Source organism: Amphiura filiformis, chromosome 3 (genome assembly GCF_039555335.1).
Source record: "Amphiura filiformis chromosome 3, Afil_fr2py, whole genome shotgun sequence".
Taxonomy (NCBI): Eukaryota; Metazoa; Echinodermata; class Ophiuroidea; order Amphilepidida; family Amphiuridae; genus Amphiura; species Amphiura filiformis.
This window is the reverse complement of record NC_092630.1, coordinates 54,372,626-54,433,573: the sequence shown is the minus strand read 5'-3', so window position 1 is coordinate 54,433,573 and position 60,948 is coordinate 54,372,626. Positions and strand designations below refer to the sequence as shown.

Sequence of the window (60,948 nt, the reverse complement as noted above, 5' to 3'; positions counted from 1 at the left end):
TTGTTTATGTTCTCGAACTTTAGACGCCGTATAAACTTTAAACGCTATATAACTTTTTATAAATATTTGAGAAAAATTTTGTTTGAATTTACGACATAATTGGTATTTTACATATTTTTCTTTTGTGCGTAAAGACTTCTAGCATAAAATGTTGCCAACATGTCAAAGTTGTTTTGATGATTACTCTTGTGAGTAAAATACACAATGAGTGAGAGCATGCATTTATTTGGTTCAGCTATTATTGGATATTTTTGTCATAATGTATTCAAAACTTATCTTGAAAACTATATTTCTTTTTAGCATTTGGTAATTTCTGAAATCAACACAGGTGTGAATTTTAAGATTCGGCTATTTCAATTACTTGTCCCACGTGCTTCAAAATCAATGTTTTTATCATTCACTTATCCTTTCTATCACTAATTCTCCTATACTTAATCACTTAATCTATGGGAAAGAAAAAAGCAAGGTACACCAACTTGATGTGGAGGAACAAGTAAAATATTAAAAGAAAAAGTGCACTTTTTCTTCTAATGCCTATTTTGTCCCCCATTACGTACCGTCTAGTCTGTATTTTACTTGTTCCCCCACATCAAGTTGGTGTACCTTGCTTTTTTTCTTTCCAGTTGTTTATATATTCAAGGTATCCTCTTGTATCATTTATTGATCCTTGATGTGTTTTGTGTCCTCGTCCGTTGGATTCACCATTACCAACTTTCACTTAATCTATACTTAATCACATGTCTTGCAAAATTCACCAATACAGTCTTTAATTAGCATGTTGACAAATTATTACGAAGACTAATATTGGAATAAACCTTGAGATAACAGAACTAGTAGTCCGTGTATTGGGAATTTAATCATATTAATTGGACTTTATTCCGGGACTTTATTACTTTATATTTGGATAAACAGAAGATGTGTTACTTTAATATACTGACATTTGGTAAATGCATTAACCATGTTAACAACAGAGGTTACTTTTAGTGAGCTGTTGAATGCATACATATCAGATTCGTCATGATGTCTGTTCCTATATTTTCTGTATATGACTGGGTTGTCTTCAGCCTTGTGATGGGATTATCGGCAAGTATCGGAATATATTATGGCTTCGTTGGTAGTAAGCAAAAGACAACAACTGAGTATTTGCTTGCCGGTCGTAGCATGGGGTTCCTGCCTGTTTCAATGTCATTATTGGCCAGCTTTTTCACCGGTATATTCCTACAGGTAAGTGCCGGGTACTTTACTGACACTTGTGTAAAATATGTCTATTATAATTTACATCGTCCAATGTTTTCCTGTGTGTTTTCTGCTGCGCCGGTCCACGTTACCACGTTTTTGGCTTTTGCAGTGATTTTACTTTGATCTTTGTACTTGACGGCTGTTGCTGCAGAAAAGGCCAGTATACTGATCACATTTCGCAAACCAAAGTACGCCACTCGTTCATCACTTGACAGAACACTTCTCATTGTTCCAAAAACCAGGACTCTCACCGGTGACAAAGCGTTTCAAACCGCAGGTCCTCGTCTATGGAATTCACTTCCAATCAACATCAGGCAGGCCAAAACACTGGACATTTTCAAAACCAATTTAAAAACTCATCTGTTTGTTTAATTCTTTGCTTATCTGGTAATTGTATGTTTATTATGTAGAATGCATTGACTTTTGTTTTATTATTATTATATGTGTTCTTTTTTCTGGAAAGCGCTGTGGTCCTTGGAGGGCGCTATATAAATGCTTGGTTGTATTGTATTGTATTGTATACTCTCAACAGACGGTGCGTTTTTTTCTGTTAAAGCTGAGATATAGCGAACAAACCCCGAACATTGGTACCTGAAAAGTTTTAATTCTATCTCAACCTCTAATTAAGACTGAAATATAGTCCGACGTCTTGCAGGCATTTTGCCGTTGCGACAGACGTTACAGTTTATTTTCCGCACCGTCTTCCTATACGGACTAGAAGTCCATAAAGCGTTCAAAGCTGATCATTATTTTGAGCGAAGAGAATTGAAAACAATGGAATATCGCAGCAAACAACGAATAATGCGACGTCTGGCGCAACGGCAAAACTCTCGCAAAAGACGTCGGACTATATTGTGACCTTGAAGGTCATAATATAATTGGACGTCTTGCGTGCATTTTACCGTTGCGAAGGACGTAGCAGCTAATTTGCCGTAGCGTTTGTCGGAAAGTACCGACGGTCGCAATGAACAACGGAGAACCGCTCCGGGGAACCGCTGCAGAGAAAAGGAAAATGTCACGTCTGGTGCAACTAATAAAACGCCCCCGCTAAAACCATGAAAACGTTAGACAACATTTCAGCCTTAAAGACCACTATGTAGTCCGACATTTTTGCGGGCGTTTTGCCGTCGCGTTTTCGGTTGCCCGCGCAAGACTTCCAACTATATTTTGACCTTTAGTTTTGATTCTCCGCTGTGGTTTTCCGCACAAATGATTTGTTCGGCTTTTCCTTTTTTGGGGGAATTTAGTCTTCTTCTCGACGTTTGCATTTGTCGCTGCGGGCTATTACACTACTTGAGACCGAGCACCAGTAACTTTCAAGAGTGTTTACTTGTGAAGTCGTCCCCTGCAACAATGTTTCAATCCCAAAATTACTTTCCAGGCAAAGATTGCTAGTATACGTGTATATAGCTTGGTCGAGGCGAGATTTGGGGAGTTGAAGCTCACAAGTCAGATAATCATGATTAGTGACAAACCGGTTGGGAATCTCTAAAACGAACAAAACATAGAAGGAGGACATTAAACAGATTAACTAATCTATATATCATAATTTGTTTCACTACAGTTTTATTCTCCAAAACAAAAACATTTTAATGATTAAATTACACAGGGAGTAACAGCCGATGTGTATTTTCGTACTGGATGTTTGTCGATTTGGATCGGGGTTTCTGGTGCTATAGCAGCGTGGATTGGAGCAAGATGCTTCCTTCCTATATACTACCGATTTCAATTCATCAGTATATATGAGGTACTATGTTTAACATTCTAATTCAATACAAAATGTAATGAACGAGGGTACTTCAATATTGGAGGCGACCCGTATGTTGGGTTTTTAAGACCCTCGTTTTCAGCATCACAGTCACCCATATAGACGCCATTTTTCGTCACCCAAATTCTCCTTATATCACCCAAAGACTCCTTCAACTTGAATGGCAATTTAATGTTTTTAAATAAAAGTCATTTGAAGTCATTTTAGAAGTATAACAATTCAATACGCCGGGCTTCTGTGGTCAGTGATCCCGTAATTTAGGTCCGGCCTTCTCACCGAATGCACTTTACTTCGAAATTCTCAGTCTTATACCTGTGTCGATTTCATATTTAAGGAACCCTGTTCTGCCAATTTTGAACACTTGCCCATTTTAGACGTAATCTGCATATCATGTTTTAATTGATACTACTTAACCACATTCGGGGAATGGATAGATTAGGTCGTTCTGTTCAAAATTATCGGCTAATAACATAATCAGAATCGGTCATTCCATTTCATTAACATTGCCGCACTATGTTGTCTATTTGTTGAGCGTCACATAATTATTATGAGAGCTGTTGCGATTCAATTATACGTCTTGATACATATCCCTATTCAAAACCACTCTCCTGAGACGGAGCGTCGTCGTTTATCAACCCGTACGAACGAACAGCGAACGGCAAAAGGAACATCGTAAGCTCTCTAATATAATACCTAGAATGTTACTAACTAACCACCCTCTAATGTTATGCATATTCATGCTGGATGGAGTCTATCGATATAGCGAAATTGCATACACATTTATATTTACATAAATACATTGTTTTTAAAATCCTGATCTTGATATTGGATATGAAATTGATTTTAGTGACATGTTTTCTATTTTGACAGGTCCTAATAAATTGTTGTTTATTTGTTTGTTTTGTGTTTGTGTATCTTAAGTACTTGGAGTTGCGTTTCAATCCCTTCACAAGGAATCTTGGTCTCCTAGTTTGCTACTTATTTTTTGTAAGTACCTGATATTCACCTATTCATGTGTTCAATTATCTGAAACTGAGAGAAATTGTACGCATTAAGGACTCGGATACCAACGTTTGCACAGTATTTTTTGTGGGACATGAGCGCACATCTGATATATCAAATTGTATTCCGAATACGAGGCATATCCTTCTGATATCAAATAATTTTGAAATTGGCAATATGAAAAAATCTAAATTATTTAATATCAGAAGGACATTCTACGTATTCAGAATGCAATTCAATATGTCTGGTGTGCTCTCATGTCCCACAAAAATACTGTTCAAACGTTGCTATCCGAGCCCTTAAAGTAACGCTGACGGTCTTTAAATCATTCTAAAAGACTTCAATTAAAATCAAAAAGTATTGTTAGCAATACAAAATAAATGTAAACCAGCAACCAAGTGGGTTTTCAAATATTTAATGAATGTTCACATCCTAACAGATACTCCAATCAGGTGTCACTACTTTCGCTGGAAGTTTAGCACTTACGTCGGGTGAGTAATATTTGCTATCATCCGATACGCAGCGTGCAATTGATCAGATGTTAAACTTAAGGGGTGGGGTATGAACGTTTGGACAGTATTTATTTTGGGACATTAGAGCACATCAGACATATCGAATTGCATTCTGAATACGAAGAATGTCATTCTGATATCAAATAATTTTGATTTTTTGAAATTCGCAATGTAATACACATTTTATGGCAAATGATTAAAACTGATATTTAACAGTACTCGAAGTAAACTTTATAAATCGGATGATTTATACTTAAAGTGTATGTAGGTGGGATGAAAAGCTGACGATCAATTGAAAATTTTGACCTTTCGTATTGAAGATATGGATTTTTTCCCAAAACACCAAAAAAATTAGGTCTTTTTGGGCAATAAAATCCATATCTTCAATATGAAAGGTCAACATTTTCAATTGATCGTCGGCTTTTCCTCCCAGCTACATACACTTTAAGAATATGTCATTAGATTTATTGACAGTAAGTCCTAATTTCGACATTACTATAGCAAAAAGACATTCCCTTATCAAATTAGAAGACTTTCTTGGAAAAATTATCACTGCTGCCTGATGGGAACATAGAAGTTGACTCCCATTTCCACCCGTCGTGACCGTGATAAAGTGCGTTTTTACTCTCTTCAACAGATACGAATCGCTAAACATACGATACCTTTATGTGGTGACCTCAATCACATGGGCCGAGTAAGAGTTGATGTGAATTATTCATAACCGATCGATACCTTGTCTCACTTTGTTGATAGCCACCAAATTTCGCCGTAGGTTTGCGTGGCTAATACAAAACTGTGAATTTAATGCCATTTCCCTGGAGATATTATTGTTCAGTTTATCGTGCAGGTTTTAGATAATCTACAGGTTTCAGATAATACTAGTGCACCTGCGGCTATGAGAGCTCAGATGCTGTGAGAGCACTGGCATGATAGCGATACTGTTTGACCCCAGATGACCTTTGAACTTGGATGACCTTGGTGCAATTTTGTTCATGCTCCCCTCCGTCATACGAAGGATTCCACCTATCAAGTTTAAGCCCAATATGGCAAAGTTTAAATTTAGCCCCTACATGACCTTTGACCTCGGTTGACCTCAATTTTGTTTTGCGCATATATTCCCCTCGTATCAAGGATTCCACCCACCAAGTTTGAACCCGATAGGACAAAGTTTGAAATCCATGACCTTTGACCTTTGACCTCGGATGACCTCCATATAACGTTTTTCATGCTCCCCTCATACGAAGGTTTCGACCCACCAAGTTTGAGCCCGATCGGACAAAGTTTGAAATTTGACCCCTCCGTAATGACCTTTGACCTCGGTTGACCTCGATTTTATTTCGCGCATTATATTCCCCTCCTATCAAGGATCCGACCCACCAAGTTTGGGTCCGATAGGACAAAGTTTGAAATTTTGACCTTTGACCTTGACCTCCGATGACCTTTAAAACCACATGGGCAACATGCTTTTCCCGATACCTATCCATATCCGAAATTTCGGCTCGATGCGTCGAAGCGCGGCGAAACGCATAGCCGGACAGACAGACAGACAGACAGACAGAGACCGCTTATTATTTTAGTAGTATAGATGGCTATTAAGGGTTGTTCGTAAAATATAATACACGGGAGAAGAATACATAACAGTGAATACTGCGAAATGGGCACTAGAAGTATATGAACAGTTTACACAACAATTATGAGGCTACATGGAGTTATAAATTTGTCAAGCGATTTACTCTGGGTAAAGCATTTTTGACTATAATAGATTCAATAATAATGGTGATATCCACAACTAAATGTATTCTTTATCCATTATCATAATTATGTTACAGTGTCGAATTTTGATCTCAACGCATGTATTTTTACACTCAGCGCCGTGTGTATATTTTACACAGTTTTGGTAAGTCGCGCTCGTCAGCATCTCGTTGGTAATAATTAATTGTTCACCCTTTGCACGAGGTCCTCCCTGCAAACCCATGCGCAAAAAGTGCATTTTTGTTTGTCGCACTTTTTCTAGCAATGCTTCAGAAGGCTTTTGCAAAGCGTGTGCGGTATTCAAAGCACGCCGCGCACACGCAACACGTACTTTACTGGTAGAATGTCGTTTTGAGTTGACCATACATGTAGCATCGGAATTAAGGTACCTTTTGCGTAACGGTTCATTTCAAAAGTAGATACTATGGTTTTACTTGGGAGCACAGCAGATAAACGCCTTCTGATTAGTTGTTTCGTTATCAAAAACTTCCTTCACCCAATGGAATTTGGGGAGCTGCAGAAAATGGGTGGATGTTACAATCTAAGTGCGGATAGGTTTGCGCCGGGTTCGGCTGCAACTAGCCTAGTTGATGCGATCTGATTGTGATGATTCACCACGCAGCGAAATTACAGCGCTTTGAATCCTCTGGAAAAAGCGCTATATAAATATCGAAATTTATTTATTATTATTTATTATTTATTTATTATTTATTTATTTATTATTTATTTATTTATTTATTTATTTATTTATTTATTTATTTATTTATTTATTTATTTATTTATTTATTTATTTATTTTTTATTTATTTATTTATTTATTTATTTATTTATTTATTTATTTATTTATTTATTTATTTATTTATTTTATTTATTTATTTATTTATTTATTTATTTATTTATTTATTTATTTATTTATTTATTTATTTATTTATTTATTTATTTATTTATTTATTTATTTTATTTATTATTTATTTATTTATTTATTTATTTATTTATTATTATTTATTTATTATTATTTTTGACTGTTCCCAAAGTAAAACAAAATAAAGTTGCGCAATGTCTATTAAAATCAAAACGACATGAAAATCACATGTTTCACCGCTTTCTTTACAGTAATTGACAGAACGCGATGCAGAATTGTTTGGCAATCGTGTGATTGCTTTGAATCACCTAGTGAAATGACCCTCGAAATCCCCTGATCTTACACCACTGGATTTCTTCTTGAGAGGCTATCTGAAATCAAAGGTTTTCACAGGTACTCCTGCAGACCTTGATGAGCTCCAGAGATGCATAATTGCATAAGTTGACATCCTCAGGACATACCTCTCATTAGACGTGGTTTAGACGTGGTGAGTGGCATGTTGAGAGAGCTGATATCTGTATACGGAGGAATGGTAGCCACGACTAAGACTGTCAATTACTGTATAAATATTGTGGTGAAACATGTGATTTTCATGTTCTTTTGATTTTAATTGACTTTGCACAACTGCATACACAAATGAGTCTTTAATAATGATCAGAACACGCTTTTACAGTTGTGGGAGGACAAGATGTTGATTCAGCTATCAACTAGAGCATTTTGACCAAATACCTCATAATCCATGATCATGTATTACTTTTACTTTCAGGGAGGCATGAAAGCAATTTTGTGGGCGGACTTTTTTCAAATGCTTCTGAGTGTTGCTGCTTTATTGTCCGTATTTATTTACGTGCCATTACAAGTAGGAGGTATTTCACGGGTTATGGATATAGCAAGAGAAGGTGGAAGAACACAGGTTTTCGAGTAAATTATCAGTTTTATTCTATCCTATAGATATTCTATCCTAGTTTTATTCTATCTATACCATATCAAATCTGTTTCAATTTGTTTGTCCATTGTCTTGCCACCTTGCCTTCGATAAAGATTATGGTCGCTATAACATTAGGGCCTAGTATTCATTTCTGATAGACAAAACCTAGCGCAGCTTCCGAGGCCAGATGAGTTCTCAATCAAATTGTTATCTTAAATATATGACCTACTTCGCTGAGGTATATACACTGTCTCGCTGGGGTATACAGCGGCGGTCACTGGACTTTATGCGATCAGTGGCTTGCGCCGTATATAGTCACTATAGGAAGGGATAGTCACCGTACAAGACCCGGGTACAATATTGATCACAGCCTTTGATTGCCCTAGCTACTATACCTTTGCGACTGCTACACTTGTCATGTTATATGAGGACTCTGATCAAGTTCCTGATGATATTTCAACAAGACTTTAAACTAGTTCGACAAAGTCACATGTTATAACGACATGAACTAATTTAAAATGCCACGTTAAATTCCCTCCGACGTTCGATGTTCCCAAGTCAATAATGCCCAAGCAAGTGGATACCGCTTTAGCATGTTTGGTGCCAATTCATCTGTTCATATTTTTTTCAGATTAAGCCTGGAGCCTTCGACGTATATGACATTTTGGAACATTGGTGTATTTGGAGTCATATCATGGATGCCATCTCAGTGTACATTTCAACACCAAGTCCAACGAACTTTGTCGTGCAAAGATTTTAAAACAGCAAACATGTGAGTTTTTACCAATGCTACAAAATATATGCTCTGTGTTCTGCCTATATCTTAAAAGTGACACGTATTTGTAAGGAAGGGATGGCCAACTGAAATTTTACTACATGATGTTATTGGGAAAACTCAAAATCACTAAATCTTGATAACATTAACGCCTGGCGTTCCTTCACTGACTACTATTAATAAATCAAATGATATGATTTTGTTTTTAGGGCTTTGTTAATTTATGGAATCGGTTTGATGGTTGTGACGTACCTATGCGTTTTAGCTGGTCTATGCTTATATGCCTATTATGTAGACTGTGATCCATACTCTTCAGGCCGTTTGGCGTATACTGATGGTGTAAGTCATTAAAGCCATATTGTAACGTTTCCATAAAAATATATTGGTTTTATTTCATAAAATGTTAGCTTCAACTGTCAGATATGTTCCCCCCCCCTTTACTTTTGACCCGAACAACTGAGGTAAAGCAAAGAAACAAATGGAATTTACTACCAAAAGGTTAGAAAAGGTTGCCAAAAAACATGTAAACTGTCGGGTTATATAAACGGTATATAAAGTTATAATACGTTTTCATAACATTCAAAAATATTTTTGAATTTGATAACTTACTGTAAATATTTTAACATAATGTTATTGCAGTGTTGACAAAATGTTTGACGAAACATGTTTGCAAAAAATATTTTACAATCACATTTTGACAACATTTAAAAAATGATGTTGTAGTGTGTTTTCATACAAAACATTTTAAAACGTTTTCACGACCTTTATAGAATCAGACATTTAATGCTATTAATCCGTTTTTACCAAAACCAAAAAACAAAACACAGAGATGTATTCCACAAGTTAATGAAGAATGCTGCTGGAAATTGCATTAATTACGGGTTTATTACTCGGAAAATCAAAATTGCAAATGAGAAACATGTAATAATGACTTAGGCAGTTTTGTTATGAGGGTGACGATGTGTTTCTTGCACGTAGGGCCGATCCGGCGGAGTGTGACAAGCGCATAAGAACAGTAAGAATGTTTGGGTGTTGAGCCTCAATGTGAGGTAGAAAATACGTTTTGCAATCGGACCCCTCACTTTAAAAATAAAACCAGTACATTTGGATGTGAATGTTTATACTCACGTATTTACCAGTTTCTTTCATTATCGTGCAGTTATTGCCATTTTTTCTTATCGACGCTTTCAACCATTTACCAGGCATACCAGGATTGTTAGTCTCGGGTCTATGCTGCCTAGCTCTAAGGTATAGTAGATATGGGCTATTCCAGAAAATAGATACACAACCCATATAGAGGAGTTCGGATTTCCAGACGTTTTGTCCAGTCCGTTTTGGACAAGCCTTAACCTATGAAAGAAATAATTACTAAGAACTTCAGAAAAGATGAGAAAGGATGTTTTTATTGCGGCGTCGTCTGCCAACTAAAGGCAGGGTAAGAGTAAATGACGTAATTCTCCAAATATGGAGCCCTTTTGGAATGGCCGCGACAAGCACTGTCCTCGCTTTTGCAATCGATGTAGCGCCTCTCTTAAGGGAACTGGAATGAGCGTTTTGAGCGTTTCGACAGCATTTGTTGTGGGACATGAGAGCACATCAGACCTATCGAATTGCATTCTGAATACGAAGAATGTCTTTCTGATATCAAATAATTTTCATTTATGAAATTCACGATATAATACAAATTTTATGACAAATTATTAAAATTTGATATTTTTCACATTTGGAGATATAACAGTCCTCGAAGTAAATTTTATAAATTTAATGATACAGTCTTAAAGTGTATGTAGCTGGGAGGAAAAGCCGACGATCAATTGAAAATTGTAACCTTTCATATTGAAGATATGGATTTTTTCCCCCAAAAGACCTAATTTTTTTTTTTTTGGTGTTTTGGGAAAAAATCCATATCTTCAATACGAAAGGTCAAAATTTTCAATTGATCGTCGGCTTTTCATCCCACCTACATACACTTTAGATAGAAATCATCAGATTTATAAAGTTTACTTCGAGTACTATTAAATATCAAAAATATCAATTTTTAATGATTTGCCATAAAATGTGTATTACATTGTGAATTTCAAAAATCAAAATTATTTGATATCAGAAGGCCATTCTTCGTATTCAGAATGCAATTCGATATGTCTGATGTGCTCTAATATCCCACAATAAATACTGTCCAAACGTTTATACCCCTTCCCTTAATTATTTCCTCTCAGGTAATACTAAGATGTAATAACCTGTCTTGTTCCCCGGGATTGTTACATACGCCTTGCTTGGTACGTGCGTTTATACGGGGTTCGTACGTGCGTACATATCGCTAATATCGGGATCGGGTTCATGCTGAATTGTGCTCCTTCGTCACGAAGGACCTCAAGCCGACTGGTACCGAGACTAATGGTTGTGCTGGCCACAAGATGGCGACAAACAATATAGTTTGGGAATGGCCACTTCTTTTTTAATTCTCACCATTCTGCTTGTGTTTGCAGCACTGTATCTTCAATACTCAATGGCCTCTCCGCTGTAACAGGAAAACATGTGATTAAATCATTCTGGTCTGATTTGTCTGAAACCACTTTCACCGTAATAACCAAATTTTTAGGTAACAAAATGTTCTTTTCTGATTAAAACGTTTCAAACTGTTTGGTGTAATTTTTCAGAAAGAAATACTGTTTTACATTGAAGACACGGGTAGTTAAAAAAAATAAATATAAATAATTCACCAATACATGTTTTGTTTTGCCTATTAGTTCTTGTCTTTGGTGTTATCATTCTTGGAGTAACATTTCTGATGCCGAAGCTTGGAAGTCTTATTGCCGTAAGAATTCTAAAAACCCGTAGAATAACATGTACTTGAAATGTATAAACATAGAGATTTTAGATTATACGGTCCATAACCCCCCAACTTATAAGTTCCCCCCTAATACTTTTTAGAATAAGTCAAAAAATATTTTACGAAATGTAAAAAGATATGTATAGCCCTATTTGTTTTACACATGTGGACCAATTTATAGCGTCACACGTCATTGCGTTCAGTCACAATGGTTAATTGTGAAAGAAAAGAGGCCGTTTTAAAAGTTGCACTTGAATCCATAGCAGTCAGGTTTTCTTTAACAAACACATGAATAGACCTGGCCTACTGTATTGTTTGTGAGCTGACTCCTATGGACTCAAATGCAACTTTTAACACTGTTTAAAACGGTCTCTTTTTTTTACCTAATGAACCATTGTGACTGAACGCAAGTGTGACGCTATAATTTGGTCAATATGTGTAAAACAAATACGGCTACCCATACCTTTTTACACGTTTGCATTTGGTCAAACATTTTTCGATTTATTTTATAAAGTATTTAGGGGGGAACTTATAAGTTGTGGACCCTATATATACGAGTTAATATGCTTAAGTTTAATTATTACGAATTATTTAGAAGTACGAATTCATTATATTATTATATATATATAGACAGCTCTTGGAATTCTGGGTGTTGCCAATGGACCAATTTTGGGTGTGTTCTCGATGGGTATCTTCATACCACAGGTTAATACGAAGGTAGGATTTCAACTTCTCTGTGTGAGGGTGGTGTAGGGATGGAGGCGTTTACTAGTAATTCGCTGCAAACGAAAGCACACACACATGAAAAAAACACCACAAAATGTGTGTAAACTTCCGAACGTCCTCGTTTAATAGTCATAGTCATAAAAGTCATAATAGTCATAATAGTCATAATAGTCATAATAGTCGTAATAGTCGTAATAGTCGTAATAGTCGTAATAGTCGTAATAGTCGTAATAGTCGTAATAGTCGTAATAGTCGTAATAGTCATAATTGTCATAATTGTCATAATAGTCATAATAGTCGTAATAGTCGTAATAGTCGTTTGGCGGTAAGAGCGTGTTGAATGTTGCCAATGTGTGGCCCAGTATTGGTTGTGTGTGTAGTGATATCGGCCCTTATGTCAGATTTGACCCAAGGCAAAAATGTCATCGTACCTTTAGAAAGATTTGTAATAATTTAGGGCCGCGTTATGATGTTATTTCACGTGTGTGGGGTGTGTGTGGGGGGGGGGTGCCTTTGCCCCTGAAAACGTCGAAAATCGGGATCTTATACCTATCCTACCCCATCTATTATCGTCACCATGAGGACTTGTTTGGTATAGTTTGATCAGCTCGTAATCGGCGGTAATTGTTACTAGGCTTTTATCGCTACGCTGAAAAGTAGGCTCACGTTAGGAGTGATATAAGTGGCCTGTCTGGTCTATATTTTGCATGTTAAAGAAAGTAGACAAAGTATTATGACTTGAATTAATAATTTCTGATGCTTCTGATGAGGTGTCACAAGAGAGTTCTCGAAATATTATATATTGATATGAATCCACGATGTTATAAGGCCTGCCGATTACAAGCTGATCATAGTACTAATTTGTTCGTACTTCGGATCACAACACACTGACAAACAGGACTTTTAGCTGCAAACATTGTCGTCATTTTCAGGTCCTCGGAAATATAATACGTAATAGGTATGATTGTTTTGGGTTTTTTAAAAATTTTATTGTTGTTGTTTTTTGTTTTTGTTTTTGTTTTTGTTTTTGCTGAAAAAACATTGTGAACAGTTTGGTTTAACTTTAAATAGAAACTGTAATTTCTGGTCATTTCAATAATCAAACTCATTACAGGGTGCCTTAGCAGGGTTTTTCGTCGCCACCGCGATAGGAATCTGGATCATAATTGGCTCAATTATCTACCCAGCACCTATTGAACATTTGCCACTCTCTACAGACGGTTGTTTGTCGTCTACAGTGGCTTACAACCTTACAACACCAGTGACTCTCTTTTCTACAGCAGAAGAAACTACAGCTCCTGTTTCTAATGGGTTTGCTTCCAAACTTAATATCTGTTTATTAAACATCGCACATTGCACATTGCAATCTGAATGATTAGAGTATAATATCTATATAATATGGTCTACATGGATATGCATATTCGTGTCCTCACGAAAGCTGAAAATCGACTACTCAGTGCCAGAAGTGGGTAAGTGCAAAAGCTGCTCTGTGAGCATTTGGCAATTACACTCGTATAGTGTACTAATCTACATATGGCAGTTACACATACCAGCTATTGCACCCACTTCTGGCACTGAGCAATCGAAATACGCCGTTGGAAAAGTAGAGTAGGATCACTGTGCACTTTTCACATAAGATATCAATTTTACACGAAGAACATCATTGTAACTCTTTCGATGATTACAAAATCGTTAATCTTGACACTGTTCTGCGACCTTAGGTTTTTGAAAATGATCTCTTGAAAATCATAAAATTCTCGTTTTGGTGATGCAAAGGCCAGTATGGTCATGATTTAGTAAAAAGTAAATTTTCACTTGACACGATTTTAAAGCATATTTTCACTATCATTTTGCAGGCCCGGCATTGCTAACTTTTATGCACTTTCACGTTTATGGTACACACCTCTTAATTTTGGAATAACAGTGATTGTCGGCATTGTAGTAAGTTTTTTAACAGGTAGGTAGCTAACACACTGTGTTTGAAGGTCTTTGAAAAGAAAGGGAATAATAGCATGTGGTATTCTTCACGCCCATTTGTGTTCTAGTCTACCAACATAATAATCACTAATGGGCGTGAAGAATAATTATAATAACCGTCGCAACCAGGATCAACTCCATGGGTAAACCGAGACAATTAGGCAGCTAGTTTACCTTGTCCACGGGAATATTAAGCTAGCGCAATTATTTTACGTTAAAAGGTGAGCTGTTGTAAACTGCTTATCCACAAAAATAGCCTGCCCTTACGAAAATGGCACGCAGTTTTTGAACGCATGCAGCATGCAAGCAGCACGTGTGCCGCACCGCATGCAGCACGCGTGCAGTTGGTAGCGTGCGGATGCGTATATTTGGAACGAGGCACGCATGCAGGGAAGCGTGCAGATGCTTGCTGCATGCGTGCAGGTCATGAGCGTGTGCAGTTTGCATGCAGCATGCAAATGCATTTGCGTGCACTGCATGCGTGCAGCACGTACTGGCCATATATATGCGAGACAAAATCATGAAAAAAAAATCAAAAATAATGGTTAACAGTGTATACTGTCCTTACAATTAGTCTTACATAACCTGGGTATCCATTTCACAATGAACCAAAATTGCCTAGCTTAATTTTATACAAGTCACTTATCTAACTTAACCTACCTGATTTTGAACCTGGGACCTTCTGCATGGGAGTCTGATGCTTTACCATTTGAGCTATTGGGGTATACACATTTGATTAAGTGTTTTAAGTTAATATAAGCAATATTTTGATGACTAAACCGGCCAAAGTGCATCATTTTATGAATATTGATCAAATTTACTTTTAATTTTGATAACATTCACTATAAAATTGTTGAATTTTGCTTTGATTTTTTGCAGTGCCAATTAACTGTTGATTCATGAATGGCATACCAACATTGGCCCAATATTGCAATGCCAACTATCGAAAAAGAAATGGCATTCCAACATTGGGCCAATGATGCAATGCCTACTATTGAAACAGGAATGGAATTCAACATTGGCCCAATGTTGCAATATCAACTTTCGAAACAGGAATGAAATTCCAACATCGGCCTAATGTTGCAATGCCAACTATCGAAACAGGAATGGCATTCCAACATTGGCCCAGTGTTCCAATGCCAACTATCAAAACAGGAATGGCATTCCAACATTGGCCCAAAGTTGAAATGCCAACTATCGAAACAAGAATTTGCTTGCCCTCCCCTCTAGACCTGCCAAAAATGCTTGCCCCCCCCCTGTTGGCCTGTCAAAATTGCTTGCCCCCCCTCTTTGTCTGCCAAAAAATCTTGGTCTGAAGGTTAAATACTTAGAAAATTTTGGTCCGAAGGCTAACTTATTTAGTCATTGTAAACATTTAAATATTTTCACTTCTAGATCATTGCCAAATTGTGACTTGATGTCAGTTGTGTAAAGGTGAATTAGTCATTGAAAATCCTGCATGCATGCAGCATTTTACCTTTACTGCTTCTGGAAACCCTGTATGCGTGCAGCATTCTAACTTTGTGATCTGGAAATCCTGCATGCATGCAGCAATATGCGTGCTGCATGCAAGATGCGTGCAATTTGCATGCAGTCCTACAGTCCGCACACAAGTGTAGTCTGCACGTAATTTGCGTACAGATTGGTAGTCTGCACGCAGGTTCTGCAAGCAAATTGTGTGCGCGGTGGATATTTGTGTGCGGTGCCTGCATGCACACAGCTGGTTCGCACGCATGAACACGCTACCAACAGGCCTTGCTTGCATGCTGCACACATCTGCACGTGTGCTGCACACTGCCGCACGCGTGCTGCATGCTTCCGCACACATTTTTCATTGCTTGCATTTTCGTAAGGGTGTTTAAGTAAAATTTCAAAGTTTAGGGGCCTGAGCTTTCGATCCTAGCAGGATCTTTATCAAAGGCAAAGTGACAAGACAACACACAAACATGCATATATATAGTGACATGGACATAAAGGAAAAGGAAATTAGCAAGACAATAGAAGACATAAGTGGTTCCTGGGAACTATCAATTGGGGCAGGAAGTGGGATGTCATGAATGGAGATGAGAGGGATAAGGAAATGAATGAAGACAATGGGCTGAATAGAAAAATGAAAATGTGTGGTAAAAATAAAAACTACAAAAACATAATACATGATGATGGAAGTAAAGGAAATAAAAACTAAAATAATAAAGTGGATGGAAAATATAAATAACAAAATAGGAAGAACAAAATTGGGGGGGGGGGGTTGGAATATTATGATAATGAAAACAAAGTTAATCGTTTCCCTCTTGGATGTTGAGACCATGTGGCTGGATGGTACGTAGGCGCTTCATCCAGAATTTCTCCCTGCTGGCACGGACGGTGTCAGGACGGTTACCTAAAGACTCAATCCCCTGAAGGATCATGTCAGAGATAGAGTGGTTGGGGAGGTTAAAGTGATCACCAACAGGGGTGTCAAGCTTCTTGGTGTTGACTGTGGACCGGTGTCCATAAAACCGCTTCTTAAGTGCATTCTTGGTTTCTCCCACATACTGTATACCACAAACTCTGCAAGAAATGAGATACACTACATTAGATGTGGTGCAGGTGATGTTGCCCCTGATCCTGTGGGAGGAATTGTTGGAATTACTGGTGACAGAATCCCCTTCTTGGATATGGTCCTTGCAAACAACACACCTGGAATCACATGTGACAGTACCCTGTTGTGTGGAAGGAATAGTATCAGAAAGAGGGGGGACTTCAGCTCTCACAAGAAGATCTCTAAGATTGCGGGGACGTCTGTAGGCCAGGATGGGGTTATCGGGAACCGCTCGTTGTAGCCGATCTGAGGTTTGAAGTATATGGTGATTGTCATTAGTGATGCTGCGGAGAGGAGGGAGGTTAGGATGAAAAGTGACCACAAGAGGGACTCTGGTATTGGTGTCTTGGCTTCTGGGCTTCTGCTTCAGTACATCTGACCTGGGAAGAGATTTGACCTTGTTGATGGCCTGCTGCACTTTGTGTGCGCTGTGTCCCCTAGTTGTAAGGTTCCTCTTGAGGTCCCTAGCATGCTGTGAAAAGTCAGAATCATTAGTACAAATGCGGCGGAGGCGGAGAGCTTGGCTGTATGCTATACCACTTTTACAATGTTGGGGATGGCAACTGGAAGAGTGTAGATACTGGTGACTGTCTGTGGGCTTGGTGTAGAGATCTGTAACAAGGGAGTCATTTTCCTTTCTGATGGTGACATCTAAGAAGTTGACCTGGTGGTGAGAAAGTTCAGATGTGAATTTAATAGTTCTGTGGAAGGAATTGACATGGTCAAGGAAAGTGTGAAGGCTGTCTTACAAGAATATTTTTAAATCTCACTGGGGGCTCGAACTCGGGAACCCTCGCACTGAAGTCTAATGCCATATCAACTGCGCTGACTTGTATGTGATACCGCTGACAGTGAAAGGTGGTTAGTTCACTCCTGTCATGGCTGACAGCTTGTGACTTCTGGGATGCGATGCCATAGATGATCTTCAACAAGCGCATAACAGTCTTATAGAGGACGCCTGCGAATTGCCTTAACTTGGTCAATTCATCGGGTCCTTGGCAGGCTTGCCTCCTCTTTCCTAACATGATGACCTGTTCCAAATTATCAATTTTTTGTTTTGTGATATGGCCATGGGCCACAGTATCTGCGTGTTTATGACACATATGGAAAGGTTTCTATACAAAAACGATTCTCTTATTTTCGTCCAAGAGCTCTCAAGCAAGCAGTGAATTGTCTCCGCACAGTCTTTGATTAAACTACACGGTTGAGTGGAGCTTCTAGCTGAGAAATGGGCATCTTTGATTGGTCGAAACCTCAAGTGTTCCTTTCATCCAATCAGATTTTTTTAAATATCAAACTAAAGCTAACACTTCCCGCTAAAACACTTTTCGTCACTAGGTCAACAGATAACGCAATTCAATGTTATAGTAAGGCGAATGTAGAAAATCTGTGGAAAACTACCTATCCAAGCACATTTTTTGACCAAAATGTATTTTTTTAAAGTCAAAACCTCAAGTGTTCCTTACAATATTTTTCACATTTTATGCCAGTAAGTGAAAAGGCACACGTATATTGTCCATTACACTAGTGTCACTAGAATGAGCAATGGCCAATTCTCTTTAAATTGCAAATTTTGTTACTATTTTCGCCTGTTTTGTCATACGGTAGTAAATTCAATGAACTATGACTTTAATGAGCGCTTACAAATTGATATGTAAATCGTTTGGTCATCCAATATATTTTAAATGGGCTACTTGTGTTGGATCTAAGATACTGGTGTTAGATCCAACACCATTGAATGCTAATGGAAAAATAGCTCCTTTTTCGTGTCCCGAAATTATTGTAAACGAACACAAAAAATGCAGCTTGGATGATTATTAATAAATCGACAGCAAGAATGAGAGCCCACGTTCCAAACATATGATGTTATTTTCTATTTAGTTGTAATGTAGAAAGAATAATAATCTAGAACGATTCTTATAAATGTATATTAACAAGGTACATACCATATTACCATTACATTGCTTCAATCAAACAAAGTCGGCGGTTACCAGTTTCTTTCCTTCTTTTCTTACATTTTTTAAAGTTCAATGATCCCAAATCGATTGATCCGAGGTTAATATCACAATCTTCGTCAATCTTGTTTATTTCAAATATCAATGGAGGATATTGATAATCAGGAAATTACATATGAAAGCGAACAGGCAAGTTCTTGAATTTTGTAAAATATGTTAAGTTTGGAAGATGTAAATGTTTTGAAAACACTTATTGTGTGCCTCGTTGTTTTCATTATCTTAAGCTTCATTGAATGATTGATGAGCTGCTGTGCAATAATTAAAAGCCCGGGAGTTTCTAAACGGCGTGCCAAAAATTACTTGTCCCCATCTCGGTCTGCCAAATTGCCCCCCCGCATCAAGCAGGAATTAGCAAATTTAAGTTCCGTATTATTTCCGTACTGTTTTCTCGTATGTTTTATTTTAAAACTGCACCATGGATGTGTGCCAAAAATTGCTTGCACCAATTTTACCATGCCTAGGGGTCATAATTATTGCGCAGCCCCTAAACACTCAGACCATTGAGTTTAGCTGAACTGATGCGAATACTACTGTAGTGTGTTGAGAGATATCCTTTTGCTAGTTACAAAAAGTTAATTTTTTTCTCTACAGAAGCAGGAAGATGGTGACATCATCATGGAAACACAAACACACGAAGTTGGAGCAGTGACTGTCGATGAGAAATTGAGAATTAAAATGCGATAAACAAAACCAAATGTTTCAGTAAATCCATACACCATATTCGATTATGTTTTAATAATACTATAATCGAAATATTTTATTCATTTTAGCTAGTATTGTTAACAAGCACCATATATTCATAGTCCAAAGGCGTAGAATAAATTTTTCAATTGTTGAAGCCATTCGTTTGTGTTCAACGACGCGACCCTGCTGTTCGAACCATGATGTCACTACACGAAAACGAAGTATTAAATAAGTCATTACCAAAAATGGCTTTAGGATGCCTCTGTCACAAAACATTACATTGGTTGAACGTCCCATTTCTACCCAAGTTTAATTTGCACGTCTCAGATTTTAGCAAAGGCAGACCCATGACCTAGTGCTTATTCCTTCCCAAAGCCAGCCATATGCCCCCATGTACTTTTGCTGTTCTCGGACGTTTTAAGGGGTGCTACACCCCTACCCAATTTTGTGCCTATTTTTGCATTTTTCTCAAAACTTATAGCGCATTGGGGACAAGTAAGATATGTATATTATAGGGGCAAGGACTACAACTACTGCGCTGGAAATTTTATTTCAGCACAGACAACAGTTGTGGAGTTACAGTCAAATATGAGGGAAAACCAATATTTGATCAATAAATCAATAACTACTTGCTTTGAGTTGCTGAATTTTCAGCACAGTACTTGTAGTCTTTGCCCTATAAATATACATATCTTACCTGTCACCAATGTGCTATAATTGTTGAGAAAAATGCAAAAAATAGGCACACAATTGGCCAGGGGTGTAGTACCCCCTTAAACACATCCTGTAATTTATTATTTCGCTGCTCCTGAACTTTGGAACAATTTACCATATAATGTAAAAAAACTCTAAGACTCTTGTACAATTTAAATCTTCCTTAAAAACACATTTGTTTACTGTAGCATTTTGTGACAATTGATTTATCTCATGTTTTACTTTGTTCATTTATATCACATGCATAAATTGTTTTTAGGTTGTATTGTGTAGGTATTGTTTGTTATTTGTTTATTCATGTTTTAAGCGCCAAGGGACTTCGGTGTAAAGCGCTATATAAGAGTCGTATTATTAGTATTATATTATTATTATTAAAAGGCCCGCCTTTTTGTGTGATTTGGCAGTGTTCCTGGTCTATTGATTTTGTGCTAATGCTGTTACGTAACCAAGTATATGGTATCATTGGTGGTTTGAAAGATAAATGTATATTCTTCATTTGATCATAAAGAAATTCCACCCAAATATTCAATATACGGGGTCAAAGGCCAAAGGTCAAAGGTCCGACAAAAAATCTTTGCACCCCCCCCTTTACACGAGCCAAATGTTTTGGATCCCAATTTGCTGTTTTCCTAAGCAGTTTTAGAGCGTTTTATTTAAAAGGCGTCCCATGAATATGTGCCAAAAATTCGCTCGCCCCCTCTCGGCTGACCAAAAATCACTTGCCATCCCCTTTCGGCTCATTTCTGCCCCCCCCCTCCCCAATTTTACCCTCCCCAGGGCTCATACATTTTGGACAGCCCTTACACGCCAATTGGTCAATCGTTGTCAAGACAGTTGAACAGCCAATCAGCATGATTCAAGACGTTTACTCTCCTGTACGCTCGGAGCACAGCACAGACCACGGAAGTAATATAAAATTAACTTTTGATAGAAAAAGGACAGAATCGGCCTTACGGCTTTTAAATTAAGGGATGAGGTCATGTACACTAAATACTCGGATAATTCCCTGATCGAATAAGATACCCAAATGCTGCTAAATTATTAATAATGTACTTTGTCACCTTTAAAGTTTTATCGTAAGTTACAATAACAAAAGTGATCTTTGACCAAATCGGTATCATTGTACGTGTCAATGGATATTCTGAAAAGACAAACAGTACATCATGCATAACAAAACTACAACGCACTGAGAAAGACAACGCATTGGAATGTATACATATAACTTATATATGTATATATAGCAACGGTATAACACGCAATTACAACTATTAACTTCAATCTATAGAGGTAAGATTTAATAATTTTAAGAATAGATTTTTATGCAAAACTTAACTAATTAGAAACTACGTGTATTACAGCCCGCATCCACAACTATAGAAATTTGGGATTCGAGTTATACCTGCATGTTTATGCTTAGCATATAATATTAAATATTAGAAAATATCCCTTGAAGTTGAAGTACGGACTGTCGCTACATAGGGCCTATACATGTAAGTATCTTAGCAAAAACCCTTAAATTTCCCTACGTTTTCTTTGTGAAACCTATATAATTGCTTTAAATGTGTATTTTGTGTTGCGACCCCCTCCCTTAATTTTCAATTATAAACGTCATGTACATGTATCGTTATATTTGGGACTAATGTATAGCTATGGGTCTCATCTATTCAGTGATACCAAAAAAGTACAAACATTTTCCACATAATGTCGCTATGACGTCATAATGTGAGGGCGCCAATGCAATTTTGGGAAATTCTGGCTATGTACAAAAGTATAGGCTAAATCTACTTTCGGCTAAAAATTCTACAAAAATGCGATTTTCACCGAATTTTCTCCTAAATATAAAAGGAAATGACTATTTTCATGTAACTAGCAAGTAAAAAGTTAGTAGCTCTTGAAATAATTTCACAAGAGCGAAATGAAAATTTCGCTCTCCCCTCTCTATGGTCATCTTTGATGGCCGGTCCTACCCCCGGGTAAGGTGATGGGGTAAAATTGTTATCACCGAAATGAGCGCACAGGATGTATCTACGATTAGCTTGGGTCGTTTGGGCGTAAACTCGTGCGTTTTTTATGACGGATAAGAAAAACAGGGGGGAAATTTGCGATTGGCACCTTCCTTTAGCCATATGTTTCAGACCATAATTAAGCTAATTTAAGGCCTTTTTAGTGTTAAAATGGGAAACTTCCAACGCATTTGTCCCGCTGATGTCATTTGTGGGAGCGAGGCAGCAGAACAACAGGATTACACACACAACTAACTACACAGAAAATGTTCATTAAAGTCAACATTGCAAAGTGTTTAACGTCTCATGAGCTAGACTGTATAGTTCTGTTCACCAAGTTTTTCAAGAACTTTTATTTAATATCATTTAATTTAGACAATCACAGTCACAATGTATGGACCAGCTGGGCAATACAGAACAAGAACAGCTTCCAACATATCAGGACGGTCTGAAGATTTAGACATCGATTTCAATGAAAATGAACAGGCATGTACTTTAATTTTGTAATTTTTATATTAAATATTATTATGCTTTAATTGAGTTCTTCTTTGTTGTACTTCGTGTTTGTCAGTTATTTTGTTTATCTCCTAATACTTCTATTTACAATGTAAGCATTAGAAATTAGAGCATCCGTGCATTATGTTGTTTTATAAGTTTTTCCAAAAACACTAATACGATCGACAATGATCGATATGGGCAAACTGTTATGGAACAATCCCGGGGAGAACAATGTTGAGGAAAGAAATTTAATGTTCTACGTTGATCATTGCACCGTTGATAACCTTGTCCCTCTTCTCATCATCTCATCATCAGGGTTTTGGTCCTAGTGGTCGGGTTAAGAAGTTACGTCGTCCTCTCCACGCATGGACCAAAGATGATGTCACCAAATGGCTACGGGTTTATCACAATCGGTACTTTCAACTTTACGAAGAGATATTTGAGCACCACGAACTCACAGGTAATCGTCACTTATAGATTTTCCAATGTACATTAGGTTACAATATAGGTATTATAGTTTCAGTTGGATGGAATATTACAAAGCAAACGCATAGTAACAATACTGTGTGAGGCTTTGTTTCCTAAATGAGAACAATAGTCTGCATATTGTTATGCAGCATTGTTATGTTAAATAATAGTATAACTCATTGCTGCTAATGTCAAACTTGTCAAAGTGATTGTGATTGTGATTGTGATTGTGATTGTGATTGTATCACACAAGTAAATGGGAGCATGATAGTGTCCGCTTCATTTACTTACGTCATCAGCCCACTGCCTTGAAAATTAATTTCGCTTCGAACGGAACGGGGGAAGAACACGTACGAGCCCGAACTTTACCAACATAATTTCTCTTTTTCAGGAGAAATACGCATAAAAGATTACAACGAGTGTCAACTTGTAATGTAATAATTATTCTCTTCGAATGGAGATAAACTGCAATAGATCTGCCCTTTAACCAATGTGTCTGTTTGACCAACATTTACCTGAAAAAGACGGTAATAACTCATTGTTACCGTGTGCAAAATAATGTATCCAGCATCACTCCTATTACAGTCAGAACGGTGGTCACCAGTTCTATTGTTATACATACGGTCATTTCAAATGTTTAGTTTTAGTTTTGGTTTTGGTCACGTGCTTTCCTATTATCCTGCCTAACCACTTGACTCACAAGATATCGAATTCTTTGTTTCTACCTTTTGTTAAAAACTGAACATTTGTATCAGGCAGATTCGGTTTTATCAGTTTCTTATAAGTGGTGTGAAGAAGAAAATTATTTGGTTTGAAGTTACCTGATCTAAGTATACAAAAGAAATTTTCAAATTTCGCAGCGCAATATTCACGAGGAGAGAAATCGAGCATGGCAATCTAAATTGAAAGACGTGGTTTACAAAATCGAATAAGCCATGGCTATTTTAACTGTGAAAATATATAGACCATCGAAATATTTGCATTCGACATTACAAAAGGGGCGACTATTGTAATTGTATAGGTGTTATAAACAAAATCGATTCATGTTCTTAATCCCATATACCAGAATCGATGGAAGGCCATTGACTTCCATAAAGCTAATGACTTTTACTGAAGCAATTTTTACTGAAAAAAAAAAAGATAGCGGGGAAACAGAGTATGTGTGTGTGTGGGGGTGTGTGGGGGGGTGTGTGGGGAGGTAAGGGCAGGAGAAAGAGAAACAGATGGGAGAGAGCATTGGAAATGAAAAGAGAAGGGGGAGGAGAGTTCGAGATAGAGGAGATATCGAATGTAGGGAAGGAGGGGGGAGAAGGAGACACTTAGGGAAGCGGTGATTACATAGGTGGGGGAGAGGGGAGTCTAGGTACCTCAGCTTGTCAAGAATTATCTTTTCATATGACAAAACTAATTTCTTAAGAGTTTGTTTCCGTTATTTCAAGATATAAAGCAATGTGACAGAAAACGTTTTTCCCTGTGCCCTGATATTAGTATAAAAGTTTAATTTATAGTAGAGGATCAAAGGGATCGAAACGTGACACAATTTTAAGAACGCCAAAGAAGGCCAGAAGTGTTTTGGCGAAGCTGAGAGGAGAAATTATTATCTTGCCAATGACTCTAAATGACCAGTGTTTAATAATTTCAGGCCGTGCTTTGCTCAGGATGAATTCTTCAAAATTGGAGAGAATAGGAATAGCTGATCCTGACCATAGGTAAATAAATATGATTATTTTGATGTTAATATTAGGGGCATATTTTTGCATATTTATTACGTTATTTGCATATTATTTTATCATAGCATAATTTGCTGCGCATTAAATTAGCACCAGTTTATTCTTATAGCGAAATAGATACAGTTTCCTTAAATTGTCAATGCTTCGGCATTTCATGCGGATTGATTGATTTTCTTCTATCTAAAACCGTATATTTTTCTTCTATCTAAAAACTGTATCTTTTTCATCTGTATCTATTTCAAAATATTATTGAAGAGATCTAATCTAGTTTGATTTTATTGACGGTTGTGGTGGTTGGACAATAAAATCACTATTATTGTTCGTGTGTACAGTGCACAATGGTAGATTTTGGATCCACTCTTGTATCTAGGGTCTTTGATATTGATCAATCAAATTGATCGTGTATGTGCCGCATAATGCACTTTTTATATCAATATAATCAAGGTAGTACAGGTTTGGTTTCATAGTAAAATGTTCATTTGTGTGATTTGCAATAGAGCACCCATTTCTTTCTTTTCGCTGTTTTGCATTTCAGGGAGGATCTTTTGTATCAGATTTTTCGCCTTCAAATAAAGCATCAGATGAAGCTACTTCAGAAGTTACAGATTCAAGACAATGACCCAGAATGATAAACAATTACAGATAGAAAGTAACGAATGACAAAACAGTTGACCCTGTGAAAATCCGACAAATAAACCATTGTTCCATACATATGGGGCAAGTTGGCAGAACTTTTATTTACGTATGGAAGTTGGAATTATTGTGCAAAAAACAGCACCACGTTAAGGGTAAGATTTAACTTCCGAGACATTGGGAGATACATTACACCTTTAGTCTTCAAAGGTTTCGATGTCAAACTATTGTTAATTCAAAGTTATTTATGCCGTGCACCACTGGTATTATAAATTCCTCTCTAGCGAACTTTTTGTTCATCTTCAAGATGCTCGACAGAGTTGTGGCTGCTCAGGTGAAGACTTATCAAAGCAATGATTTATTTTCCAGTGCACATTCCTATATCGCTGCCATCATTCAACCATGACTGGTTTATTATGACGATCTACTCCTCGCCGTTGACGAATGGCAGGAAGCAGTTCTTGTTCATTTAGACTATTTGGCAAGATTCGACACAAAAGATCAAGGTGTATCAGCGACTGAAGAGAGGATATGGTATCGGAGGAACTGTTCTAAAATGGTGTGTTTCTTACCTAGAAATCGTGTTAAAGCAGTCGTGCTGAAAATGCTATTTCAGATGCGTTTCCACTGCCATGGGGTGTTCCACAAGAGTCTGTCAAAGGACCATTATACTTTCTGTTACGATGCACAATTATACCTATACTCAGTTATTCTTAAACCGTCTAAACACAAGGGATAGACTTTAAGCATGTGTTCGTTCATGGGCAATTCATAATAAGCTTATTGTGACGGGACCGAGCGTCTGGACGGTTGCATTGCGTTAGCAATAGTAGTTGAAGAGTGGGTATACTAGAAGCTAGACTTAATCTCGCAATTTCTTAAGATGATATTTACTTATTATTCATTGATGTGCAACATGATATGAACATGTCACAAATAATCTGATATATTGTTACGAGTGTACTGACTCAAGGCCAAAATCACCTCTTACCCAAACTCACACGAATGTACAACTCAAATACACTGTTTGATTAAGCTAACAAAATCTAAGTCTTTAATTGAAAGCAAAGTATGATTGGTACAATATATGACAACAAATGCACATACAAAAGTAATCAAATAATGATAATCACTCTTTTAACTAATTAGTACTTAGCCAGCATTCTTCTTCTTGAAGATAACATAGAGTTCTTGCAATGTTCTGGACAGCTGATGTATATATGGTCGAATCCAACCAAAAGTGTCCACGGGCCAAAAATAAAAGTCCGAAATAAAAATGTCTCCACAATTTTTTCCTTTTGCCCATTGATTGATGACATATTGGCCTTATAGGAACCAAAAGTGCCATTACTAATCTTGAAAAATAAATCCAGGACGTGTGATAGTAAATGTGATATCAAAACCCAATGTTACCTACGAATACCACTAGGATGCTTTCACTATCGCAATACTAATCAACCTAAAACAAATGGAATATTCCCATTAACGCTTTTTTCGTATAATGTAGACCACAGGGTGTCAGGAAAATGCTAGCTCAACCAGAAAATATTTGTTTTTATTTGTATAACGCGATCAATATGATCTTAGTCAATTTATGCTAGTTTATTTTTGAAAATGAAGTTTAGGTCAGTTTCTGTATTTTATTTATCAAATGAGTATGAATCAATTTACACATTGTACAAGAACGAGTAGGATATATGTTTTCAAGAATATTAGGAATTATAAGCATACACCTAACGCTTTATACAATGAAAAGGTGAACAAACCCGGGTATTCGTAGGTAACATGAGCGATTTAACAATATCTATATTGAGTTTAGAGGTTTAAAGTTTGCTATTATGGTAATGAATTAATAAAATGGTAGTTTTAGATCTCTTTCAGATGGTACGTCCAAATGAATAAATGCTATTACCTTAGATCAAACATTTTTGATGCTTTTAGCAAGATTTTGACCACTTCATTTTGATATACAAGTAGTTAATCAGCAATTTTACATAATAAATAATTGTTGAATGAATCCGTATATGGGTAATAATAGTGTCCTGGGGTACCGCTTAAAGTTTTTGACAATTAATTTCCATTGGTAGCGACACTTCATTACACATGTCATGTATTATGCTGTATTCGTAAGTAACATTTCAGTATTTGTAGGTAAGAATTAGACTTTTGGTGGATATCCCAATCAAAACTTCATTTTATAAAGCACTTTGAATGTATCATTTTCTTTATGTGCGTTTATTGATACTTTAGACCCTATCATGTATTAATAATGTCGGTTCACAGCGGTTGAAAGAGTATTGAAGTAAGAAACAAAGGCACTAAAGTGACTTTAATTTGCTTAATTGCACACAACTCGCTTAAAACCGTTATTGCAGACTTGTGAAGTCCATCTTGGAGTCAGTTACGTCTTGTGGCCTTTCGTTTGAGGGCAACTACAATTAGCTTTATACCAGGGTCCATCATTATGTTGTCTAGATCATGAGACAATGAGAACAGTCGTTTTTCCATGGTATTCGTAGGTAACCTTAGCGAAAACGTCAAAAGTTACCTTCGAATAAATCAATTTGGACACAAATTACTCAGACACCAGAAGGTCGGTAAACATTTAAAATGAAGCACACATGACAGTTGACAAATCCAAGTATTTATCCCCTTCTAATCTTCTTTGAATCTGATTTTTCTTTCAAATGAGCAGACCGTCGTCTATTTCAGTACATATTTTTCAACAATTAAGCCGTATTCAGTTTTGCATGGTGGGCATGTATGTGAATTCGCAACTTTCATTGACATATGATTTGATAGCAAACATACAGGCCTTCGTTATGTACCAATATGGGCATTGGCATGAGTGTCGGTGTTTCACAATACTGTCATGATGTCAAATTGTATTCGTAGGTAACATTCGGTTACCGAAATTTACCTACGAATACTTGCTTTTATTGTTGACATCTCAGTAATATTTAAACGCAGGCTATTGAAACTTGGTAGAAATAAAGAGTGTATTACCCTGCACCTATTGCTTAACTATTGTTTACTATTCTCTCACTTTGTGGAAATGACACAGCTTTTAACATGTATTCGGAGGTAATGCATATTTTTTACCAAACCTACCTTTGTGCCATTTAGAATTTCTGGCAGCTAAACACAATAATAAAGATGCCTGAATGCAATGCATTTCAGTATTGGACATATCAAAGCTTGTATTAATTGCGCATTTATTAGTGATTTCCATTTTTAAAGATATATCTAGTGCTATGAAAAATTGTATTCGTAGGTAATGTAAAAAATACCACTCAAAAAATGATCACAAAAATTCATATAATTATGTACAAATATGTGAAAAATTGAACAGGCAATCTTTGAATACACGCCTTTCAGGAAATCAATTTAGATTCAATCCAATGACTTCTTTTCATAACTGATTTAGACGTTTTTAAAAATACTTTAAGAAATATTTTGAAAAAATGGGTAAAAATAGCATGTTTTGGGGTCTCTGTGTCTAAGTTTTTCACAGAAGGGGTCTTATTATATATGGCGCGAAGCGTATGATCAAGGCGAATAAACACAATACAAAAATGAATGCCAATTGATTAATATTTTTAAGTTATGGCCCTGAACATGCCGTGTACACTTTTCGTTGGATTCGACCATATCCTTATTCTCTTGTCCTGCAAAAATCAGCGAAGTCCTATGTACACTTGCACTTATGAATATCCTTGCGTAGAAAATTCTCACACAAAAATGGTGCTGCTTACTCAGTCCAAAGAATAACCTCCTTGCGCTGCTTTCTCCAAACATTTATCTCCTTGCCCTACTTTCTCCAAATATTTATCTCCTTGTGCTGCTTTCTCCAAACATGTATCTCCTTGCGCTGCTTTCTCCAAATATTTAACTCCTTGCGCTGTTTTGTCCAAATATGGTGTTTCTTTCACCAATCACTCTTTCTCCAGGGAACAGGCTTTTTCTGCATTGCTCCACTGTATTTGACAGATGTGTTGTTTTATAAACCCAGCAAACTCCAGCAATTCGACAGAAGAACTTTAATCCTTTAATGAGGAAGAGCACATTTGTGTACTCATAAATCTCCTTCGTTGCTGTATTAAAATAGCTCAATTATTGGCTATGTAAACTGGTTAAAATGTACTTCTTTTTTGAAGCACGAAGACCAACACACACATGTGGAGTTTTACAATCTCCCATGACATTCTGCAAAGTCCAAACTCAAGCCTCCAGGTTTTATGGTGTAAGGCCCATGAAATTTATGCAGGCTAAAATCTGTATGTCAAATGTTTTGTGGAAAATCAGCCACCCCTCACAAATTTTGGTACAGTCCAGTGAGTTGTGAAGATGCTGAAATTGTGATGTCATCACTCTACTGAATGGCATCACTGATTACATTTCGTCCTTGCATTACAGGTATGTGCAAATTATTTGATTATTTTAATTAAAGTAGTTTAATTGTGATTCTTATCATTAAAATGGATAAGGATATTCTGACAGATGATTTTGAACTATTGATATGGTAAATTTGGAAACATAGTATGTCATTACTGATATATCTATTTCAAAGTGTTCAGAAGTTTATGTTTGCTACATTATAACTTAAGTTGGAAGTTGATCACTCATGATTAAGTCTCAGGACCAAAAGTATAAAAGAAATAATATATCAGTACATGATGTACTTAACAAATTTAGGACATGCTTCAAATGATGTTAATATTATTTACTTATGTATAAAGTCATTTCATGTCAGTCAGAAAACTAATACTAGTCTTAATATGAACATGAACATGTAGGCCTTATAACATGCTGGAGCTCTCGATAGAGTATTATTACACAGGCCTAATATTTAAGAAAACGAATAACTATGCAAAGTTACTTTTTAATAAGATTGGATTTTAACAACCAGTTTATATAGATATTTTGGACCAACATCAAATTGTGAGTTTCCATTATAGTGAAAGCAAAACTTAGTAAAAAGTAATATGAAACATAAAAAGATGCTATTTATAGATAGGTGTGGTTAATGCCACATAGGTAAGTAGAAGTAAATTGGGAGTATTAAGCACCCAAAATTAGGTGTATTATCTAAGGAATTGTCCGTAAGTTTAAGCAGTCATGCATAGTGAAGCACCAGTAAAACAGAATAGTGTTGCCATTTAATACACCCAAGGTGCATTGTTACACCCAGAAAGTATTAAGAGTAGCCCAAGGTCTTTCTATTGTAAGTGATTCAGAAGTTTAGAAATCTCCTTTTGTGGCAAGATAATTGTATCAAAGCATTGGCTGACTATTTTGAAAAGAGGTTTTTCAAGTCAAATAAGAGATTTGCATTTTAACCTACCATGACTAGTATGCATTCTAATATACAGATACATTTTGTGCTCTACATGTATAATATTTGGCTATTTTAAGGGAGGTGTAATGAGCGAACCGTGGTTTGGATTCCAGAGGGAGGGTGTCTGTAAGAGGCACAGCCATCAGAAAATGCATAACTGAGATCGCGCGCCAAATAAACTTACTGCAGTAATTTTCCAAGTCTTAAAAAAAAATAGACATAGGTGGGAATCGAACCCGGCACCTTCCGTTTCTGAATCAACAGATAGTATCACTAAGCCAACTTCCTATCTGCACTAAAACCGGTGATATTAATTCTAGATAATGTTTAACGGAAAAAATCAATAATATAACCGGGCTTTATGAGGTCTGTTGATGTTGGTCTGGGGAATTAACTCTGGTAGAGACTTGATGACTATAAAATACGAACTTAATATTCCCTTTGCTTGAGTATGATATTTATTTGAGATCCTTCTTCTTCAACTTCGAAAACTTAACTAACTCTCAAACACATTTCTTAACCCACATCACTTACATCCAACTTAACCATCCAATCATCATGTAGGAAACCATCACTTTCCTAGAACTCATCTCTATTGTTTTACCATGATACATTAACCTTGCTTGTACTATTAATCTTAAGAAGATGATGGGTAGCTTCCTTTAAGAAATCATTCAAAACCACCTTATGAATGATATACAATTTTGTACTCGGAAAAGGATGAAAGTAACATTTGTTCTCTGGACGTCATCAGGGCGATGGCCTAGATTGTGGTTGTTCATAATCACTTAAAGAATTCCTTAATTACTAAAAGAATGTCATAATTATGCCAGGTAAGTCATGAAAACCAAAGTTGACTGACCATCGTGATTATTACTCATCAATCATCAAGGTTGCAAACATAGGAAAACATATACATTTCTAAACCATGTTAATTAACTATACAAAATAATTAGTAATCATTATCATAACCAATATATAAACAAAACAAAACAAAAGTAATAACAAACAGTTTCTTTGGCCTATGATATATGCCAAAACTCTGAAGCACTGGTATCAGGAAGTATAGCATAACTTCTATTATGAATTGAAGAAAACACAATGTAATAAAGAATTGTTGACGTAGATTTGTGAAAGTTGTGATCTGATCATACCCTAGCAAGGTCAAACAATGGTTGACTTTGTTTGACCCTACTAGTACTAATCAAGTGCTTTGCTGTACTTTTAGGACATTATATTTGTGTTAACTACTTATAAAAACTTGTTTTGGTTAGTAACTTTGTTAAGGGGTGAAGTCATCCTTTGACTTCACAAAAAGAATTATAATACTATTCCACCTTATACAAATGATGTAATATGCCCAATTGAGCAGGACAGATTTACTATAATAATCATAATCAACTTTAGTCTACTTTACATACCAACATCCGTTTAACCATGTTAACAATGGGTTGATCAAATCAGATACACCTTGTCATCTTAAACATGTTAAGGCTGGTTATTGCATAGTATTTAAAAGTAACAATCTGGCTGTTTGTTACTTTTTACATAATATTTATATAATTCCTCAATGATCTGACTTACTGGTTTGGTTTTAAAACACAAACTTCATGGGTTCACCACCTTTGATTGAACCATTTTAATATTTGACATCTTCATCTGCTCATTAATACACACTATAATATTTTCATTATAATTTTACATGTTCATCTGAATACTACATGTACACTTTCATAAAAATTTCTCATATGATTTCTTGATTCGGCTCATTATAAAAAAAATCATCGCTTATGTATAACCTCGCAAATTATAATACAGAAAATAACAACTTCTACTGGTTGTTTATAATTATTGACATAAAGAAGGACTGATTGAGTTTTTCACTAGAGATTGCTAGCTATACAACCTCTAAACACACAACATTACAACAACTATTCAAAGCAAGCATAATGAAGCATGGGGACATTTTCAAACAGAACTGTGTCAACACTTTTTATAATTAACATTTTTAATATAATTTATATGCTAATCGACCTAGAATCCGTTTTTGGCATTCACTATTAAACAATACTTTGGCTGCTATACATGTACAAAATGCTTTTATTCTAATTTCCAAGTTGTTCGATATTTGCACTTTCTCCACTCTGGGGAGAAGTTATCATTGAACAAAATTTTCATCATTTATATCAGCTTCAGATTTATAGTTACACTTTGATAATATTTCTTCATTTCTTTTCATGTATCATATCAAACTTCAATACTTTCAGACTTCTGTTTCTCACATTGCAACAGGATTAGGTATGTTATTTGGCTTCAATAGCCGGGATACATCCGGATCCAATTCCTGTCAAGGGAAAACTGGCCTTCGACTATTTAGGCCTATATTAGAAATTCATCACAATTTTTTTTTCTGAGAAATTCATCACATTTTTTTTGCTTTCTTTGTACATGCTTTTACAGATTCATATTGGATGTGCAGCTACTGATCAGCAAGTTAACCATAACTCTGAATTTATTATATAATAATCCAAACATAGTATTATGTTGAATACCAAAGACATATTATCAACTCCATATAAATTTTTGTCTAAAAGAAATTATAAATTACTAGTAGTTTTTCTAGGCCCTATGCTGGAAAAATAAAGCAGCATAAGAAAAGTAACAGACGCACGGTTTCGAACAAGCGACGATCAGAACAGCAACGAAGAAACGGGCCACAACGCCTTAGACCGCGCGGCCATAGCAGCACACAGTCCTCTGAATGTCAAAAAAATATATTAACCTTTAACGTTACGCAATATTGGAACATGACACGGGCACATGTCTGCGGGTAAAGATACTGCATGATAGAAAGGCGTGCAAAGGGTCTATCCCTGAAGTTAATGATCATTGACATGTAACCAATTCTTTGTATACCAGCCGAATACCAGCTACAGTCAACCTATACAAAGAAGTATATTATTAGGCATTGACGCAATCATGAATGCGGGAAGTATAAAACCATAGTCGCCACTCGTGCACTTGTTTGAGTCCACAGGAATTCCGAAAACAGTCTTCAACCCCGAATTCAGAGGTCGAGTTTGGGTTGTTACATGCAAATTCAAACTAATTATATCATGAAAAAACCCACCAAGAGGACTACGATACTTATTCAAAGCCAATCTACATTCTGTTATTTACAAAAGCCGACGATCAAAGTAAAATTATAAAAGGAGCAAGACCAGATATCAACGTTAAATCACGGTAAGCCTAAAATCGAATCGAAAATGCCAAAATGCAGTCACAAAATTTATAATATTACTAAATACCACAACGAATTGTAACGTAGGTATGCAGAAAAGAGTTGTATTAGCAATAACAAAGTATGTGCAAAAAGATTTGTCTTTGGCATGTCGCTTTTTTGAAATATCGCCAAAAATATGAAATTTTGGAAAAACGCCCCAAAATTTAAAACAAACACGAACCTTCCAAAATAGATATATATTAGCACTCGGCGGCCCAGTCACTACCTGTCGCTGTGATTTGGGGTAACTCGTTGCTTCCCTTCTCCAGATACCTGTACTTCAAGGTCACTCATACCCCATGCCTTAAGGGATTTTTGATATATAACAGTCCTCGAAGTAAATTATATAAATCTAATGATATATTCTTAAAGTGTATATAGCAGGGAGGAAAAGCCGACGGTCAATTTTTTTTGGTGTTTTGGGAAAAAAAATCCATATCTTCAATACGAAAGGTCAAAATTTTCAATTGATCGTCGGCTTTTCATCCCACCTACATACACTTTTAGTATAAATCATCAGATTTATAAAGTTTACTTCAAGTACTGTTAAATATCAAAAATATCAATTTTTAATGATTTGCCATAAAATGTGTATTAAATTGCGAATTTCAAAAATCAAAATTATTTGATATCAGAATGACATTCTTCGTATTCAGAATGCAATTCGATATGTCTGATGTGCTCTAATGTCCCAAAATAAATACTGTCTAAACGTTCATACCCCAGCCCTTAAGGAAGTGAAGATTTTATAACTAAAGAAATATTATCTAGAAAACCATTGAACATGAAGAAACAAAATGTAAACCTGTTCTTCCTAATTTAAAGATGCATATTTAATGTATACAAAAGGCCTAATTATTCTTAAACATTACATTTAGTTATGAGATTTGTGAACAGGAAAATAGGCCAAGTGAGTGATTATGATTATCAAAAATATTAACAAAAGAAAGTTATCTATTAATTAAAACATTGACTTAATTGGCAACAAATCATGATTAGTATGCTTAAGCTGAAGTCAGATGCCCACGTCTTGTTAAGTGTCAAGATTTGTTGCTAATGCTGTATATTGTTTGATGTATATATATTAACACATACTTATTACTAACATACTTAGTAAACAGATACTTGTTAGTTTTAGGTAAGTTAATAAAACACTCTATACTGAATGGCATCACTGATTACATTTCGTCCTTGCATTACAGGTTCATCTTTCGCATGCCACCCCAACATTTTAAACCTGGTACATAATTACCGCGAGGGTAACAATTGGCTATGTTAACTGCTTAAAATGTACTTCTTTTTTTGACACACATGTGGAGTTTTACAATCTCCCATGACATTCTGCAAAGTCCAAACTCAAGCCTCTAGTTTTTATACCAGTACTCATGCAAAAACCAATCATCTATTAATAAACCATTACTTCATTCACATCTTCACAACAGATGATGCAAGCTTGGGATTTCCCAAGATTAATTATACACATTAACCTTTCACATTACATAATTTCCTGGGGTTTTTTCCTATGGTGCAATACACTGAACTCATTTCTAAGTTCCAAACATAGATCTGACTTTGTTTACAATAATTTTTTTTTGGGGGGATCCCAAACAAAGCTAAATAATTAAATTAAATTACTCAGGGCACATCATAATATAGATACTTGAAAAAAACTTTCTAAGCTTTTGTTGAGGAGTTTACTTCCAATGCTCAATTTCTACAACATTGCCACTTCATTCTTCAAATGTTAGCTTCCATGCTTCTAATGTTAGCTTCCTTGCTTCCAGACTTAGGGCTGTCCCCCGGGCTGTCCAAAACAATATCACTCCAAGTCACTACCTAGCATCACATTTTTAATATTGTAATGTCAAGCATCAATAAAATAAAGTATTATGGAAGCCTAGATATTCAACACTTTTGAGTATCTGCCTATGGTTGTGCACTCTGTGTGAAGCATACAATAATATCATAACCTCGGCTACCAGCTACTATAAGGCTGCGATCACATAGAAGTATACTGCATACGGTATACGATATACGATATACGCTCATTCGATCAGGCTGAGTTCACATAGTACATACTGCAGTTTACCGTCCGTTTTCCTATTATATACATAATACACAGTGCTCTTTCCCATTGACGCGTGACCTCTACAAATAGCCTACGTTAAAAGTATGGGGATATGCCTAGTTAACGTCGCTGTGTGAAAAATAACCGGCCAATATTAAAAGTACTCTTCTAAAGTTCTAGAAAATATAGTTTTGTAACATGTCCTAAATTTTTAGCTAATTTAGATGTTTGGAAATATTCGTACTTTGGTGTTTTAGTTAATGTTATAGGTAATAGTACATTGCCTAGTTAACGTCGCTGTGTGAAAAATAACCGGCCAATATTAAAAAAGTACTCTTCTAAAATTCTAGACAATATAGTTTTGTAACATGTCCTAAATTTTTAGCTAATTTAGATGTTTGGAAATATACTTTGGTGTTTTAGGAAGGATATGTAAACGACAGATAACACCAAAAAATATGAAGAAATTATTTCCAAACCGTGTTAAGTCTGCAAACCACCATGTTTCTCATTTTCAAGAACGCTGGTTAACAATAAGCACGTATTGTCTCATTTCGTAAACAAAGACCATACAGAATTGTTCTCTAGCACTCGCTTTATAATCGTTCACCCAACTGAAACTATAATCCCAACGCATTGCTCCATTGTACGTGTAAAAGCAGAAACATATGATGTGTGTATTTAACCAGAGAAGATATGATTTAATCAGTTGAGCTGTTTTCAATGAGTGTTATCTTGGTTTAATAGCTTTTAATGGGGTTTGAGTCCTGCAAAGGTCGAATTGAATTCTACTGTAGGCATGACTGCATCATGATACTCCTATATGAACTCAGCCAGATCGAATGAGCGTATATTGTATAGCGAATACCGTATACAGTATAGCCTACTTCTATATAATATGTGATCGCAAGCTATCGCATACCGTATACCGTATACTGTATACAGTGTGATCGCATCCTTATTACAGGTAAGTTAAACTAATTCACACAAGCAAAGTTTCTACTCACAAAAATTTTCGAATCACATCCGTGAAATTCTTCTTCAGTTGTTATCGGAGACGTTGGTTGACAATCGTAGCGTATGATCCAGGTGAAGAACGGCATAATTTTTATGCATCATTGATAAAAAAAAAAGCTGCTTTGTCGATCAAGGAACCAGGGATTCCGTCAATAAACATGGTTTCTTACTAAAAAAAACAGGAATGGTTTGTCTCTCTGAGCAGTGGACTTCGGTTGTATATATAAATGCGCATATATAAATGCGCACGTGACCAGATGGCCAGTGCCATGTTCGTGTTACCTCACTGTCAATCACTGAAATTGCGACCACAGTTCCAGGTGGTGGCCGCATTGCATTCTCTAAATTCAGTAAATTTTCATCGTCAACCGTGTAATTGAATGGGATTATTTTGAAATTTTAAAACGCTTGAAATATCACAAACAAATAGGCCTATGTTGATAAATAATATAAATACAAGCTAAAACCGTTGGGGTTCGATAATGAACCCCACAAAATTAACCGACTATAGAGTGTATGCAATAAACCCAAGCGGAACGAGAGTTGCTAAGTAACCGCTAACCGAACCATAAACACATGCATGATCAGAGAGCGAGTCTTCAATTTCCCCATAGCTTCCCACGTTGTACACGTCGTCAATCGAATTTGGCGGTGTTCGTTTGTTTGTCCTCCAAGTTATAGCATTGTTCACTTTGTGTTGAACATTGTAAGTGGCCCTCACTAATGACATAAAGGTTACTGTTATATCATGTCAAGAGGCCACTTTCATGAATAAGCTAAACAGCCTATGTGGAGGAATTGTATGCATGAGCAATCACACCAATGACGTAGTAATGAATATCCTCTATATTGGAAAATGCCATACGGCCGGGCGGTTTCACAAGTTGCCGGCTCGATCATGTCATCCGCCGCCTGCACAGTTCTGACCTTAAAGCTAGGGTGATTCACAAAAAATGAAATTGGTATTTTTCAACAGGACACCCCCTCATTTTGTTCATTTTGGTAATAAAATTATACCTGCAAAATATGAAAAAAATTCAAAAAAGTTTAGGGGGTGCTACCGGTCAATGAACTTTTGTACACAAAGTCAATGGGATTTTTTGTCAAAAATTTCAAACGCTTATTTCAGGGCCTAAAAAGTCTACCAGGCTTGCAAAACTGAAGTAAATGTTCAATGATATACCTAACTTTGTGAAAACATGGGTTTTTTCCATATTAAAGTTCATAGTTGACTGTAATAATAAAAATGTTTCAAAAGTGACAGAGGAGTGTAGCTCAAGAAAAGAATACCCTGGGATATCCCTGGAATCCCACCAGGCACCCCAAATTTATACCTTATTGAACTGAACTGTTGATAAAAAAAAGATTAAAATTCTTCACATATTAGTTTACCCCAATGGTGATACCAGCTTTTGAAATCTTATGTAATAGTAACTATCAAAATCCATACATCTGTATCAGGGGTGGTCATTGTGGCCATACCTGATGAAGATTTGTATTGTTTGAATTGAATGACCACAGGAAGGATTAGATTCACCATGGTTGAAAAGAAATGTATATAAATTGGGGTCACAACATTGGATAGTGGCCAGTTCAAAACTACACCTTGTGCAAGGTACTTGTGACAAGAGCTAGAGTGGCTAAGACACATTTACTACTGGATTACACATTAAACATTACACTACACTTACATAAAATTACAAACCTACACACATTCAACACCTGAATAACATAATCATGATCAAGTAAAAACAAAACAAAGCAAAAACAAACAAAGAAACAACAACAAAAAACATTTTAAAAAAAAGAAAAAACTAGAGCCCCATAAACACAACTTTATATTAGCCAAGTACCATAATATTTTGGCTGTTCCAGCAACTGCCTTGCCCCAAATGTAACAGTTTTCACAAAATGCAATTTTCTGGAAAGCGGGTTAACATTTTACAATTTTCTTTAGCATTTATTTTAAGGACATTACTCACACTATGATCAAATATTTTTTTTTTTTTTTGGGAAAATTAACATGGCTTTTTTGTGTTGTAAAGAAAATGGCTCATAAATCCCATTGACTTTGTGTACAAAAGTTCATTGACCGGTAGCACCCCTAAACTTTTTTGAATTTTTTCATATTTTGCAGGTATGATTTTATTACCAAAATGAACAAAATGAGGGGGTGTCCCGTTGAAAAATACCAATTTCATTTTTTGTGAATCACCCTAATGTCCCCTTTCATACTTTCATGCCGTTGCGACAAGAGGCATGACTTATCAGCCATTCACAAGTCTTGATTGTGTCTGTTTGTCTACAATGCGCGTGTGTCACGCCGCTCGGCGGCAAGCAGCATGATAGTATGAAACCAGCACTACGTCATAGATATGGCCAATTGGCACGCCCATTTAGCACGGAAATTATGAAATATAAGTTTGTAAATCAGCTATATCTAGCTTTTCCGTCGTTATTTTTTTTTCCGTGATGGAAAACGTTAATAAAGAGTTTATCTTTCGGGTCAAGTTATTTTAGCCTTTGCAATCAATGCCACTATTTTGCAAAAGCAATTTTCCTTGCGACCTGTCATTTTCCCATATACTTTTGCACGGGGAGTTTATGTACATCCGGGTACCTTATATCGTTTAATACGGTATGGCGACTTGTAGATGTCACGTGCGCATTTATATATGCGCATTTATATATACAACCGAAGTCCACTGCTGAGCCTTCCATAGACGTGTGCTATGTTGGTGGATGTTCATGTTGTAAGCGAAGTATCAAATGTATAAGGATAAGGGGGGATTTGTTAGAGTGAACTTGTAGGTCATTCATTAAGTTAACTCTTATAACAATAACATTAATTCTAAATTGGTTGCTTCTTAAAACTTACTGTAGGGTCTAATTTCTGACTCGTTCTTGAGTCTATCGCTGTTCTTTAGCGAACCCTTTTTGTTCTATTTCTTGATCACACGATTTGGTCTGACGAATTCGGATGACCCATTTCTCAATACACGCAAGATTTGCATACGATATGACAGCTAGGAAACACAATACTTATCGTTCTTGTTGGCTCTCAAACTACAGGTGTTTTATTTCCTTTTACTCCAAAAAGGCACAACATAATATCCATAGCTTTATGCAATAATACGCAATAGTCACGGTAGAAAGAGGTGACTTTTCTCCGAGATCATCAAACAACCGACATGATAACTTTCCTCGATTGGCTAGCCTAAGTTCCAAGTGATGCAAAATAGAGGGCGCCAGCCAGGTAAATTTCCAAGTCAGAAGGTGGTGGCTACATACCGGCCCCTTAATTGCCATGTGCAAACATGCAATTACTAAGCACTTCTTTTAATTAACAAACAATAAATTTTGATCCAAATATGGCAAACTAAATTTGGGCCAAAACATTGCCAAAATTTAACAATAATCTTTTATCTCCAACTTTACTGATCCTGTTGATAGCTGAATATAACACTTATTGATTCAACAATGGCGCTTTATGGAGATTATATACTGTCTATAATGATTTCTCCACTAATATAACTAAGTATAATGTAAGAGTTCACACTGTAGCAGCGCTATAGTCACATTTCACAGTCATAATATAGTTCAAATGATGCTTTATAGTTCTTTGACTGTGGTATCAAACAATTTAGCAAATTTCACTAAGAATCACTGGTTCCATGAGTTATCTTGAATCCTAATCAATAGTGTTCGTGTCCTAATCACAAATGTCCATTGTCCAAATAACATAATCCACGTCGGTTCGGCACTCCAGATGAAACGTTGGAAGAAGATCATGCGCTGCTGGCTTACTGCTCCAACACTGCTCCTTACTGCGGGGTTCCCTGGAATCCGACGGTCCATGATGAACTTGATGAATTACAAACTCGCTGGATCCATTGATCAGCAATTCCGAAGCTCATGCTCCAACATGAGTGGTACAAACGTTTGCTGATCCTCAAATTATGGTCGGTAGTTCCGAAGCAAATGGCTCCATACAGCCATAGGTGGCACAAACGATTACCGACGCTATTACTATACTCAAAAATATTTATATATTTTTTGATTTCTTTTTTATTCAATTTTTCTTTCATACAATAATATTTCTTTTTTGTTTGTGTTTATGGGTGTTTCGTGTCAGTATGATTTTTTCTTCTTTTCTTGAATCAAACCGAACAACGACGTGGCAACTCAAAAACAACATGGTTGCCAATTACAAGTACAAGTACAAATACAAGGAATGCTCTATTTCCATGTTGGGCAATCAAATGTTCACGGATGACTTCCATCAAAGAATCAAACCTTTGAATCATACATTTCCATTACAAAACATATCCTCTCTTATCAATCCAATGCCTTTCAAAACATTCCACAAACAAATTGCACAACAATTGTCCATGTCCTGGCCAGAATACACAGACAAGGTTGTGCACCATTGAAATTAGACAAATTCAAAACGTTCCATAAAGGCTCTTCACCAAATTCTTAATAATCTTATTTCGATAAACCCATTTGATTTGTGTTACCGTGTTCGCATCTGCGCGAGTGCTGCATCGCGTACCTACGCACTGCGCAAGTGTCTCTTAATGTATAAATTTGTATTGCCTGCGCAGATGTCCTTTGCATCGAAGACCTACGCACTGCGCAAGTGTCACCTAGTGAAATCTACTGTTATCAATAGGCCATAATTTTGATTTTTAACAACAAGACACCTGAGACATTCCCTACCGGATACATCAAGACAAAGTCAATCTAACAAACATAAAAGACATAGGCTCTGGACTTCAAGTCTCCAGTAACCATGGAAACAGACAGCTTATTCTTCTGCCTCCAACAACAGGCACAACTTGCTGATGGGCTTCCGTAGGGTGGATGACTTGGTTCGCACATCAACCTGTCGCACTCGGCCATTCTTGTCTGGCAGAGTTGTGACGATCTTTCCCATCAACCAGGAATTCCTAGGAGCTGACTCATCTACTATGAGAACAACGTCTCCCATCTTCAGATTCCTCTGTGGCTGCAGCCAACGCTGTCTGCGCTGAAGTTCAGGTAAGTATTCCTTCAGCCATCTTTGCCAAAACAGATCGGCCAGGTATTGGATCTGACGCCAACGTCTACGAGCGTAGATGTCCTTCTCGACAAAGCACCCTGGTGGCATGTCCGCCCTTGGTCTCAGCAACAAGAGGTCCCGGGGCGCGATGACATCCAAGTCATCCGGATCATCCGACACTCTTGTGAGTGGCCTGCTGTTCAGCGTCGATTCTATCTCACACATGAAGGTATGTAGTTGCTCATCCGACCTGCATGTCTTCAGGTGTTGTTCATTGAGGATGGCACACATTAATTTCCTTACAGTACGTATTTGCCTTTCCCATACTCCCCCGTGGTGGGAGGCTGCTGGTGGATTGTATCGCCATTCAAATGTGTGGGATGTTGAGAAGTTTTGTATTTGGTCTTGGTCTAGTTCTTGCAGAGCGCGCCGTAACTCATTGTCCGCACCGACCAAGTTGGTTCCGTTGTCAGAGTGAATTACTTTGACTGGTCCACGCCTTGCTATAAATCGCCTAATCCCATCAATACAGGAACTAGTGTCCAGGGTGTGAGCGACTTCAATGTGGACTGCTCTGCTATTCATGCACGTGAACAGCATACCGTATCTCTTCCTTGTTACTCTGCCCTGCTTTATATAGAAGGGTCCAAAGTAATCTAATCCAGTGACTGTAAAGGCTGGGTCATCACTCTTTACTCGGTAGGCGGGAAGATCAGCCATCTTCTGTTTGCTAACTGGCATTCGGTGTTTTCTGCAGATTATGCACTTCCCTAAGACTGACTTCACCTTAGCTCGAGCCTTCACAATCCAGTATTTCTGTCGTAATTCGGCGAGAACGTGGTTACTACCCTGGTGATGAATCTCTCCATGAATATAACGGACTATGAGAGTCGCTATGTGGTGATCTTTCGGAATGATAAGTTGATGCTTCGCATTCTGCGGTATCTTGGCGTTTTTCAGTCTACCGCCTACTCTTACCATCCCATCCATCACCTGTGGGTCTAAATTGGTAAGCTTTGAGTCTAGTTGCAGAGATTTCTGTGCATGTTTTATGATTGCACACTCTGCCTCTTTCAACTCCTGCACAGTAAGTGCGTCTGTGAAGTTGTGACTCTGTCTCTGTTTGGTTCTAAGAATCTTCTTAAGTCTTAGCCACCAGGCCGCTGCTCTTCTGAGCCTTGTCCAGCTGGAGTAGTGCTCTATCAGCTGGTCTATATCATTATCTTGGCGCTGGTCTTCAGCTGTGACAGCGTGGACTTCCACGTCTGTGGACTCTGGAGATTCTTCTGATACTGCCGGTTCTGCACCCGGCCACTCTTCCTCTGGTTCTGACAAGAACGCCGGCCCCTTTATCCAGTCTGGTCTTTCTACCAGCTGCTTGACTGGCAGGCCTCTATCACTCATACGTTTGTTGAACTCAGGGGTCACATAAGACTGGAACTGGGTCTCCATGGTTTCCAGGCTACCTTCTATTACACTGCAGAAGTAGGTTTGAACTTGCTGGCTGGATCTTCCTGGAATACCGTACACTGCCCATCCCAGGGGTGTGAGTATAGCGTATGGCTCACCAATTTCTCCTGTGGCTACTTCCAGCGGCATGCTGGCTGCCGGAGTGTTGCTTCCAATCATCATTGTTACCTCTGGAATACATGGGTACTCGCTTGGTATTACTGGTAACTGTATATCGCAAAGGTGTGCCCATCTTCTCAGATCTTCTTGAGTCGGTGCATCCTTTGCGGAGACTGGAATCTTGTCTTCGATATACACCTGTGGTAACGGGATGAAATTCTTCTGATTTAAATCACCCACTAGCAACTTATCCAACACCACCTTTGAGTTCACGGTTTTCTTCGAAGTCAAAGTTCCTATTAGCAGTTTTTCTTTTTGAGTCCTCAGGTTCATTCGCTGTTGTAGTAGTGAAGAGGCGAAAACCGCATCACAACCGTTGTCCAAGAAAGCATATGTGGCTATGAAACTATCGCTGGCTTCATGCTTCACCAATACTGGTATAATGGTCATTAATGGTGAGGTATCACTACTTGTAGCTGCTGAAGCTAGAGTCTTGGTGCAACCAGTCACTACATTACTGCCACGAGCAGCTGCCTCTTCTTGAGACTTGTTTTGTTTAGGTGATTGAGATTCTTGCTCTCGTTTGTCTCTGTGCATCGCAGTTGGATGTGTTTTCTGACATTTACTGCACTTCAACAGATCCTTACACTGCTTCTTAGGATGTCCTGCTTCCAAACAACCAAAGCACAATTTTTGTCAAAACAGAAGGCTGATTTCTCCTTAGGTTGCAACTTGGAGAATTTTCTGCATTCCATGATCTTGTGCTTGGTGCCATCTCCACAGTAGGTGCATGACTTGTTTGAAGCTTTCTTCTCTGTGACCTCTTGAGCAGTTGTAGTGAAGGCTTTCTTCTTGTTGCTACTGAAGGATTCTGAGTTCCCTATTCTACCAAACACTGGATTCGCAATTATTCTCGCCTGTCTGTCGACAAACTGAACAAGATCGCTGAACTTTACTGTATGTCCTTGTTCTTCTTCAATAGCATACACTTTATTTCTCCATAGATTCCTGTGTCGGTATGGCAGTTTCGCAACAAGAATCTTCAGGGTGTTAGAATGATCTAACTCACTTAACGCATCCACTGTCTGCATCATGTTCTTACACTCGGTAAGAAATAGCGAAAAGGCATTTAAGCTTTTATCTTCATCTTTAACTTCTTGCCAGGATTTGGCCTTCTTCAGCATTGCTTGTGCAATTTTATGGCCACTTCCAAACTTCTTGGCTAAAGTTTCTTTAGCTTTCTCAAAGCCTTCCTTTGGATCCTCATAATGAAGATAGCTCTCTACATATTTCTTGGCATCTCCATCTGTATGCTGACATAAGAACTCCAGTCTTTCTTTCTCATCATCTGTCTTGTCCTCGACACCAAATGCGAAGGCTCTCATAAATGATGTATACTTTAACGGATCTCCATCGAAAGTCTGGATCTTCGTCTCTGGCAATAAAGCTCGCAACTGCTGTTTTATCAGCAATCTAGTCAGTTCACTAAGCTGTTCAGCTTGATCTGCAGAATGATCTGCCTGTCTTTGCTGTTGAGGCTCTGTTGGTACACTAGCCGTTGGAACATGTGGGGGGCCAACAAGCTGTGTGGGTACACTAGTTGTTGTTGGAACATGTGGGGGGCCAACAGGCTGTGTGGGTACACCAACTGTTGGAAAATGTGGGGGGCCAACAGGCTTTGTGGGTACACCAACTGTTGGAAAATATGGTGGGCCCAAATATGGCTGTTGCTGTGGTCTATAGTCCATGTAATATGGCATAAAATGATCATACTGATCTGCGGGTACTGGTCCCTGCATGTGTCTATATGGCTTCATAGGAGGTGCATCATCATGCACATGTCTTGGTCGGAATGTATATTCCTCAGCATAACTATCGTAATCAAGCCGTGGCCGGTTCACATCACGTTCAGATCTGTGGTCATCCAACTTTGGCTGTCTAACTTTCGGCCTGACTACTGGGTCTATGTCTCTAGGTTTCAACGAAGCAGGAAGTCTATTTGGTAGCACTGGTACTTCCAAGTTCACCTGTACTTTCTGGTCTGACTCCTGATGATGAGGTACTATATTCCTATCATCACACTGCTTTATATTAGAAGCCAATTCAACATGTACAGTTTCTCCCTGTGGTTCAGGAGATATGTCTTGACCAGCTGCCATAGACCTGTCTACATGTACATCTGATGTAGGCCTTTGCATTCTGACATCAGATTTTTGCACAACTGGTTCCTGAATTTCAACCTTTCCAGGACTATCATTTTGATTATCAAGCCAACTTTGTACGTTTTTTCGGCTGTCTATAGTAGATGGTAGAGGCGAACCTTCCTGACTACCTTCAGATGTACTGAGATTTTCATAAATTTCTAATTTGGTTTTTCTAATTCCAATTCTGCATCTATCTCTATAGACTCCTTTTGTTGTTGCAATTCAAGCTCTTTTTTCTCAATTGCTTGTCTTTTTTGAACTATTGTTTGTTTACTCATTAATTCTGCTTTACGCAGAGCAGCCTTGGCAATAGCACTGCTAATACTACTCTTTGATTTTCTGCTAACTTTGCTTTTAATGCTAGCATGTTCAATCTGTTCAATATCCCCTGGATATTTTGCAGCCATAATGAGTCTATTTTACAATAAACTGGCTTGTTTACTATCTCACTAAATCTGAGATGGTCCCTGAATTAAATTCAGAAACAAATTTCAACTTTACTTGTCAAGGACAATTTCGCCTTCCAGTCAAAACAAAGATTAGACTTATCTAAGTCCAAAACCATGCAAGTTAGACCTAGCCTATTTAGGTCCACTATCAGCATGTGCTGCAAGTGAATTTCTCAGCGCTGAGCTGAGCACAAATTATAATGTACACACTGTGTACGATACCAATGCAGTATACTATACTGCAAATGTACATGCACAATTAATAGACTTTTGCCCCGATACTTTCTCGAGGCGACAACTTTATGACTTGAGTATAAATCGAGATAACGATCAAATACAACTCTTTCTACTAATGTAGGGTCTAATTTCTGACTCGTTCTTGAGTCTATCGCTGTTCTTTAGCGAACCCTTTTTGTTCTATTTCTTGATCACACGATTTGGTCTGACGAATTCGGATGACCCATTTCTCAATACACGCAAGATTTGCATACGATATGACAGCTAGGAAACACAATACTTATCGTTCTTGTTGGCTCTCAAACTACAGGTGTTTTATTTCCTTTTACTCCAAAAAGGCACAACATAATATCCATAGCTTTATGCAATAATACGCAATAGTCACGGTAGAAAGAGGTGACTTTTCTCCGAGATCATCAAACAACCGACATGATAACTTTCCTCGATTGGCTAGCCTAAGTTCCAAGTGATGCAAAATAGAGGGCGCCAGCCAGGTAAATTTCCAAGTCAGAAGGTGGTGGCTACACTTACCATGATTATACATCGTAGTGTCACCTATAAATGAGGACAAATATATAAAAATGTATACTTTTCCAGATTTTAGTAGATGACCTCCGAACCAAATTGAAAAAGCATGTGTATCCATCCTATATGAGATATTAAGTTATGTAAGTGTCATGATTTGTACAACATGCAACAGAATGCAGCCGTGAAACAACCAAAACCACAAATTCAATTGCCAAGTTTTGTTTTTTATACCAACAATAAAATGCATTTTAACTTTATTGAACAAGTATCCATTTTTTACTGTAATGTCAGGTAGCCAGCTTTCTTGGTTAAGGGGGTGTGCAAAATAAAAAAAAGACAAAAAATAATTGCCCCTTCCAATCATGGTATCCCCTAGGATGACTCACGATACGCCACAATGTTATTTGTTTGCTATTGTATTATGCACGGTGCGGTGGGTTAGTGTGATGTGAGGGGAGGTAGGGTGTTAGTATGTATGTGTATTGTGTAGCAATGTGTGAGTGGTGAGGTGGTGATTATACTTATTATTCCAGCAAACTCAAAAATGTTCTTCAAAACGTTTTAATAACATTTAAATGTCGGGTTATATAGAGGTCATGAACATGTTTTTGAAACGTTACTGTAAAATATTTTGGGCAAATATTTTTGCAAAATATTTTGTCAATACATAGGCTATATAACATTCTGTTTAGAAAGTTTTGCATCAAGTTTATTTTAAAAATGTGCGGTTTTTTTTAATGTTATTAAAACGTTTTATACCGACATTTAAACGTTTTGTGTAAAACGTTTTGTGTTTGCTTGGTAGCTGTGTTGTGTCTTGTGTATTTATTTCATATTTGTGAACATTTTGTGGAAGTTGTGAATTTCATTATCAATAATATTCTAGCGCACTTTCAAAAGGTAGCATATACATCGTGAACTGAGTCGCATACAATTAAAGAAACGGCTTTGTCAAAATCGTTGCATAATAGAAGTTCACGCTTTGGTTTTCCTTACACCTTGACCCTTTTCAATTGTGCTTACGGGTACCGTACTCGCACAGGTCAAATCAGACTCAACTAGCTAAAAGTTGTATATAGTGTGTCACAAAAAAAATGGATTAATTACACGAATTAACCAAATGTTGTTGAATCTGAATGAAACTAATAACAACAATTGGTTCTACTGAGATTCCACGTAAGGTGGGCAACATGCATTTGATCAAATATAGCTAAATATTAGCAGAAACTTAAATCAATGTTGTTGTAAAAACACAACAATTGACAAAGTTAGTCATTTATTTTGACCAGGCTACTATAATAGTGATAAAATTAGTGCAATTATCAGTGGCGGTATCAGGAAATTTACCCCAAATCGTGGGATTTTTGATGATTTGTCATGAAGGGGGAACCAGGGGGCAATGTCTATGAGCTTCTATGTTTCCCCCTCGCTCATAGTGCTCCATTGGCGGCGACGCCACCACATGATGAGCATTTTCTGAATCTTACAGCTTCTTTTACTTAACTAGGTCCGGGTACTAGGTCCAATAGTACTGGGTCCAATGGGTTCAAGTCTAGCTATTAATAATCATTACCGCATACGGGTATAGCTCTAGTAAGTCAAATAATATTAAAGTTACAAAACATTAAAATAACCTGACAAATACAACATCCCAACGTGACCGAAGTTTTTGTATTTCTGGGACTGTGTTTAGAGATAAAAGTCTTTCACTATACAATATGTGTGTGTGTTGTGAGCAGACTTACTCCGGTGTTATTGAACCAGTGCAAACTTTCATTTCATTCTGTCTACAACTCCACGTTGATTGTAAGTATTTTTACTCAGTGATAATCCTGATTTTATATGTTGTCTTTTCAGAATGATATCATAAAGAAATATGTATCTGTCCATTCAGAGCCTCGAAACATGCTGATCAAGAATATAACTAAAATATTAGTTTAAAAAACAGTACGTTTAGTTGGTTTTCTATGTAAACGTTGTAAAGAAATATGTATCTGACTGGGTCATGGTGATCAAGAGTAGTATATAATAGTAATACCAGCTGTATATATAAGCCTAAATCTTTACCAGGGAAGTGATCTTATACGAATACATTCAACGTCATTGACTGGAACTCACAGCGAAATCTTTATGGGGTTTGTTTTGTATTGGAACTCATAGCGCTAGTTGACACATATCAATAAAACACACTGCATAACATAACATAACATAACATAACATAACATAACATAACATAACATAACATAACGTAACGTAACGTAACGTAACGTAACGTAACGTAACGTTATGTGACGGGACGTGATGATCATAGTTCATTTAGCTACGTACCTTCAATACCTTGTCTTATCTTTCATAGTTTTTAAAACAGCTTTTCATACAATGTGTCTTATCTTACATGTAGGCCTATATGATGTTCTGTACTTTTATACTGTGATGTGTTTTTATTATTTGAAGCTATATGCATATTAGGCATTATAAATCGCCCTTATTATTTTATTATCTCATCTTATTTTCCAATTACTTCGCCCGGTTACTTTCGTCGGTAGAATGCAAAACTGTTGTAAATGACATTGTTTGATTGATACATTTTGGTATAAAATCAGAAAAGATGACCTTAACCTAAAGGAAATAATAAGTTTCATAATAGGCTTTCCCCTCAAACTTTTGATAAATAGAGATTATAATTTGTTCACATTGCATTTGTGAGGTAAACGTAAAGGTGCCAATCAGAATGGTGTAAAATAAATAAATAAATGTAGATATTTATACAGCGCTTTATGCCGTAAACAGCCTCAAAGCGCTTTACATTTATTCCGCCGTTATAGAATATGTCGGAAACACGTTTGCTGCCTACAAATTGCGCAGGGTTCATCAGTACAACGACTGTGACTACCCCTAACAGCTTCCCATTGCACCTGGGTGGGGTGAGGCAAGCGTGACAAAGCGCCTTGCCCAAGGGCGCAACATGGTGGCCGCTGACTCGAACCCACGCACGGCAAGCAAGCTCTCAGATTATGAGTCCAAGGCCGTAACCACTGAGCCACCGTGCCCTCAGCCACCGTGTACAGATTGGGGAGAACAACAGTAGGCTACATATTTGCGTTGCGAAGCTTGACTGAAGGTGAAGGGGTTAATTAAGGCGACAAACTCCATGCCGTGATCACAATTAACTTCAAGAAGGCCTTCGATACCATTCATCGAGGTAAGATCCGGGGGTAAAATGATAACAATTCTTCCGGCTTATGGAATTCTGCAATTGGCCAAGTGTACGAGAAAGCCAAAACTTTTTGAGATCCTTACTGTTACAGGTGTACTACAAGGTGCACCTTGGCACCATATCTGTTTGCGATTGTTCACGACTAGCTTTGCATTGCGAATCGGGTCATAAATGGAAAACAAGAAGAATTGGGATTTCATCTGGGTAAGAGGCAAACTAGGAGAGTCGGTAGTCACTGATTTCTACTTTCCAGATGACAATGTATAGCAAGCTCAGGTGTTGCTGACAGAGTCGAGTCCTCAGTGGAAAAGGTAGGACTAAGTGAACGCAACCAAAACTAAGTTCATGGCACACAATCAACACTAGCAAAAACACCATCAAGATCCACGACGATACTGAGCTTGACGAGGTACACTTATAGCTACACTTCATGAAGTACCTTGGAGCCTGGATGGAAAGTTCAGAGAAGGCAGCAGCATAGAGGGCATGCAGCAAACTCAGAAACTTACAGTGAAGGTCACGAATTTTTAATAAATACCGTATATTTGCTGCAATAGTACAACTGTGCTGCTGTACGGCCTGTCAACCCAAGCGGGTCAAGGAATAGATGATTGCTACACCAGGACTGCTTAGATCCATCTTTGATATGTTCACTGGAAGCAGCACTTATTGAACCAACACTGAGATATATGGGGACATCCCTAAGATATTAAAGTGAGAAGATCAAAGTGAGAAGGACAGGGGCGTAGCAAGAGCCTCGGGGCTCATGGACAAGGAGCAATACGGGTCCCTTTTAACATCTCCTTTATTAGCCTTATCCCTAAGTGAACAACCCAAAAGTTCGATGAAGTCCTATAAACGAAAGTCCTTTCGTTGGGAGGCTGGTCCCTTCCCTCCTCTAACGTTAATGTGAAATATCGAAAATTCCAGTATTTCTAGGCAAATAGAGGTTGTGCATATGACGTATCATGCCGTAAATATGGCGGACTCCTCAAACGCATTCAACAAAAGCATGATTGCAATCTACCGCGACAGTTCGTCTAACACATAACAAAATGCACTACGACCAAATAGGTTGATGACAACTCGACTTAAGCAAGTAATCAGTAATTAAAGAAAGATTATGGGCAAGGGTGAAGGTATGCTTAAGGTAAAGCAGAAATGTCTATTTTCAAATATTTTTTATCGTTCTGTATTTTTTTTATTGCAAAAAGGGAAAAAATAATCACACACCCAAAAGAAAATCACAAGTAAACACAAAAATTACAGAATATCGTGACAACTGTTATGCAAACATAAAGGGTAGCCAAGTAAAATAAAAGTATGAATATATAATGTCAGGCAGTACAAAATTTCAAATCTAAAATTGATCAAGAAAAAATGAGCTGAAAGGAAAAGAAAAGTTCAGTTAACAAGAATCAGACAAAGCAGGACGCTGGCTGCAGGAAGCAATCTGGAAACGAAGTATAGTAGAGTTCAACATACCAAGGACGAAGAGCTGCCAAAATAGATCCAAATTTAAATGACCAACTTCTAGATAAATGAAAACCAGTCTATTGTTTTTAGTCATAGATTGTCTGTAACAGAGTAAATGTTGTTGGGTAAGATTATGATTAATTATGTATGGTTAATTTATGTAGCTATACAGACAATGACTTGACTCTTCGCCAAGAAACTAGTCGTGGATGTATTGACGTACTGAATCTAATGCTTCTAATTATAGTAATAACTCCGGAGTAACTCACGTTACTCACCGATTTTTATTGTAAGCTATATACTATTATACAAGATTAATTTTGTTTTTATTATTTTGTTTTTATTTCTACAGGCAATAAAAGATGGGCGTTAAACATTCTGCTAAAGTTAACAGACAGCAGCTGGACTCGAAAGACTTATCCGGGAACTTATCTCACTCGGAGACGCTTTGTAGCTGTGGTCCTTGTAAACCATCATGGCTTCAGATCTTAGCCAATCCCAAATTATTCACCTTTAACGCTGTCTTGATACTGGCTGCCAAAGTCGCCTGTTTTTCATATGTCGGCGGTATTTTAGCCACTCTCGAACGCAGATTCCAGCTTTCCAGTTCCGAATCTGGTACATTGGTCATTATTAATGATGTTGCCGAGTTAAGCATTGCAATTATTGTGTCTTATTTTGGTCACACTGGACATCGACCTCGCTGGATAGCAGTAGGAACCATTATAATGGGCATAGGTACACTTTTAAGTGCCTTACCGCATTTTCTTACGAATCCTCTGGATCCTAATGCTGTAATATCGGGCAGTTTTGGTAACCGAATACCGACAAACAACAACTTCGGTATATGTCAAACTGATGGCTATGATAGTCTACCCAACGCCACTATAGTAACCGACATTCGAAATGGATCCGCAAATGGGCAATGTACTGAGGAGGGGTCACGGGGATTGGGTCTGGTCAAGTGGCTTATTGCTGGTCAGATTTTGGCTGGATTGGGCGCAGCATCTTTCTACCCTCTAATCATATCCTATCTTGACGATAGTGTTGGAAAAACACAACTGACATCATATACAGGTAATATTGTTTTTAGGTTTTTGTTATTGCACTGAGGGCAATCACGTTTTGCGAGCTTTGATCTTGTTATTGTCCTACCATCCTTTTCTTGATATTTTTGTTACCTTGTATTATGATATGATGATGGTGAAATAAACTTGAAGTGTTATGTCAATGATATTTTATGATATAATTATATTACCCAACCAACAAGGGAAAGAGCTGGGCACTTTGACCTCTGATATTTTTCCAGCCGGAAAGACCCATTAAGTCTCCCTATGCTTTAAGCTCACTTATTATTAAACATTTAAAAAACTACAATAATAGCTAATAATACTACTTAAACAAGACTTTTCCTTTCTTTGTGCAGCGGCTCTTTTTGTGGCAATGGCTCTCGGTGCCACTTGTGGTTATATTATGAGTTCTCAAACCACTTCTCTTTACGTCGATTTTGATCGTATTCCTATCCATGATATCCCAGACATTCCCCATTATGATCCACGATGGATCGGTGCTTGGTGGCTGGGTTTCATCGTTGCTGGCATTGTTATGATAGTCTGCGCACTGCCAATGTTCTTATTCCCAAAGAAGATGCCGAAACCTTCTGGTGTAAATTCTGCGACATGTAAAGAAGAACAACAACTCGAAAACAATACGGAGAGTCATGACAATACCTTAACCACGAAATCTGAAGGTAATAAGAGTGGTCTTCGCGGAAAAGCTAACAGTTTGCTTGGAATCGTCAAAGGTAATGGATTTTTTGTTCATTTCTATCATTCTGGATAACTATACCATTTTTCACTCAGATGTGGCAGTGCACGTCAGTTCACATTTCACTGGGTAGCAGGTTCAAATCGCTTAAAGACGCCTCATAGATGCGCGCGAGAAACAGCTGGATTCGCATAGACATCACTGCCTCAAAGCGTTGACATCACTGCCACATCAGGGTGGAAAATGGTATATCAAAACTGTATTTTCATGACCTTTGCCTCTCAACTTTAGAAATAATGCATTATCATAACACATTCATGCTTATAATACAATCTCTCATTATTCATTAATTTCCACCATTGTATGTACGCATTGTCTAATTAGCTTATCACTTTAAAAACTATCTTCTTTCAGCTTTAAAACGTCTTTTGAATAATATTCCTTTGATGTTCATATGTCTGGCTACCAGTTGTGAAACCGCAACATTTGCCATCATGGGAGCATTTGGTATTAAGACGTTGCAGGTACAATTCACTATAAGCTCTGCATTAGCATCCATCATATTTGGTAAATATTTTCTAAAACAAAAAAAATAACGGAAAGAACCGATTTTTCACTATCTTTAATATTAAGCCATAATGTACGATATTTTAAAAGAGTTTGGTGAATTTTAACCAAACCTGATTTTTTGGCATATTTATATTGTTTACATAATTATGTCCCCACTTACATCTAATTGGGTTCAGCCAAATTCATTGCATTTTTTTGGAAAACAGAGAAAGTTTGAATTAAAGTCATAATTGTGATTATGATTTTCTTTCATTTTACCTTAAATAATTTATATTTACAAAGATTTACAAATTATTCATTTTTCAAACTTTAATTTGGCTAATTAAAGTTTGAATAATGAATAATTTGACGTTTTTTAGTGAATTTGGAGCATGTTTATTTTTTGCCCCCTGTATTATTTTATTTGGGGGAAGGGGTATTGTGAACGCGACTTCTAAAAACTCATTTAAATTAATCAATTTAAGGTGGACTTCTAATTCCTCTGAATATTGGCAGCCAAGTTCTCTCTGCATATATAATTCGGAGATTGAAGCTGGGACTACGTGGATGTGCGCGTATGGTTCTCATCTGTATGATAATAGGCGGCATTATATACCCTCTACTGATGTTTGTTGGATGTCAGAATTTCAACATTGCTGGTGTCAACGCAGATTATTCAGCATCATTGACACAAATAATTGACGATACACAACAACGGTAAGAGAACACACACAAAACATAATTGATGCGCGCGCACTCTTGGTATCCGCATCCATAATAACAAGTGTTTACACCGCGGCACTCGGATCCGCACCCGGGAAATGATCGCGGAGTGAGTGCGTTACAATGGGTTATTACGTGATCTCCGGTGACCAGGTTGATCACATTGATCAGCAACCCATGGTGCGCATTGATTCTAATCCCACTTCTCGTGTAGAGCCGCCCAGTGACACGTGCGCGCATGATCTACAAAATCTACGAAAAAATTCATGTTGACAGGTTCTGATTTGATAGTATAGCTCTTACCTCATGACCTATAAACCATTTTCGTGTTCGAACTAAACATCTCAAAAAAAGTAACTAACCCCCCTTAAAATAATGGCTATTATTCCAAAACGGGCTATTGTATTACAAATCTGTAAAATGCGTTGGAAGCAGAATTGTAGCAATTGACTAAATATTGAATAAATATTGACGCCGCAGCGTACATTTAAATCAAGGTAACCCAAGATTTGAAAGTTGCAGTAAATTCTATTGATTTGTATTCAGTATAATGGAAGGAATCTGAGTAATGATATCCGAGTGTTTTTGTATTGTTGTAAGTGCAACTTTCAAATCTGAACCTCACTACATTAAATTGACCGATGTTTTATTGTTTTCCGAGCTATCGTATCAAATGTGTCAAAATGCGCAGAAATAAATTCTGCTTCCAATGCATTTTACAGATTTGTAATACAATAGCCCGTTTTTTAATTATGGCCATTATTTAAGGGGGTTAGTTACTTTTTTTTAGATGTTAATTTTCGACTGCGCTTGCACATACTATAGTTTAAAGATCCGTTTGAAGGGCAAAAACAAAACCTTGTCTGACGCATTACGCCTGTCTTTGAGATTGCGTCCCTTATTAGACTTGTACGCGTAATTTCTTATGCCCAGAAATAAAGAATATTTGTCTTTCTTACATGAAAGCGCAATGTCCAGCTTATATGTGCTAGGGGTTAGTTACCTACTAGTAAAATAATATTCTAAAACTGCAAAAAATAAAGATGTGCGGAGAATAGTGTCATTTAGGATTGATGGATTTCTGAATGTAAAATAATGTCCCTTTAACGTATTTTATATCCCATGCATACTGGCAGCAATGTAATACATTCATGTAACTTTAACTGCGGATGTAATGAAGGGGTTTTTCGTCCTGTGTGTGGGTCTGATGGTACAACATACATCTCACCGTGTCATGCAGGATGTCAACTTAACATATCTGGGAACACACCCGAAGACACAGTAAGTTTTTACAGTGCAATGCTAATTGAGGCAAAAGCTCATAAGCCATGTCTGCTATTATGCGACGCTATCAGAAAAGAGAAACACTTTTACGATATCGTCACCAAAATCATGAAACAGAACAATTAGTTTAAATTCAATTTCTACGTTCCAAGTGATGAATTATTGAAAAACCCTTGCCTTGGTTAGGCAAGGTTTTTTAATCGACCTTATAGAGCAAAAATATAAATTGTTGAGCTCAATTTGTGATTTTAATTTTTTATCGCAATAATGAATATTTTTATTATCAGATTTACGCTGATTGTAAGTGTATAGTCAACCAAACCACTACTGATACCTTTGAATCTGGCACTGCAGCTTCAGGACTCTGTCTGGATTGTGGAATGTGGATATTTAGTATATCCGTTCTACTCTTTATGCCATTAATTTTTGTCATGTATCTGGTTGCAAATCCGATCATTTATATAACAATGAGGTAAGTGTCTAGCATTTGCAACGGCAAGGACAATGTAAATTAAATATTCATCACGTTCCTAAAACTTCATTATGATATTTTCTTATTTTCATCTTCGTAACAATAACAAAATAAAATTTGATTTCGGTTTGAACGTACTTAAAAGAGGATTGCGGTCTAATCTTTTATTTCCGTGTATATGCAAAAGATAAAAATAATACTTTGGTGCCATCTTTTGACAGAGTTGTAGATGAAGAAGATCGTTCTGTTGCAATAGCTGTCAAGAATGTATTTACAAAATGTCTTGGTAAGTACATACTCGTATACATGTAGGTGCCAGGATTTAAATAAGATGTAGTCAATGACTGTTACTCTGATTTAACTTAGGTTATACAATTAATGTCACATTTAAGATATTTCGGTGATCAACTGAATGTAATTGTAAGAGACTTGAGGAACGGTCGACAATTCTAAACTAATCTGCCTGGTGTTCTTGGTGTCAATGGCGCTATGTGTATTCGCAATGTGTTTCAAGCACAAAGGCCATGTTTTTTAATTTGGCTTTATGGGTAATTTGTACAAGTAAGATAAGGTGAATTAAGGATTCAGTCAAAATTTTCATTAAAGGATCATATGGACATAAAGTTGAATTTTACACTATTTTGGAGATCAGTGATCCGGGGGTGCGGAGGAGCGCCAGTCCGAGACATATTACATACTGCAGTTACTGTCCGTTTTCCTATACACAATACACAATGCTCTCACCATTGACGCGCGACCTTTACAAATAGTGTATGTTAGAACAAAGATTTGGTTAGAAGTATAGGCCGTTGCCTAGTTAACGTCACTGTGTGAAAAATAACAGGCCAATATTTAAAGTACTCTTCTGAAATTCTAGAAAATATAGTTTTGTAACATGTCCTAAATTTTTAGCTAATTTAGATGTTTGGAAATATTCGCACTTTGGTGTTTTAGTGTATGTTATAGGTAATAGGCCATTGCCTAGTTAACGTCACTGTGTGAAAAATAACCGGCCAATATTTAAAGTACTCTTCTGAAATTTTAGAAAATATAGTTTTGTAACATGTCCTAAATTTTTAACTAATTTAGGTGTTTTGGTGTTTTAGGAAGGATATGTAAACAACAGATAACACCAAAAAATATGAAGAAATTATTTCCAAACCGTGTTACGGTCTACAACCATTAAGTTTCTCATTTTCAAGAATGCTGATTAACAATATGTACACTATTGTCTCATTTCGTAAACAAATGCTCGCACAGTATTGTTACCTTGCGTCTGCTTTATAATCGGTTACCCAACTGAAACTATAATACCAGCTCATTGCAATACCGCTCAGGTAAAACAGAAACATGTGTTAACCAGAGAAGATCTGATGTAACATAGTTGAGCTGTTTTCAATGAGTGTTATCTTGGTTTAATAGCTTTTAATGTGGTTTAAGTCCTGCAGCTTTTAATGGGGTTTAAGTCCTGCAAAGGTCGTGGTGAATTCTACTGTAGACATGACTGCATCATGATTGATACACGAAGGTGATCAAATGATCAGTAGTATACATACTTGTACCTTGGCACTTGCATTGTTATCAGCATGATCAGCTTGTATCCAACATACAGTCCCTTGCTGTAAGTTCGTTTTTCGCCTATCCAGGTTACTTTCCGGCTCCTGTGCTTTTTGGAATCATCATCAACTCTACATGTATATATTGGCAACAAAGCTGCGGCAACAGAGGTTCCTGTTGGATGTATGACATTGTCAAATATAGATATGCATACTATGGAGCTATATCAGCTCTGCGATGTTGTACAATATTCTGTTATATCATAGTGAATAAGTTGATTCAGCCCGAACAATCTGAGGTAGGTATGGTCAATTAAGGTATGGTTAATTAAATCAGGTTTCACTGAAAATGACTTGTGCGATTCCGCGACTTATAAGCCCCTTGAAAATCGATTCTTAATTTTTCAACCTATTTTTAGCCGAAACGAGGCAACTATTTCATTATCATTTGACATGATTACATTATATTGCACAGTATCAAAACATACATTTTTGCTTAAAAATCATATTAAGCACTGTGACAAAATAAGATACACGTGCTTGTTTTCTGTGAAAATATCAAAAATATCAAATCGCCATAGATTGTCAAGGTCAATTTGAGGTCATTCTGGGTCACATTGCTACAGATTGTCGCAGGTTCATTAAATTTGGTGGGCGCTCATTGGGGTCATTAAGGGTCATCCGGGGTCAAATCGCCATAGATTATCACAGGTTTATGAAATTTGGTGACCGCAACCACCGAAACAAGACCAAAAATGCTAAGGTCAATTTGAAGTCAAATTGACATAGATTTTCGCGGGTACATGAAATTTGCTGGGAGTGACCGAAACGAGACAAAACGTCAATGTCAATTTGAGGTCGTCCGGGGTCAAAGAGTTTTGGTTGTAGGGAAACTGGCCTATAATCATTGTGATTCTCGTTTGCATGATTAACCGTATATTGATGATAAAATGTGTGTCCCTTTTGATCTCAAAACATGACGAGTTAGCTATAATAAATTTCCTGCTTGAAACCATGCAATCTTATTTATATCCTTTTCTTTTTCTTTTTTGTCGCTAAATTATATTTTTAGATTCAGAATTATGATCATGTGGAAGAAACCAAGGAAGTACAAACACTACCAACTGATTGTAGCAACGACAAAGGGATGGAATCACAAACTATGTTATGAAATCATCAAGGAACCTCACCCTCATAGTATCTAGATATTATTAATAGTTTCCCCATTGCAATTTTAGTGTGCCCGAATTTTGCTTTGTCGGATTTGATATTTAATATACATGCACGGTTTAAAGTTACCCCGATCCTGGTCGCAATTCTCCCACCCTCCACACCCAAATCATTAGGTTTTAAAATGGTTAAGATTACAGTGTAGTAATTAAGGCTTGTGAAATATCCTAATACTGAGGTTTTATAATTTTTATGCTGGAATGCATTTACTAAATCAGGGACTGTGAGGGGACCAGGCCGAAGGGATAGGAGGCTAAATGATAAATTCTGGATGAGTATACAACTTGAGGGTTGATATAACTTTTCATGAAAGCCCTATTTGCTTTTAAAGTACTACGGATGGCTGAATCATAATGTAACGTAACAACATTAATCAGTCCCAGCTGAATTGTTACCCGTCTATGTTTGTTAGATATAAACACGGGGCTTTTTTCAATGAATGTGACAGGCCAGGAATGGGATTATTATTTTTATACCTTCCCCATATTATATAGATCTGTGGATACAGGCTGAGTATGTTATATCTTATTTTGTCATATTAATAGTGGTAACAGCAGTCGATCGATAAAGAGAAACGTTGTGCAATTTTTCTAACAATATTGACTGTTTGCTTTTTTACGCTTATTTATTTTTTTATGAGTTTGACACTAAAGATAATAAAAATTACCCTGTGAAATCAAAGCGAACTACCAATTCTATTTATTGCCAATGTTGTGTATCTATCATAATTATTTATTTATTTTTACATCAAATACACCCACAGCAATTAATGATTCCAATATACCACCCATCAACGCAGGTGAAGTATAGATCTGCCCTTAAAGATATGAAGAAAGGAAAGGCACCAGGAGAGGATGATATACTGACTGTGTGTTGAAGGAGGGAAGTGAAGTTGTAATTTTAGCTAGGTGATTTCTTCACACAGTGTATCCGAGAAGACAGAATACAGACACATTAGGAAACGAATTTGGAGAAAACCTTCTGTTAATAAAATACTATGCTGAGCACAGATATTGTGTGCTGAGCCACCAGCCTGGGTGGTTCACGCTCCAGTAATTTCAGATGATTGAGCTCAGTAATACATCAAAGAATGTCATCCAATTCATGAAAACAAATAGATAATCAGCTTATCGGATTAAAAGCTTAGATGGAAGGTCTTGCTGCTCAGCGAGTGTTTGTAATTATCAGAAGGTTTTCTCCAAATTCATTCTCTAATGAGTTGGGGTAATGCCATTATCATC

General features: G+C 37.0%; 4 protein-coding genes and 1 long non-coding RNA gene across 5 annotated transcripts; 4 read left to right on the top strand and 1 right to left on the bottom strand.

Annotated features, from left to right (window-relative positions):
• The first annotated feature begins 1,028 nt into the window (after window positions 1-1,028).
• On the top strand, window positions 1,029-14,358 carry LOC140147333 (sodium-coupled monocarboxylate transporter 1-like). Its single transcript, XM_072169111.1, has 14 exons — window positions 1,029-1,224; window positions 2,849-2,986; window positions 3,929-3,994; window positions 4,449-4,500; window positions 6,351-6,418; window positions 7,901-8,055; window positions 8,694-8,834; window positions 9,047-9,176; window positions 9,997-10,085; window positions 11,324-11,436; window positions 11,585-11,652; window positions 12,298-12,384; window positions 13,508-13,704; window positions 14,250-14,358. Exons 1-14 carry the CDS (start codon window positions 1,072-1,074, stop codon window positions 14,356-14,358), a joined length of 1,566 nt encoding a protein of 521 aa, XP_072025212.1. The 5' UTR covers window positions 1,029-1,071.
• Window positions 14,359-18,983: 4,625 nt separating this feature from the next.
• LOC140147714 (uncharacterized) lies at window positions 18,984-20,760 on the top strand. The gene is made up of 2 exons (XR_011858393.1): window positions 18,984-19,095; window positions 19,558-20,760. It is a non-coding gene; the product is annotated as an uncharacterized lncRNA (long non-coding RNA).
• Window positions 20,761-21,515: 755 nt separating this feature from the next.
• Window positions 21,516-27,480, top strand: LOC140148751 (sterile alpha motif domain-containing protein 12-like). Its single transcript, XM_072170799.1, has 5 exons — window positions 21,516-21,651; window positions 22,743-22,853; window positions 23,181-23,325; window positions 24,976-25,042; window positions 25,599-27,480. The coding sequence occupies exons 2-5, from the start codon at window positions 22,758-22,760 to the stop codon at window positions 25,690-25,692; spliced, it is 402 nt and encodes a 133-aa protein (XP_072026900.1). The 5' UTR covers window positions 21,516-21,651; window positions 22,743-22,757; the 3' UTR covers window positions 25,693-27,480.
• Window positions 27,481-42,212: 14,732 nt separating this feature from the next.
• LOC140147332 (uncharacterized) lies at window positions 42,213-44,612 on the bottom strand. The gene has a single exon (XM_072169110.1). The coding sequence runs from the start codon at window positions 44,610-44,612 to the stop codon at window positions 42,213-42,215; it is 2,400 nt and encodes a 799-aa protein (XP_072025211.1).
• Window positions 44,613-49,147: 4,535 nt separating this feature from the next.
• LOC140148750 (solute carrier organic anion transporter family member 5A1-like) lies at window positions 49,148-60,378 on the top strand. The gene is made up of 10 exons (XM_072170798.1): window positions 49,148-49,239; window positions 52,479-53,203; window positions 53,553-53,930; window positions 54,308-54,460; window positions 54,928-55,159; window positions 56,302-56,446; window positions 56,737-56,921; window positions 57,143-57,207; window positions 58,568-58,776; window positions 59,550-60,378. Exons 2-10 carry the CDS (start codon window positions 52,489-52,491, stop codon window positions 59,646-59,648), a joined length of 2,181 nt encoding a protein of 726 aa, XP_072026899.1. The 5' UTR covers window positions 49,148-49,239; window positions 52,479-52,488; the 3' UTR covers window positions 59,649-60,378.
• The last annotated feature ends 570 nt before the right edge of the window (window positions 60,379-60,948 follow it).

Coding starts and splice junctions, on each gene's coding strand:
- LOC140148750 (XM_072170798.1), top strand. CDS start 52,489: ATGGGCGTTAAACATTCTGCTAAAGTTAACAGACAGCAGCTGGACTCG. Junction 53,931..54,307: donor TTTGCTTGGAATCGTCAAAG/GTAATGGATTTT, acceptor ATCTTCTTTCAG/CTTTAAAACGTCTTTTGAAT. Junction 58,777..59,549: donor TTCAGCCCGAACAATCTGAG/GTAGGTATGGTC, acceptor TTATATTTTTAG/ATTCAGAATTATGATCATGT.
- LOC140148751 (XM_072170799.1), top strand. CDS start 22,758: ATGTATGGACCAGCTGGGCAATACAGAACAAGAACAGCTTCCAACATA. Junction 22,854..23,180: donor ATTTCAATGAAAATGAACAG/GCATGTACTTTA, acceptor TCTCATCATCAG/GGTTTTGGTCCTAGTGGTCG. Junction 23,326..24,975: donor TGAGCACCACGAACTCACAG/GTAATCGTCACT, acceptor TAATAATTTCAG/GCCGTGCTTTGCTCAGGATG.
- LOC140147333 (XM_072169111.1), top strand. CDS start 1,072: ATGGGATTATCGGCAAGTATCGGAATATATTATGGCTTCGTTGGTAGT. Junction 2,987..3,928: donor AATTCATCAGTATATATGAG/GTACTATGTTTA, acceptor GTGTATCTTAAG/TACTTGGAGTTGCGTTTCAA. Junction 12,385..13,507: donor TACCACAGGTTAATACGAAG/GTAGGATTTCAA, acceptor AACTCATTACAG/GGTGCCTTAGCAGGGTTTTT.
- LOC140147332 (XM_072169110.1), bottom strand. CDS start 44,612: ATGCACAGAGACAAACGAGAGCAAGAATCTCAATCACCTAAACAAAAC.